Below are 72089 nucleotides of genomic sequence, written 5' to 3' on the forward strand. Positions count from 1 at the left end.
GAAGGAACACTTGGTTCTAACTTTGTTTAGAGATGAGGTAAGTAAGCATTGTACTATAGTATATTTGGGTTAAAATTTCTAAGCAGATTTTAACATTTTTCATACAGTATGATCTATTACATGAAGATTATCAGCTTTATCTTCTTCCAAGCATTTTGGAATCCAAAGAGTTAGTTGAATCTGGACGAGCGAAACAAAAGTATGCAGATTTGGAATATAATGTAGCAAAACAAGTTGAGAAGATGATAAGGTTTGTACTTTAAATAAATTGCATTCATATACCCTAACATTTTAACTTATATATATTCCTGTGCTTTTCTAGATACTTAAAGGATCTTAGCATGCAAATATTTTGAGTTTGCTTACTTTAAAATTTTTCCTTGGCTAAATTTTTCCTGAGCATGCAAATATTATTTATGAAACCTCCCATAATATTTATATATAACATCCGTCTATTAGTTAGTTTCTTAGATCATATATTTTTCATTATTTTGTCATTACCTTGTAATTACCTTACAGTTACCTTTACACATACTTGAAGAAAGGAAAAAGAGCTGAGTATGTGTCATTTGTGGATCCTGGTCACATACCTACATGCGGTGTGGATGAAGAAGGCAGTAAATTATCACAACATATTGCTGCTCAGTTGAAAGTATCGAACGGAGATAACATCTGCTTCATCCCATATAACACTGGGTAAGATTTTAATTATTTATCAATTCCTACTACTTGTTAGTCAATGCTTATCAATTTATTTTTATTAGTCAATGTTAATTATATTCCTACTACTACCAAGTAAGTAGTAGATTATACTGATTTTGAATGCATTCAATTCATTATAGGTTATAAAAATAATGCTCTATTATTTACAATGTAGTGGGGTCAAGATATATAATGCATCAAGGGGTATTTCAAAAGGACCAGGTGTTAAACAATTGACAGTATGTATTGTGACAATGTATTTAGACAACAATTAATAATTTTTATTATTTGGATTGTAACTTCTTGTATGACATTTTCAATTTTATTAGGGTAATTTTAAACAAAATGGTGGTGTTGAATATGGATATTGTGTGATGCAGTACATGAAAGAGATAGTCTTGGATGAAGATCCACAATTGGAGAGAAAGGTGAATTTCTTCTTTATGAAATATTTTCTTTATAAAATATTGAGTCATTTTTTATTGATCCTCAAACTTTTGTTAATGTTTCAGTTTGCAGCTTCAAAAAATAAACAGTATTACAATCAATCTCAGTATGATGAAGTCAGAAGTGAATGGAGCGAATTCGTCTACTTCTATGTGGGTGCCTAAGTGTAGGCTATGATATAAATTTTAGACATGTATTTAAAGATTTATGGATACAAAAGTTTTTGGGTTATGGTTAAACATGTCTTTTATTAATACACTTTTGGATTGTATTTGATATATATTTGTGATATATTTGTTTAATTTTGATGGTAAAAAATATTGTGTTTTAGTAAAATATTATAATATAAATTTTTGTTAATTAAAATTTTATTGCAGTAAAATATGGCCAATTACTTTGATACTATAAATAAATGATGAAGTAATATAATAAAAAAGACTTCACTAAATTTAAATAGTGGTGTAGTTAAAGAAACTATTTACTTCACTACTGATCAAATTTATGAAGTAGTTTGTATAAATTACTTCATTATATTGAATTTTTTGTTATAGTAAAATATACTCTATTACTTCTATACTACGATGAAGTAATACAATAATAAATACTTCAACCAAGACAAATTATGCAGAAGTAAAATTAAACATTTACTGCACTAGAATTCAAAAATTATGAAGTTATATACCTATTTTACTTCGACAAAAACGAAACCTATGAAGTAATAAATCATCAACTACTTCGGTCATTTTTCTGGTCTCGATGAAGTAATAGAGTTTTTTTACTTTGAAAACAGACTGATTTTGAACCGGTTTTGGACCGGTGATAGACTTCGGTAACCGTGTGGTGAAGTAAAAAATTAACCCTTTTACTTCACGTGCGTCTACTTCGATAATTATCTACCTATTACTTCGAATAATATTTGAAGTCTATTATCGATTTTCACATAGTACTATTTGGTGACGCTGGGCTATTAGGTTGGGACCTCTATCTGTTTAGATTTATTCCATCGATAAAATATGGTGCCGGATTGTCACTTAAAATTAATCACTGTAAATTAAACTCAGTATCCGGTGAAAACAAAAATTGAAGCATTGAAATGCATTGAAGAGCTATTAATTGATTTAAATAATCAATTAATTATCAGCTGCATTTTATCAATTTAATTGATTTTTCTTTGAATTTGCAGCCTGCCGCCGATTATATATATATATATATATATATATATATATATATATATATTGGACTGGTGACGCGATGTAAATCTGAATTGTTTAATATCTCTCTTCCTTCGTGTGGGTTTAATTTTCTCTTTCTCTTCCTTCGCTTTCCTCTCTTCCATAAAACAAAAGCGCTAAAGCCTTTTCACCGCTCATCCTCTCCTCTCTTCCCTAAAACCAAAGTCTTAAACCCTCTTTTGCCGCTCATCCGATCATCTCTTCCTCCACTTTCAACCCTAAATATAGGTCATCTTGTTTAACTCTCAGCTCATATGTCAAGTGAGTTGGAGTTTTCATTCACATCTATATTGATCCTCACCCTCTCCTTTTTCTACTCGTGTTTCAAAATGGTGCAAAAATGTGTTACGAAGGCATGTTGAATGTTTATCTTTTACTCATTGTAGTTTCTAAAAACCAACTATTTAAGATCTACTGTAAGAATATTTTGATGCTTGATTTCGAAGAACATAATGATGCTGGTTTTCAAAGATTGCAACATTAGTGCTAGTCTTCAAAAATCAACATCAATGTTGGTGTTGATTTCAAAAATTCATTGACTACAAGTTGGTGTTAGTTTTTGTAAATCAGCTCCAACATTAGCGTTGGTTTTGAAAAACCAACATCAACGTTGGTTCTGGATTACAAAAACTCACTGACCACATGTTGGTGCTGATTTTGCAAAGACCAGCACTAACTTTGGCGCCAATATTACAACATCATATTTGTTATTTGTATTCTTCAACATGCTTACTAGTAAAAGATTTCATTAACTAAATTATAACTTGAGAATGGTAAAATAACTACTTTGAGTTTTTTCTAGATGAATTAAAGTTCATATCTTGTAAAAAATTAGAATACCGATGAAAATGAGGACATGTAGTTGCTTATTATTATATCTTGTTTGCCAGTTTTACATTCCATTTAATAGTTACAAGTTATTGTTAGTTATATTTCACAAATTAAAATATATTATGATTTTCCTATTTACTATATCCTGAATCTAGGTTTGTTTCAATTAGATAGGATTGCTAACTTATTATGTTATGTGAAAACAGAACATTTTTATTTTTTATGATTACACATGGAAAACTAAAGGTGTGTTTGGTGTACACATGTTCCATTTTTATTTTCTGAAAAACACGCGTTTTCTAGAAAATAGAAAATGACTTTTAGTTATTCTCCATTTTTTCAGAAAATGTTATTTATTTTTTTAGAAAACGGACATGACAAATACAAACCAAACATCATTTTTCAAAAACACGCGTTTTTCAAAAAATTAAAACGAAAAATGTACAAACCAAACGCACCCTAAGTGTTTTACTAGTTAAGAAGTAAATTGGTTTAAGCTTTTTATGATTCTATTTTAGTATATCCGAATGTAAATATTTTCAGACTCACAAAAGATACAAACTTTGAAAATTCATTTTGATATGAAGAATGAATTTAAAAATTCATTCTGTATAAACCATGCATTATTTTATGGATATTACAATTATCTTACATTGATTTGTATCACACATAGCTTTATATACGAGGACTAGGCATGTCCCATACCCCAGCCAAGTCGAAGTTCCCTTAGTATTAGAATTAGGAGTGCTTCCTTAATCTATAATTGTGTGAGACATCGCATTTGACTTGTTTAACCTATGTGTAGGCAATTTTCCTCATGAGAATTGGAATCATTAATTTTTGGATGATATTTTATATCTGTCATATTTCTAACAAAAGTGTACAATTGTTTATGAAACTCAGTTCTACATGTGAATTCTACCAATATTGATAGTGAAATGATACTATTGGATAGTAGACATTGATGTTATCTTTCATAAAATGTGATCTAGCAATTGAAATGGGATATGGAGTTTGAAGAACCCAAGAGACAACATTTTGCTGGTTTGAATGACCAACACCAATGTGGTGCTGGTTTTGCAAGGTCAGTACCAACATCCGTGTTATTTGGTACGCAACCATAGATTCTTGTGTGAGTCTCAGAACTATGGTTGAATGACATATATACATTCTATACACTCACTCCTTCTATCCCATACCAAAATATTAGAAATCCACGACTCCTATGTCAATCAATGAGTTTCGGTCAAAATCCGTTGATGTCTTATGGGTTCATATGGATCACAGGAATTTAAATATGCCCTCATTTACTCTTCTTAGACCTTCCTAGTGTTGTTCCAAACTATGTAAATCTTTATGTACATTGTGGTATTAGTCTGAGAAGATCAGCACCACGTTGGTGCTAATCTTCGAAAACCAACACCAAGCTTGGTGATCAGAAGCTAAAGCCACATTGGTGCTACTTTTGCAAGAGCAGCACCAACGTTCGTGCAACTTGGTACATGACCATAACTTCTTGTAATAGTCTCAGAACCATAGTTGGAGAACATATATATATATTCTATACACCCACCCATTCCATCTCATACTAAAATATTATAAATCCACGACCCCTAAGTCAATTAATAGATTTTAGTCAAAACTCATTGATGGACTTAGTGGATATTGATCGGACCTACTTTAAGTCCTATGGGTGTATATAGATCACAGGTGTTCAAATATGTCATCCTTTACTCTTCTTAGATCTTCCTAATGTTGTTTCAAATGATTTTCATCTTTATGTAAAATATGGTGCTGGTTAGAGAATATCGGCACCACGTTGGTGCTGATTTTTAGAAACCAACACCAAGCTTGGTGACTAGAATCCAAGGCCACGTTGGTGCTACTCGTGGTTGGTGCTGCTCTTGCAAGAGCAACACTAACGTGGTGTTGCTTTTTCAAGAGTAGAACCAACATCCATGCCACTTGGCATGCAACCAGAAATTCTAGTGTGAGATTTAGAACCATGGTCGAAGGGCATATATACATTCTATACACTCACCCCTTCCATCCTATACCAAAATTTTAGAAATTCATGGCCCCTAGGTTAATCAATGGGTTTTGGTCAAAACCATTGATGGACCTAGAGGAGTTTGATCGGACACATTCTAAGTCTTATATATGGGTTTATATGAATCACAGGAGTCTGAATATGCTCTCATTTACTCGTTTTAGACCTTTCTAGCGTTGTTCCAAATGATTTGAATCTTTATATACATTGTGGTGCTAGTCTGAGAAGATCAACACCAACGTGGCCTTGGCTTTCAGTCACCAAACTTGATGTTGGTTTTTGAAAATTAGCACTAATGTGGTGCTGACATTCTCAGACCAGCACCACATTATACATAAAGATGAAAATCATTTGGAACAACGCTAGGAATGTCTAAAACAAATAAATGAGGGCATATTTAGTGTAAGGACCCACGAGCGAAATTAAAGAATTTATTTACGAAAATATCTAAGGTCACACAAGTTTTAACTAAAGGATTAACTTATAAAATATTCTACGAATTTAAAATTTTTTTCTAAATTTTAATTAAACTTATATGACATATTTTAAAGGGATAGAACTATTAAATTCGAGGAAACATAAGTAGCTTAGGGTTAGGAATAAAAGAACTAGGTATTTATACCTATACCTCCCGATTCCGGTTGATTTTGGCCTGAATCGCCGTTCCACCTCTACTCTTCGCCTTCGCTGGTGTCGATAGGCTCTCCACCAAGCTCAGGTTCCCGATCAAGCACCACGAGATCTCGGCGAGCTCACGGCGGAGTTGCGAGTGCACGTGGAGTCCCTTGACCACCACACCGGCGGCACGGCTACATCTAGGGCGAGGGCTCCGACAGAGGAACGAGGAAAGGAAGGCAAGTACAAACTCTATGTTAAAAGCGGTATCTGTGAGGTATGGAATAGGGGATTGGGGGACGAAGGAGTCTTTATCGTCGAGTTTTGTTTGACTGTAAGGATCGCGTACACTTTGGTCAGCGATGTTTATGTTTATACCGAGATTTTAGCATTTTCAGTTGATCACGATGGTTGCCTTTCTTGGTTGTTCTGCGGTTTGAAGTTTTGGGGATGTTCTTGCCGTTCTTGTTCTTCACATGATTTCTTTCAAATTTCTGCACTGATACGGGTACTGAATTTTGACTTCCATAATTTTCTTGGTTCCTTCTTTTTGAAACAAGTTTCAGAATGGGGTTTTGGGGGATGGGGTTGGAAACAAGGATGCTTGGTTCATGTGTTGTGTTGTTGATTCGATACAGATTTGGTTTTAGTGTGACAGTGCTGCTTTTCGTGAAGTACCGAGTTGATTTTCTTGGATGGGTTTCCCTCTGTGAAGTGTTGGTTTGGATTGAAGGTTCGTTGGTGTGCTGCTTAGATCGCCTGATTTCTAGATTTCTTGTTTGGAATGGTCTTAGTATGAATTTGGCGATGTTTGTCCGACTGTGAACAAGTTTTGATTCGATTTCTTCCGGGATTGTTGTTGCGAGTGTTTAGCAGGATATTTGTTTGTTGAATTGTTTGGCTGAGTTGCTGGTTGTTGTGAAGAGTCGCAATTTGGGTTTTCTGTGAAGCTCCAGATATGATGTTGGTTTCTATGATATCTTCGGGTTGGGTTTGAGGTAGATTCGCTTTTCCCTTTGGTTTGCCGCTCGGTTTTCGTTGTGATGTTTTGTTGGTACTCGGAATTGTCAAGGAGTTTTTTGGGTGATTTCTGAAGCCATGTGGTGCTAATGTTCTATTGTGGTTTATTATAAGGACTCAGGTAACAGGTATTCAGTTCTTGATTTGCATAAGTTCTGAGACCTGATCTCTGCTGTTTGCATGATTTATAGTGAGGGTTGCTATTTTATTCTAATATGGATGAATATATATATTGCGATAGGTTCTTAGATTTGATATTCTTATTGAGCATTGCAATGTATGTAGGAATTGGATATGGAAAGATGTGAATGGGTATGTTTACTGTACGAATGAAATAGTCATGCATGATTAATTGCTCATTGGTTAATGTGAATTTTCTATTTAATGTTTTGGTAAGCTGATCTAAATTTTCTTCGCTGTTTTCTTAAGTTCATAGTTCTGTATCTATTTATGGTATGGAGCGGTATGAAATGAGTAGAAAATGTTTTCCATGTGGCAAGTAGGAAGTTTTTCTTTAATTATTCGTTAGATAAGCATGACTAGAGTCCATTTTTCTTTACGGTTCATGAAAGACGACAAAGAATGATACTGTTCACGTATGACTGTAAAGAACGATACTGTACATGTATGACTGCAAAGAATGATAAGGATAGTTTAAGTTTATTTACTGCAGCTAATTGGATGAGTATGAGCATATGTGGTGACAGTACAGGTAGGGTGCCCCAGGATGAGCTCCGGGGAGGGCCCTTCCAAACTTGACTGATACTGTAATTTATTGTTAGCTTCGGCTATATGACTGATTGTATGTTCTCTACGTTCATGGGATTGTGACTGGCTCTAATTGTGGTTACCGAATATGTGACATTTTCACCCTATTAGCAACGTAGGATCTCTTATGAATGTTATATCTTTCTTCTTATATCGTAATTGGGTTGAGTATTGTTTTCCTTGTTTGGCTTCTAGTTGCTATTCTTACTACTTCATGGATGTCCTGTTAGACATTTTGGGTTGTGCTTGCTGGGACATAGACTCATGATGTCTACATTACAGGTAAGGATGATTCTTAGAATATGCCGGAAGGCCTTCGGACGGAGTAGACGAGGAGGCGGGATGGACGCATGATACTATCCGCTGTCCAGGAGTGCAGAGCATATTGGATTCATCGCAAGGGATTTTGTTTCTTTATTTTATAAGAGGGGAATGTTTTGGGAATTACTGTTCTTATTCGGTAAATTTTTAGTGATATGGTCATTTCTATTGATTATGATAGCTTCCTTGTTGGTACGACATTATGATCGTCCGAATAATATTGATGAGAGAGTACAAAAAAAACTTACAGGATGTTTCATTTAGACTCCTATTATTCATATAAACTCATAGGACTTGGAATTTGTCTGATCAAAGTCCTCTAGGCTCATCAATGGGTTTTGACCAAAATCCATTGACTGACTAAGGGACATTGGATTTTTGAAATTTTTATATGGAATGGAAGGGGTGAGTGTATAGAATGTATATATGTCATCTGAGAATGGTTCTGAGATTCATACAAGAAGTTATGATTACCTACCAAGTGATACAGACATTGGAACTACTCTTGAAAAAATAACACCACGTTGGTGATGCTCTTGCAAAAGCAGCACCAACATGGCCTTGGCTTCCGATCACCAAGCTTAGTGCTGGTTTTCGAAGATTAGCACTAACGTGGTGCTGATTTTCGAAGATCAGCACCAACGTGGTGCTGATCTTCTCAGACCAACACCGTAATGTACATAAATATTCAAATCATTTGGAACAACGCTAGGAAGGTCTAAAACGAGTAAATGAGGGCATATTCAGACTCCTGTGATTCATATGAACCCATAAGACTTAGAATGAGTCTGATCAAAGTCCTTTAGATCCATCAATGAGCTTTGACTAACATCCATTAATTAACCCAGGGGCTTTGGTTTTCTAAAATTTTGGTATGGGATAAAAGGGGTGAGTGTATAGAATGTGCATATGTCCCCGACCATGGTTCTGAGACTCACTAGAATTTTTGGTCGCGTGCCAAGTGGCACAGACATTAGTTTTACTCTTGAAAAAGTAGCACCACGCTTGTGTTGCTCTTGCAAAAGCAACACCAACCATGTTGGTACTGCTCTTGCAAAAGAAGCACGTACGTGGCCTTGGCTTCCAATCAGTAAGCTTAGTGTTGGTTTTCAAATATCAGCACTAACGTGGTGTTGATCTTTTTAGACCAATACCATAATGTATATAAAGATTCAAATTATTTGGAATAGCGCTAGAAAAGTATAAAGAGTAAATGAAAACATATTCAAACTTCTGTAATCCATATGAACCCATAGGACTTGGTATAGATCCGATATGAGTCCTCTAGGCCTATCAATGAATTTAGACCGAAATCTATTGATTAACCTAGGGGCCTTAAATTTCTGAAATTTGTATATGGAATGGAAAGGGTGAGTGTACAAAATGTATATATGCCCAGCATGGTTCTGAGACTCACACAAGTTGGCAAAAGGTGACTGCCTTCCCCGAGTGCCACTACCAACTCGTCCCAGGGCCAATATGAAGGAGGTAAATCACGGGTGGCTATTGGCCCTCGGAATAGTGATTGGCGCATGAGAGAGACATTTACCTCGGTTATGACGAGATTCGAACCCCAGACCTCAAGTTCGCAACACCTTATGCGCTAGCCACAAGAAATTATGGTAGCATGTCAAGTGACATGGACGTTGGTGCTACTCTTGAAAAAGTAGCACCATATTGGTGCAACTCTTGCAAAAGCAGCACCAACGTTGGTGTTCTTGCAAAAGCAGCACCACATTGGTGCAACTCTTGCAAGAGCAGCACCAACGTTAGTGTTGCTCTTGCAAAAGCAGCACCTATGTGAGCTTGGCTTTCAATCACCAAGTTTGGTGTTGGTTTCCAAAGATCAATACTAACGTGGTGCTGATCTTCTCAGACCATCATCACAATGTACATAAAGATTCAAATCATTTAACAACACTAGGAAGGTCTAAAACGAGTAAATGAGGGCATATTCGGATTCCTGTGATTCATATAAACTCATAGGACTTGGAATGAGGTCGATCAAAATCCTCTAGATCCATCAATGAGTTTTGACCGAAACCCATTGATTAACCATGGGGCCTTGGATTTCTGAAATTTTGATTTGGGATGGAAGGTGTGAGTGTATAAAATGTATATATGTCCTCTGACTATGGTTTTGAGACTCACATAAGGATTTCTAGTCACGTGCCAAATCGTACAATCGTTGGTGTTGCTATTGAAAAAGCAACACCACGTTGGTGCTACTCTTGCAAAAGCAACACCAATGTGGCCTTGGCTTCCGATCACCAAGCTTGGTGTTATTTTCCAAAGATCAACACGACGTGGTGCTGATCTTCTTAAACTAGCATCACAATGTACATAAAGATTCAAATTATTTAGCACAACACTAGGAAGGTCTAAAAAGAGTCATGAGGGCATACTCAGACTCCAGTGATCTATATAAACTCATAGAACTTGGAATGGATCTAATCAGAGCCCTCTAGGTCCATCAATATATTTTGACCAAAATCTATTGATTGATCTAGGGGCATTGGATTTCTAAAATTTTTGTATAGAATGGAAGGGGTGAGTATATAGTATGTATTTATGCCCTTTGAGCATAGTTTTAAGACTCACATAAGAAGTTATGGTCGCGTATCAAGTGGCACAAACATTGATGTTGCTCTTGAAAAAGCAACACCACGTTGGTGCTGCTCTTGTAAAAGCAACACCATGTTAGTGTTGCTCTTGCAAAAGCAGCACCAACGTGGCATTGGCTTTTGATCACCAAGCTTGGTGCTGGTTTCCAAATATCAGCACCAATGTAGTTCTGATCTTCTCAGACCAACACCATAATGTACATAAAGATTTCAATCATTTGGAACAACTCTTGGAAAGTCTAAAAAAAGTAAATGAGGGCATATTCAGACTCATGTGATCCATATAAACCCATAGGACTTGGAATGAGTCCAATTAAAGTTCTCTAGATTCATTAATGGATTTTGACCGAGATCCATTAATTGAGCTAGGGGCCTTAGATTTCTAAAATTTTTGTATGGAATAGAAGGGGTGAGTGCAATTAATGTATATATGTCCTCCAACCATGGTTCTCAGACTTACACAAGAAGTTATGATCGTGTGCCAAGTAACATGGATGTTGGTGTTGATCTTGCAAAAATAGCACCACGTTGGTGATTCTCTTACAAAAGTAGTACTAACAAGACATTGGCTTCCGATCACCAAGCTTGGTGTTGGTTTTCGAAGATCTGCACAAACGTGGTATTGATCTTTTCAGACTAGTACCACAATATACATAAAAATGTAAATCATTTGGAAAACATTAGGAATGTCTAAAACAGTAAATAAGGGCATATTTTGACTACTATGATCTATATGAACCCATAGGACTTGAAATGGATCCGATCATAGTCCTCTAGGACATCAATGGGCTTTAACCGAAACTCATTAATTGACCTACGGGGCCTTAGATTTATGATATTTTGATATGTGATGAAGGGGTGAGAGTATAGAATGTATATATGCCCTCCGAGCAAGGTTCTGAGACTTGCACAAGAATCTATGGCTGCGTGCCAAGTGGTATGGACGTTGGTGCTGATCTTGTAAAAGCAGCATCAACATGGTGTTGATCTTGCAAAAGCAACACCATGTCAGTGCTGGTCTTGAAAAAGCAGCATCAACGTGACCTTGCCTTTCGGTCACCAACCTTGGTGCTAATTTCCAAATATTAGCACCAACGTGGTGTTGAGCTTTTCAAATCAGCACCACATTATACATAAAAATGCAAATCATTTGGAACAATGTTAGGAAGGTCTAAGAAGAGTAAAGGATGACATATTCAGACTTCTATGATCTATATGAATCCATAAGATTTGAAATGTGTCCGATCAGAATCCACTAAGTTCATCAATGGATTATGACCGCATTGATTGACCTAGGAACCTTGGATTTTTGATATTCTGGTATGGGATAGAAGGGGTGAGTGTATAGAATGTATATATGTCCTCCAACCATGATTCTGAAACTCATACAAGAAGTTATGGTCATGTGCCAAGTAACATGGATGTTGGTCTTGCTCTTGTAAAAGCAACACTACGTTGGTGCTGCTCTTGCAAAAGTAGCACCAAGCTTGGTGTTAGTTTCCGAAGATCAATACCAACTATTGGTGCAATATCCCCTGGGTCAAGGTTGACCAGGTTGACTAGGCTTGAGTTGGCTCAAGTCTAAGTCTAGATGGTTAGGTTTTGATGTTTAACAATACATGGAGATTACAGATGTAATTGCCCGTTTGGAGACATTGTTGATACAATTTTCCTCTGGTCAAGGTTGACCGGTTAGATGTGAAGAAGAGTCAAGTAGGTCAAAGAATTGACAGGATACTTGACCGGGAAAGTCCTAACTGGAGGTTAGGCAGTTGGGAAAATCTTGGTGAGTGAAGCCAGGTGAAATCCCTAGTGAGTGAATCTAGATGAAAGTCTTGTTGAGTGAAGTCAGGCAGGTAGAAGTCCTGGTGAGTGAAGTCGGACAGTGGAAAGTCCTGGTGAGTGAAGCCAGGCACGTGAAAATCTAGGTGGGTCAAGGTTGACCGGACACTTGGTGTGGAAAGTCCTGATGAGTGAAGCCAGGCAGGTAAAAGTCTCGATGAGTGAAGCCGACGGTAGAAAGACTTGGTGAGTGAAGCCAGACACGTGGAAATCCAGGTGGGTCAAGGTTGACCGGACACTTGGTGTGGGAAGTCCAAGTAGGTCAAAGAGTTGACTGGATACTTGGCACAAGGAAATCCAGATGAGTCAAGGATGACCGGACATCCAGTGGAAGGAAGTCCAAGTGGGTCATGAAGGACCAGACACTTAGCACGAGATGATAAGTCCAAGTGGGTCAAGGTTGACTGACATTTGGCACAAGAAGAAAAGTCCAAGTGGGTCAAAGGCATTGACCGGACACTTCGTTAAGAAGTTTTAGCAAGTCAAGGTTGACTGGATGCAAGGAATAATATTCCAACAGGTCAGGTTGACTTGGTTTTAGGCAAGTCAAAGATGGTTCAATCGATCAACCGATTGATTGAACTGAAGTCCAATCAATCAGTTGATCGATTGGATGTGTGCCATGAAGAGGAATGACCCAATTGATCTGTCGATCGATTGGGAGCTTATATCACACACACAGAAGCGTTCCCAATCGATCAACCGATCGATTGGGCACCTTCAATCGATCAACCGATCGATTGGAGAACTGGAAATCGCACGATAGAGGCTGAATCGATCGGTCGATCGATTTAGGCGATTTCCAGAGAGCACAGAGGCACTCTGAATCGATCGACCGATCGATTCAAATCCTCCCCAATCGATTGAGAGTCATTCAATCGATTGGGATCCGACCGTTGCACAGGTTATAGCCATTGGCGAGCGTTTTTCTCCTCAGACCTTCGACTCCACTTCTCCAGCGACTACAGTGCATCTCAACGACGATTCACAAGCTCTCTCCACACTTTCATAGCCAGTTCTTGAATGCTCTAGGAGACAAGTGTTGGTGCACTTCTAACGTTCAAGAGGCAACAATAAGCAATAAGTAAGTAAGAAGAAAGAGTTCTCATTTGTATTCTTGTATTTTTCTTCTTGTGTGTGTTGTATTTTGTTGTGTGGGTTTGTACGAGGCTTCTCCACCTCTGGTTGCGAATGAGAAGGAGTGTTTTATTAGTGGAGAGTAAGTGATGTGTGGATCCTTAGATTAGTCACCTCTTCTTCAAGTGAATACCAAGTAAATCCTTAGCGTTAGCGTTGTGAGTGTGTTTCTTGTTGTTTATTCCGCTCCACATCATCGAAGAAGCACATCAACAAGCGCCACGAACTATTCAACCCCCCCTCCTCTAGCACATTTTGAACCTAACACCAACGTGGTGTTGATCTTCTCAAACTAGTATCACAATATATATAAAGATTCAAATCGTTTGGAGCAACATAAAGGTCTAAGAAGAGTAAATGAGGGCATATTTAGACTCTCGTGTTCCATATGAATCCTTAGGACATGAAATGAGTCTGATTAGAGTTCTTAATGTCTATCAATGAGTTTTGACTGAAACTTATTAATTGACATAGGGGTCTTAGTTTATGATATTTTAGTATGAGATGGAAAAGGTGAATGTATAGAATGTATATATGTCCTTCAACCATGGCTCTGAGACTCACACAATAATCTATTGTTGAGTGTCAAGTGGCACGGATGTTGATGCTGATCTTACAAAACTAGCATCACGTTGGTGTTGGTCTTTCAAATAAATAACAATGTTACTTCTTGTGTTCTTCAAACTCAATATCCTATTTCAATTACTAGATCACAGTTTATGAAAGGCAGTATCAATGTCTTTTATCCAATAGTATCATTTCACTATCAATATTGGTAGAATTCATATGCAGAACTGAGTTTTATAAAAAATTATACACTTTTGTTAGAAATATAACAGATATAAAATATCATCTGAGAATTAATAATTCTAGTTCCCATGAGAAAAATTGTCTACACATAGGATAAACAAGCCAAATGCAATGTCTCACACAATTGTAGATTAAGGAAGCACTCGTAATTCCAATACTAAGGGAACTTCAACTTGGCTGGGGTATGGGGCATGCCCAGTCTTCATATATAAACCTGTGTGTGATGAAAATCAATCTAAGTAAATTGCAATAATTATTAAATAATGTATGATTTATAATGAATGAATTTTTGAATTCATTTTCCATATCAAAATGAATTTTCAACGTTTGTTTTCTTTGTAAGCCTAAATATTTGCATTCGGATACACTAATATAAAATCATAAAAGCCTTAAACCAATTTACTTCTTAACTAGTAAAAGACTTAATTTCCCATGTGTAATCATAAAAATAAAAATGGTCTATTTTTACATGAACATAATAAGTTAGCAATCTTATCTAACTGAAATAAACCCAGATTTAGGATAGATAGTATATAGGAAAATCATAATATATTTTAATTTGTGAAATATAACTAGCAATAACTTATAACTATTAAATGGAATGTAAATAGTTTAAATATAGGGTTGAAATCTAACAATGTGACTAGGGGACAAGATATAACAACAAGCAACTACAGGTCCTTATTGTCATTAGTATTCCAATTCTTTACAAGACATGAACTTCAATTCATCTAGAAAAAAAAATTCAGAGTAGTTATTTCGCCATTCTTAAGCTATAATTTAGTTAATGAAATCTTTTACTAGTAAGCATGTTGAATAACACAAATAACAAAGATGATGCTATAATATCAGCACCAACGTATAATCAATGGGTTTTACAAACTAGAACTAACGTTGATTATACATTGGTGCTGGTTTTTGAAAACTAGCACCAACGTTGGGGTTGATTTGTAAAAACTAGCACCAACGTATAGTCAATGGATTTTTGAAAACCAGTACTATTTTTTATGTTGGTTTTTGAAAACCAACACTAATGTTGTAATTTTTGAAAATCAGCACCATCATGTTCTTTGAAATCAAGTATCAAAGTGTTCTCATAGTGGGTTTTAAACAGCTAGTTATTAGAAACTGCGATGGGTAAAATATAAACACTTAACATATTTTCATAACATCTTTTTGTGCCATTTTGAAATACTACTAGAAAAAGGAGAGGGAGATGACCAGTATAGATGTGAACAAAAACCCTAATTCACTTGGTGCAAACTGAGAGTTGAACAAGATGACCTGTATCTAGGGTTGGAAGCGGAGGAAGAGAGGAGTGGATGAGCGACGATGACTGTTTAGGACTTTCGTTTTAGGGAAAAGAGGAGCGGATGAGTGATGAATAGGGCTTAGCGCTTTCGTTTTAGGAAACAGAGGGAAGTGAAAGAAGAGAAAGAGTATAAATAAATCCGCACGGAGAGATTAAAAAATTTAAGTTGATTCGTTAAAATTGAAACTTAAATCAGGTACGAAAATTGAGATGTTTTTCCACTGTCTCATTACTCTTAAGGTTAATATTTATATTTATAAATCTAGTTCACGTGTAAATTAATGCTTTCGTCTAATCACATCGTATATCAATGACATATATTTAAAGATTTACCATTTCACATTAGTGTCTTTCTCGTAGCTTTTTGCACTTAATGTGTGTCGTATACATTGTTGAATTTTTATGCAATTCTTCTCGCCCCAATTTGAATATTTGCCCATATTTATTGGCTCATCCATATTTTTTATGAAATAGAGTTCCATCTCTATTTCAGTGGGATTTGTGATTTAATGAGAGGATAACTTTCCTATAATTTTTGTAACAATCCTAAGACTTATCAACATAATATTTATGATGTCCTTGATGCGCGATTGTTGTATTCCATGTGATACGGTTAGCATTGGAGGGGCCCAAGAGGAAAGGGTGAGAAAGGTCACGGCCATATAGCGGTCAAAAGTCAAGAGGACGTGGCGGTCAATAGTCAAGCTGACTAGGCAGTCAAAAGGCTAGCCTATGGAATAGGCAGAGGTCAGGCAGACTGGTTGTTCAAGCAGGCGAGGCCGCGGGAAAATAAAGGAAGTCGGCAAGCGGAACCTGGGGTACAGGTCGGGATCGGCAAAGCTGGGCAGAGGCAGCTCAAACTACAGGCCTATGGTCGAGGGACAAGCCACAAATCAAAGGTCGGAAGCGGCAGGGCTGTGTAGAGACGGCTCGGTATGCAGGTTTGCGACTCGAAGGCCCGGAAGTGCAAGCCACAAATCAAAGGTCGGAAGCGGCAGGGCTGTGTAGAGACGGCTCGGTATGCAGGTCTGCGACTCGAAGGCCCGGAAGTGCAAGCCACAAATCAAAAGTCGGAAGCGGCAGGGCTGTGTAGAGACGGCTCGGTCTGCAGGTCTGCAACTCGAAGGCCCGGAAGTGCAAGCCACAAATCAAAGGTCAGAAGTGGCAGGGCTGTGTAGAGACGGCTCGGTATGCAGGTCTGCGACTCGAAGATCCGGAAGTGCAAGTCACCAGCCACAGGTGGGAAGCGACAGGGCTGTGTGAAGACAGCCTGATCTACAGGCTTACAGTCGAGGGTCGACAAATACAGGGTACAGAATACAGACCGTGATCGACAGGACTGTTCAGGGTTAGCCCGATTAACGAGTAACGCATAGAGGCGAGAGCTGGTCGAGGGGTGTGAGGTAGATGCAGACCGCGATAAATAGGACGAGCTAAGCTGTGCAGGAGTCGGAGGATCACAACTGTTCGTCAAGAGTAATCATTGCATATCAGGGAGATGTGCGGAGGCGGAGGTTCCTAAGCGAGAGGATGCTCTCATAACCAATGATAGCCTGACAGATGTCCTTCACTACGAGACAAAACCCCTGTGTAAAGGCGAAGGTTCCTAAACAAGAAGATGCCTCCAGGACCAATAGCAGCACGACAGGTGTCAGGGATATACGACAAAGCCCAGCGTCTAACGTTTTCTGACAGGTTGGCAGGTTCTGGAAGCAAGGCGGGTTCATAAAAAGGAGGAGATTCCTCGTACGCGGGTACGCGCACTCTCGTCATTATTTTTCCTTTCACAACTTTTCATTTTCGACTCTCTCTGTTTCTTCTGGGGAAAAAGGGACCTGACTTGAGCGTCGGAGGGCCTGATCCGGGGACTTTTTCCCTAGGTTTTTGGTCTCTAACGTGAAGGGGGGATTGTCTGAGTGTGCGCAGGGTCCTGCAGCAGCGTCAGCCACCTGTGGGAGCCGGATCACCTACGACTTTCCGTCAACAACCAGGCCACCGCGACCAGCCTCCGTCCGACTCAGCCTTCGGACGGGATCAAATTTGGCTCCGTCTGTGGGAAACACAATAGCCTGATCCGAAGCGTGAAGATGGAGGACTCTGGCCGAAGTTCCAACAGGAGGATTAATGTCACCATGACTGCGGGGGAGTACGAGCTCTTCAAGGAGGTCAGGAAGCAAGCCGCCTCTGAAAAACAAGGAACGGTTTAACGACCTCGTTTGGCGCCCGAAGCGTCTAAAGAACCAGCTCCTGCCTCCGACAGGGGCTCAAAGAGAAAGCAGCAGGAAGAACTCCCTTGTACTTCATTCCGAGAGCCTCGCCGCAACTATCATCAGCCTGGACCTCGCGAGCATAGTCCGAAGAAAGAAGAGCCACAGGCGTCGGTGGCAGAGAGCTCTCTACATCCACCCCGGGATGCAGGGAAGGGAAAAGCTATAGCCTCTGCCAGAGATCTGCCTGAAGATCCGGACGACAAGGTACCTTTCTCGGCTCAGATCCTGAGGGAAAGCCTGCCTAGGGGTTACCGAGCCCCGAACATTGGAGAATATGATGGGAGCAAGGATCCGGAAGAGCACCTGCGGAAGTTCAAGAACGCGGCTATCTTGTATCAATACAGCGATGCTGTCAAATGCCGAGTATTCCTACACACCCTGTCCGGGTCGGCGCAGAAGTGGTTCGATGGGTTGCCCCCAGAGTCCATCAATCGCTTCATGGATTTCAAAACGGCCTTCCTACGCCGTTTCGCCAGTAGCCGCAAGTATCAAAAAACCGACCACTGTCTTTTTGCTCTCAAGCAGGATTCGACCAAGCCCTTGCGAAGCTACATCAACCGGTTCAGTCAGGTGGCTAATGACGTCCCCTCCGCCACCTCAGAAATATTGATGAGCGCCTTCTCCCACGGATTGCGAGAAGGGGAGTTCTTTAGGGACCTCATCAAGAACCCCGCCTGGAGTTTTGATGATATGGTGGAAAAAGCTTCTTGCTACATCAAGGTGGAGGAAGCTCAGGCCGCTAGGCGGAAGGTTGAAAAGACGGTGACTCCTGGCAACCGACCTGAAAGGAGAGCACCACAGCCAGCTCAGCCCTTCCAGCGCGTTCAACCCAGGCATGCCCCTCAGCCCGCTCAGGGAGTTAGGCCAGCTCCGCGAGTCGCTGCCATACACGCGCCCAGGCCTGGACCAAGGGGAGCACCATATTGCACATATCATCGGTCCAGGACGCACGATCTCAATAACTGCTTCCAATTCGCCCGTGACTCCAGGCGAGCTGCAGAGCAGGGCTTGCCTCCTCCGGAGTTGGCGCCCCAAATACAGAGAATGAAAGAAGAACGGGCTGCAGCTGGGCGTGCTCGGCAGACCCGGCCCGACCTAGCCGACCCAGCTAACCCAGCTGGCCTTGGGGAAGATCGAAGAGATGCTAGAGAACTGGAGAATCGGGGCAACGCTGTTGTGCGAGAGATCTATATGATTTCAGGAGGGCCCACTGACGGGGACTCAGGCCAAGCCCGCAAGTCACACGGTCGGCGATTGTATGTGGGAGCTGTGGGGTGCAGCCATGAGCAAGCATCTGGCCCTGTCATTAGCTTTGGGCCACAAGATTTGGAGGGTCTGGAACTATCCCACGACGACGCCCTCATAATCAAGGCCGTTATTGCTAACAGCCGAGTGGCTCGGGTCTTTGTGGATATCGGGAGCTCGGTCAATATTTTATTCAGAGCTGCGTTCGAGGAGATGCAGATCGACGCCGCTGAGCTCCAACCCGTAACCACTTCTTTGTACGGGTTCACAGGCAACGAAGTCAAGCCCATGGGTCAGATAAAGCTGGCCATCTCCATGGGCACTGAGCCACTGGTGCGCACCCGAAGGAGTACCTTTATAGTGGTGGATTCGCCTTCCTCCTACAACGTCATCCTGGGAAGGCCAGCTCTGCATGAGTTCCGGGCTGTCGTCTCCACTTTTCACCAAAAGATCAAGTTTCCGGTCGGCGAGCAGGTCGGGGAAGTCAAGGGAGAGCAGAAGGTGTCCCGCAGCTGCTACATTGACATGGTCCGTGTGGAGGCGCGCAAGAGCCGGAGGACGCAGGACGGGGGAGTACACGCTATCCAAGAGGAGCCTCTGCCTATTGCCGAGGAGCCTATCCCCTGGGAAGAAATTCGGCTGCATGCGGATAGAGTAGAGAGCATCACTCGCATTGCCAGTGACTTACCACCGGAGCTTAAGTTGGAGCTGATACAGTGTCTGATCCGCAATAGGGACGTTTTTGCTTGGTCACCGGAAGAGCTGCCTGGGGTCAAACCAGAAGTAGCTGAGCACAAGCTGCATATTATACCCGAGGCCAAGCCAGTCAAGCAGAAGAAGAGAAACTTCTCTGCCGACCAGAACAAGATTATCCGAGCTGAAGTGGATCAGCTCAGGAAGGCAGGACATGTTCGAGAGGTGCAATTCCCGTCATGGCTTTCTAACGTTGTATTGGTGAAGAAGCCTAACAACAAGTGGAGAGTGTGCATAGACTTTCGCGACCTCAACAGGGCCACCCCCAAAGACTGTTATCCTCTCCCGCGGATCGATCAGGTGGTGGATTCAACAGCTGGCTGTGAGAGGATATGCATGATGGACGCTTATCAAGGATATCATCAGATACCCTTGGCTAGGGAGGATCAGGAGAAAGTCAGCTTCATAACAGCCGACGGTACCTTTTGCTATACGGTCGGGGCTACCTACCAAAGGATGATGGACAAAGTCTTTCGGAGTCAGATCGGGCGGAACGTAGAGGTCTATGTTGATGACATCCTGATCAAGTCCCCTCTGGCGTCTAGTCTAATAAAAGATGTAGAAGAAACCTGTGGGACTCTGAGGCAATATGGGGTGAAGCTGAATCCCCTGAAATGTCTGTTCGGGGCTAAAGGAGGGAAGTTTCTGGGCTACCTGGTGACTGAGTGAGGGATAGAAGCCAATCCTGAGAAGGTTCAAGCACTTCGGAACATGCAGATCACTCAGAATCTGAAGGAAACACAGAAGTTGGTCGGCAGGATAACAGCACTGTCCCGATTCATCTCCAGATCTGCAGATCGAGCAGCGCCCTTCTTCAAAGTGCTCAGGAAAGCGGCCAAGTTTCAGTGGACGGAAGAATGCACACAGACCTTTGAGGAGCTAAAGCAATACCTGGAGTCCTTGTCATCACTGTTCAAGCCTGTTGTGGGAGAGCCCCTTTGGGTCTACTTGTCAGCCACCCCCGAGGCCGTGGGGGCCGTGCTGGTTAATGAACAGGACAGTGTACAACGGCCAATGTATTTTTCAGTCATCTATTGAAGGGGGCTGAGTCTCGGTACACGGCCCTGGAAAAGTTGGTTTACGGACTTGTTCTAATGGCTCGGCGCCTCCGACCGTATTTTTTGGCGCATCCCATCACTGTCCTGACAAACAGTACAATGGGCCGAGCTCTCACCAAGGTGGAGGTAGCGGGTAGGCTTATCAAATGGGTGACCGAGCTAGGGGAATATGATATACAGTATCAGCCCCGAACCGCGATCAAAGCACAGGCTTTGGCGGATTTCTTGACAGAAGTTTATCAAGCAGACTCGGAGGAGGTCTGGAAAATTTATGTAGACGGATCAGCTACCCAGCGGGGAAGTGGTGTAGGTGCACTTCTAATATCTCCGCAGGGAGACATTATGCAGCTGGCTGTACGGCTAAATTTCAGAGCTACCAACAATGAGGCAGAATATGAAGCCCTATTAGCAGGTTTGCAAGCAGCTCGGGATGTGGGGGCAAGCCGAGTCGTAATATACTCGGATTCGCAGCTAGTAACTCAGCAGGTGACCGGACATTTTGAAGCAAACAACGAAAAGATGCAAGTTTACAAGGAAGCCTGTGAGAAGATGGGGAAAGATTTTAAAGAGGTTACAGTCACTAAGATTCTCAGGGCTGAAAATGAAAGAGCGGATGAGTTAGCTAAAATAGCCAGCTCCTTGACTACTTGGGTACTTGACAGACCTATAGCGCAGACCTTCCTTGTAGCTCAGATAGATCTACAAAATAACCTGGAAGAAGTAATGGATTGGAGGGCACCCATAATAAGTTTCCTCCAGCAAGGAATTGTACCTACCAACTTAGAAGAGGCACGCATGCTCAGGAGACAGGCCCATTCTTATGTTATGATCGGAGATCAGCTGTACAAAAAGTCTTTCTCCAGACCTTTGCTCAAGTGCTTGAATATGGAAGAAGCGGATCAGGCCTTGCGGGAGATACATTTGGGATGCTGTGGCAACCATGCAGGTGGAAGAACGCTGGCTCGGAAGGTGCTATTGGCCGGGTATTTCTGGCCTACCTTGCAAAGGGACGCACAGAAGCTGGTGAATACTTGTTTGTCATGCCAAAGGTACCAGAACCTGACGCACCGACCTACAGAGCTGCTGAGAACTTCTATAGTGTCTTGCCCGTTTGACCAGTGGGGTATGGATATCGTAGGACCTTTCTCGATGGCTACGGGGCAGAGATGTTTCTTGCTGGTAGCAGTAGATTACTTCTCCAAGTGGGTGGAAGCGGAAGCTCTGGCCAGAATCACTGAAGATGCGGTGATCCAGTTTTTATGGAAAAATATCTTTTGCAGATTCGGCTTGCCTCACAAATTGGTGTCGGATAATGGCAGACAATTTCAAGGACGCAAAATACAAAATTGGTGTAAGGGGTTCGGCATAACTCAGGCCTTCACTTCGGTGGCTCATCCGCAAAGCAATGGTCAGACAGAGGTAGTCAATCGAGAAATAGTGCGGGGGCTCAAAGTCAAGCTGGATCACACGGGAGGCAGTTGTGTGGACGAGCTGCCGAGCATTTTGTGGGCCTATCGTACGACATCCCGAGAAAGTACAGGTCTGACACCTTTCCATTTAGTATATGGCAATGAAGCAGTGGTACCTCTGGAGGTCGGGATACCGTCCGTGAGAAGAATGATGTACGATGAAGGGAACGCAGAGCGACGGCTGGCTGAGCTAGATTTCGTCAGTGAAATCCATGAACAAACAGCTGCCAGGTTGGAGGCCTATAGACAGAGAATGAGGCAAAACTATAATAGAAGGGTGATCCCCCGATTCTTCGGAGAAGGAGATCTCGTCTGGAAGCAGATGAAGCCCTTAGGGGAAGTGATGAAGTTGGCTCCTCAATGGGACGGATCATACAAAGTTATCAAGAAATTGGCATCGGGGGCCTATTATTTGCAAGACGCTCAAGAAAGGAAGCTATACCGACCTTGGAGTGCTAACTACCTACAACCCTATCAGGTGTGAGGGATGCCAACCCTGTTGCTGGGTCGGCAGAGGGTTCCGGAGACGGTAGGATAGTCAAGCAAAAACTCAAAGATACGTATGTACATGTAAAAATTTCATCAGTTTTAAGCAGTTGGAACAAATCATTTGAAAGGAGCAAAGATCTCATCCGGAAAGCCTTGAATGATCTGGCCCTTATCTAAGAAGTTTGCGGGAGGGATGGAGTTCAAGAAGTCTTGTGCATGCAATTGTCTGATAACTCCAGCCGCCGTGTATGGTATGGTCGCAGCAAAGCGTGCCCCGGCCTGGGATAAAAATTCAGGAGAGCTCAAATAGGACCTTCGACTTCGCAGGCAACGATCATCCTCTCCTTCTTGATAGACCGCCAGGGCCGCGGATACTCCTGTCAAAGCCGCCCGAGACTGGGATAGTTCCGCCCTCAGGGCCTCCAGCTCAGCCCCTTGAGTCTCCAACTGTGCCGCCTGAACCTCCAGTTTATTGTTCTTTTCCTGCAGAAGAGTATCCTTGGACTGTATTTCCTGAGCCTGATGGGCTAGCTGTTGCTGATACCCTGCCTCAGATGCAGCTCTCTCCTCCCTCATAGCTCGGAGCTCATCTTTCACCTGTATCAGGGAGCGTTTCTGACGGTCGGTCTGATTGGTTAGGGCTTGAATCTCCGCCCGCAAAGCATAGCTGGCTTGGGCAGGGTCGTTCAGCTGCAGCTCCAATTCGGAGACTCTCTCCCGGAGTTCTTTGCTTTCATGATGGAGGGTGTGGAAGGATTGGTTCAGCACCAAAGATTCGGTGTGAGTCTGGGCGGAAGATATAACCTTCAGTTAAGGCAATACAATAGCAAGGGTAAGGTGAGGAGTACGTACTTTGGCCCAGGACTTCGAGAACCTATCCATCTGGACTAACGGCGGCGCGTTACCCATTTGATCCATGCTCTCTGCCCACAAACTACCGAGACAGCCTTTCATCATCAGAAGGCTCGTAGGGGCGTCAGACCGCCGAGCTAGAGCAGCTTCAGAGGGGATGGTGGTCCTGTAACGATGGCGAGTGGAGGAGGAAGGTTGAGAAGGGCCGGCGTCAGCACCAGGAGGAGCGGGAGGTGACTCGGGAACGGGTTCAGTTGGCACGGGGTCGTGACGATTGCCTGGGCTATCTTCCTCTGCAGCAGTAGGGGCAGAGCGGAATGCAGCTGGTCTTCCCCTGTAAAGGTTGGGGGAGGCTGCCAGATAGACAAAGCAAGAATGACAAGGGGAATGGTGGCGGAGCTAGCCACGGTGGCAGCGAGGGATAATTGGGTAGTAGAAGAAATAGAATCAAGCGTTTGTGAAGTCAGACCTGGTCTTCGGCGACGCTTGTGAAGCAGAGGCTGGTTATCAGAGTCAGAGTCATCAGAGTGAGGTTGACCCTGTGAAGAGGCTGCAACACCCCTGTCTATGGCGCCCTGACCGGATGAGCTTCGACTTGCGCGATGAAGGGCTGCGCGACCACGCCTGGAGGCCCGGGGAGCTCCTCGAAAGACGCGTCTGGCCAGACGACCGGCTGGAGCACTACCCCGATCTCGGCTCGGGGCAGCAGGTGAAGGAGAAGCGTCGTGTGAGGCGGGGTTGGAAGTAGGCTGGGTCGCTGCCCCAAATGAGGCGGATCCAAGATGAGGGAGCGACCTCCTCTCCAAGATTGTCCGACCTCGCCGCAGTATTTCCATGTCATCGAGGGGCAGAGGCAGAACCTCCGAGGCGCGATGCAGAATCTCAGCTATAGGCACCAACATGAAAGGTTATTCTAGCGGAGAATATGATCGCAAGGGAGGTGGAGCTCAGCGTGAACTTACCCAAGGAGTGCGATGTTTCAGAGGAAACGAAGCTCAGCCGGAAAAAGGAAAGTAGGTCTTCAGACAACAGTCTCGTCAGATTCAAGCGCCAATCCTCCATGCAGGTCGCAGCCACAGTATACGGGAGGTCCATATGGAAGTCTTGCAACGCCGGAGTCATAGGCAGCGCAGATTGCCATCGCAGAGGCCAGTCTACTTCTTCGGGAAATCGGAGAAAAAAGAATTTTTTCCTCCAGTTAGCACTGGGAGGAGGAAGAGGAGAGAAGAAAGCGGTATGATTGCGAGCTTGGAAGTCAAAAAGACCATCAGCGTGTCGAGTAAGAGCAAAGAAGCAGTGAAAGAGGGGAGCGGACCAGGAAACCTCTCAAACTTCGCAGAGTATTACAAAGCCACACAAAATCTTTATGGAATTGGGAGTTAGCTGACCTAAGGGGATCTTAAAGTAGCGGCACACTCCAGACAGAAAAGGATGCGGGGGTAGACGAAGACCAGATACAAATTGCTCGGTAAAGAAAGTACAAAAACCAGGCGGGGGATCGAAGTACAAGTTCACACCAGTAGGGATGATGGGGCGAAAGCTAGTAGGGATTTCATAAGTGTACCGTAGGTCATCCCAATCCAACTCAGCGAAAGTTGAAGCGCCGGGGAAGTGCTCCGCCAACAAGGAAACCCAAGAAGGAGAGGCCCTTGCAAGGGAGATTATCTCAGGAGGTAGAAGGAACAAACGAAGAAAGGGGGCTAGGAAAAAAGGAAGGAGCGCGGCGTGATCTCGGAGAAGGTCAATCGGCGGCGGCGTTTGAGTGCTCCTTGGTGATGACGAAGCATAACAGAAGGGAGAGAGGAAGAAGATACTTATAGGTATGGTGGAGGAAGGATATTCTCGTACGTTAACAACGGATGGTGGATACAGGGGCGGAAATAGACAAGGAGCGCTCTACGATGAGCCTCGAGAATATAACCAGAGGACATTATAGGAAAGGCAAAGGCTCGAAGTACGAGGTGCCTCATGAGGTACGAAAAAAGAGGAAAGAGAAAAAAGGGGGAAAGGGGGCACACTCAGTTCAGCCAACTTTTCGCCAAACAGGTGATTGCCTCGTAAGGACAAAGGTGGGCGGAAGCGGCTGTCAGAGAGAAAGGTGGAGCATACCAGTGAGCTTCATGGACGTGCATCAAAGACAAAAAAGTAAAAGCTGACCCTCACCAGGCTCGGTATAAAAGCGACTATTGGGGGGAGAGCAACGTAGCAAAGGCAAAATAAGCAAGGGCAAGCTAAGTACAGCCATCCAAAGTTCAGTAAGACCACGCGAATAAGTACAATCACGGAAGGTTCAGCATCAATACATAAAAGGTGAACAATACAACATATCGCCAACTACACAATATCTAAAGAAGAGGGGGCAGGGTCACTGGAAGCTAACGGAAGGAGTCCGGGGTCGGCTGGCCCTATGTCGGAAGACGCAGGATCAGCAGACGCTTCAGATGCAGCAACGGGAGGGGCCTGGGCAGAAATAACCCCGGGAGCTAGATCGACCGCAGGGGGAGGAGCCTCCAAGAGGAAAAGTCTCTCATCCGCTTCGAAGAAAGGGAAGGTTTCCTGTGGCAATTCCCTGGTTAGGTGAGCTGTGTCCAAGAAGGTGGCAGGAGGTGCCGAGCGTAGGAAACCTTGCTCAAAGGCCTGTCTGACCCCACCAGCGGCACCGTGACAGAGCAACAAGACCATCCAGCGTCCCAACTTATGGAGGAAGAAGGAAGAGCGGACGTAGGCTAGTCTGTACGCCTTTAACCGCTCTGATTCGTCAGCCCGGTACACCTCCAAACTGTTCCGGTTCTCTGCAGCCTCGGCGCGGGCCACGGACAAATCGCTCTGGCCTTGAGACACCGCTTCCTGGGCCTTCGATAACTCCGCTCGCAAAGATTGGAGAGTGGCTTGGCAAGCTTCCCATTGAGTCCGCATGGCTGCTTCCCGGCTAGCGGCAGCACTAGCCAGGGTCTGGGCATCGGCCAACCCCATTTGCAAGAGCTCATGACCTTGCCGTAGCAGCGTCAACTCCTCTGATTGGGAGAGCAGCTCTGCCTCTCTGGCTTTCAGCTCAGAAACTGTCGCCTGATGACGATCCACTTCAGAAGCCAAGGAAGACTCACTCGTCTTCAGAGCCGCCTCCAACTGTTGAAGTTTAGCGAAGGCAGCATGGGAAATGGCCCTAGCAGAGGCCGCCGACTCCCCGACGGCACGCAGATAAGCATCCAAGCTTCCAAGAGAAGGCTCAGGAGGAGCTGAGGAAGCCGCAGGGTGCTCTAGTTCCTGAAAACGTGCCTTGAGCGTCGCGTTCTCTAGCTGAAGCTCGGTCGCTCGTTGCACGGCGCTCAGACTCGCGGAGCAGGTCTGCCAGTAGCCGGAAGAAGGGAAAGAGGTTACAGGAACACACGGATACCAGGAAGAAGAAGAGAAAGAGCTTACCACTACCAGGGAGCGAGCAATTTGATCGAACTCCTCCAAGGGGGAACTGCTCTCCCAGAACTGCCGATTGGCTGATTGCCAGGAGATGGCCAAGTCCCCATAGAAATCGACCCTACCAAAGATAGGCGATAGGTCGGCAGCAGGCACGTAGGCCGGGTCGGTCTCTGAAGGAAGCCTCCAAGAAGACTCAAAGGCCAGGTTCGCAGATGGCAGTTCCAGAGTCGGCACGGCTGAGCTCATAGGCACGAGAGGAGGAGAAGTTGAGCGAGTTAGCGAGTCCGGGGGCTGATCGCCAGAGGACGAAGGCGGGGCAGGCAATACACTCTGGATGGGCATCGGAGCAGTCAGGTCCAATGGCGGGTCTGCCACCTCCAGATCAGAGGCCTTCTCCCGGGCCAAGCTTGTCTCCTGGGTCGAGCTCGTGTCCGAGGACCTGGTGGGGGAAGAGATGCTCACTACGCGTTGACGGCGAGGAGGTGGAGGAGAAGTTGCGGTGACTGGGGCCGTCCTTTTGCCCTTGCGTGTCAGGCGCAGCTTCATAGTTGGAGGGAGAGGAGACACTTGCCCTGCTGGCGACGGCTCGGGTGCGGGTTGATTAGAGCAGCGGGGTATGGCTGAGTCTGCAGGGCTGGAGGCTGGTGGCTCAATAAGCGCCGAGGCAGCTACCGTCTCGGAGGTGTGGTGTCCCGAGGGCTGTGGACCGGCGGAAACAGCGGGGTCAGAGGATAGGCCTTGTGTTAGCTCCTCATTCAGAGCTTGCAAAACGGCCACCGAGGGTGTCTCCTAACTGGCAAAAGAGCGAAGGAGGGCAGCCACTACAAATATAAGAGGAAAAAGCACCTCAGTTAGCGAAGAGCAGTATACAATAAATAACAACTTACCAAAAGGAGCTTCGATTTCCATGGAAACAGGGCTAAGACCAAAAGCGTGCAGAATGCCTTCCAGCATCAGCACAGACAGGCGAACAACAACACCTTTCAGCTTGTCCGCAGCTGCGGAGCAGGCAGGTTCATGGACATGCGAAGGGAAGTCTGAAGCAAGGATGAGATGCCATTGGGAAGGCACGGCTAAGGGGACGGGGGGTTTGAGAAAGAAAAAGCGAGATCTCCAGCCTTTATTGGAAGAAGGAAGGTCATCAAAAAACTTATGGCCCGGCTTGGCCTGAACGTTGAATATCCCCGCCTCAGCTCGCCGGAAGGAATAGAAGTGATGGAATAGTCTAGCAGTCAAGGGAATTTGATAAATGCGGCACAAGATGATGGTTCCGCAGACCGCTCGGAATACATTGGGGGCAAACTGAGAGATACCAATACCGCAATACTGGCTCAACTCAGAGAAAAATGGATGCAAAGGAAAGCGAAGACCGCCTAAGATTTGATCCCTGAAAACAGTGATGAACCCTTCGGGAGGAGAAGAAGGATGTTCATCTGGAGAGGGAAGATGAAACTCATATGCGGCGCCTAGCCCCAAGTTGGATTGCAGTGCAGACAGGTCGTGATGGTCTAAATCAGAGATGTAACGCGAATACCAGAAGAGTTCCTTACCATCCATGACTATGAGGAGCAAGCAGACAAGGGGGATGAAGACAAGAGAAGTCACAGGTCGGGCGCAAGCAGGAGAACGAGGAGTTGCACTGCCAGAAATGGCCGCGAACGGAGGGAGGAGGATAGCGAAGCGTCGAAGTAAGGAAAGCGGACTGCCTTTAGGGTTTATAATGCTCGTTCATTCCTAGGAAGCATCGAGAGTCGAGCCGAGTATCTTTTGGGGTAACACGCCCCAGCGCCGTCTGATGGGAAATAAGCGCCGAAGGGTGCAAAAAAGGGTCAGAGGCTGGCGTCAGGAAGCGTGCGCAGTAAAGGCGTCGGACAGGTGTCATCGCGAGCAGAAACGCATTAAAGATCGACAAAGCAAGGTAATCATGAAAGGGCGTGGTCTCAAAAAAGAAGCATTCTTCGTGAAAGGCTCAAGGCTAGGCGGGAAGTTTCATAAAGCTACAGACGCCAGGCAATTCAAAAGGGTCGCGAATGAGACAAAGCAAGTCAGCAGAAGTGAATGTCAGATCAGAGGAGTATCAGGCGGGCCTGTGGGGTGTTGCTTGCTCGGACCATCCGGGCAAGTAGCCCTGCCTAGATAGCCCCTGATCTGAGCAGCCAACCAGACGCATCGCAAGAACAGCGGGGTCATCATAAGCTGCAAGGGCACTGTGGCCCAAGGGTTGAGTAAGATTTTTACACTCCCCCCTCTCTCCTTAATTCTATATCGCGCATAATGCAATTGCAGGGAGAAACGCGGCGCAAATGAGTAAGCCCAAAGCTAGCGATAACGGCCAGATCAATCACAACAATGAGGTTGGTATAAGCTGTTGGTTGCTACTCGGAAAACCTAGAGGTTACACTGTACAAAAATTTTGTACAAAGGTCTGAACCTTTTCCTAGCTACCATGTGTTCTTTTAAATTAAATTTTGGATCTCCTGCGGAACTTAACACGTTTGATCCAAAACTTAATCTATTTGTTCTTTAAGGTTTAGACTTGGATCTCCTGCGGAACTTAACACGTTTGATCCAAATCACCTAAATTATTAATTCCATTAAATATTAATTTCCATAATTGGTTCCCAGTACTGACGTGGCGAGGCACATGGCCTTCTTGGATATGGGAACAACCACCACCGACTAGACAAAACCTTTTATAGAAAGGTAATATTTAATTTCCTAAAATAACTTTAGGTTAACCGAAAAGAACAATCAAATCACAAGGAAAAGAAAAAATAAAAGAACACAACATCGAAAAACATATTCGAAATTCTAGAATCTTATGCCTCTTGTATTTAGTATTATTTCCATAAATAACTAGCATGATGCGGAAAGGAAAAATTACTAGTTATACCTTCTAAAAGACCTCTTGATCTTCTACCGTATTCCTCTTCTAACCTCGGACGTTGTGTGGGCAACGATCTTCCGAGATGAGAACTACCAAGCACCTTCTTCTTCCTTACAAGTTTTGGCCACCACAATTCTCCAAGAGAAGTAGAGGTCCGGCCACCACCATCAAGCTCCAAGGGATGCAAGAAACAAAACCACCTTTCTCTCCTTCTTCTCCTACCTAGAACCGGCCACCATCAAGAGCTCCAAGAGAGGTTGCCGCCGACCATAAGAAGAAGAGAAGAGGAAGAAGCTAGGGCCGGCCACCAAGGAGGAAAAGAGAGGAGAAGAATAATAGAGTTGATCACCCATGAAGGCACCTCTACCCCCTCTTTTATGATCCTTGGTCTTGGCAAATAAGGAAATTTAATTAAAAACTTCCTTAATTCTTTTGCCATGAAAAGGAAAATTTTATTTAATTAAAACAATTTTCCTTTTCTCAATTTACATGGCCGGCCACCCCAAAGCTACAAACAAGGAGAGTTTTAATTAATTAAAATTTCCTAATTTGTCTCTAGAAATTTATAAAATTTCTTCAATAATTTAATCCCTTCATGATTGGTTTATAAAAAGAAAATTTAATAAATTAAAATCTTTCTTTTAAACATGTGGATAAAAATCAAAAGGAAAGTTATCTCTTAAAAATTAAAATCTCTTTTCAATCTACAAATAAGGAAAGATATCAAATCTTTTCTTAATCTTTTGTAGAAACTAATAAAAGAGAATATTTAATTTTTAAACTTCTCTTTTAAATTATTATCATGGTTAAAAAGGAAAGTTTTTCTTAAAAATAAAATCTCCTTTCAATCTACAAATAAGGAAAGATTTCAAATCTTTTCTTAATCTTTTGTAGAAAGCTTTTAAAAGGAAAGATTTAATTTTTAAACTCTCTTTTAAAACTATGATATCCACATAAGAAATAATTTTAATAAAAAATCCTTTTTAATATGATGTGGCCGGCCACCTAAGCTTGGGCTCCAAGCTATTGGCCGGCCACCTTAAGGCCAACCTTTAGGCTTGGCCGGCCCTAAGCTTGAGCTTCAAGCTTCTATTGGTTGGGTAAAAGGTGGGTATGTGGTGGGTATAAATCTCTATATACAAGAGGTTACGATAGGGACCGAGAGGAGGAATTGGTTTTGGTCTCCCGATAAAATTAAGCATCCCGTGCTCGCCCCGAATACACAACTCAAGTTCATCAATAATAACTCATTCCACTAGAGAGTTATTATTGAACTACCGCACCAATCCCAAATTACATTTTGGGCTCCTTCTTATCATGAGTGTGTTAGTCTCCCTATGTTTAAGATATCGAATGTCCACTAATTAAGTGAGTTACTGACAACTCATTTAATTAATATCTTAGTCCAAGAGTAGTACCACTCAACCTTATCATCATGTCGGACTAGGTCCACCTGCAGGGTTTAACATGACAATCTTATGAGCTCCTCTTGAGGACATTATCAACCTAGTATCTCTAGGACACAGTTTCCTTCTATAATCAACAACACACACTATAAGTGATACCATTTCCCAACTTATCGGGCTTATTGATTCATCGAACTAAATCTCACCCATTGATAAATTAAAGAAATAAATATCAAATATATGTGCTTGTTATTATATTAGGATTAAGAGCACACACTTCCATAATAACCGAGGTCTTTGTTTCTTTATAAAATCAGTATAAAAGAAACGACCTCAAATGATCCTACTCAATACACTCTAAGTGTACTAGTGTAATTATACAGTCAAGATAAACTGATACCTAATTACACTACGACCTTCTAATGGTTTGTTCCTTTCCATTTTGGTCGTGAGCTACTGTTTATAATTTATAAGGTACTGATAACATGATCCTCTGTGTGTGACACCACACACCATGTTATCTACAATATAAATTGATTGAACAACTACATTTATCATAAATGTAGACATTTGACCAATGTGATTCTTATTACTAGATAAATGTTTATACCAAAAGCTAGGCTTTTAGTATACACCCTAACATAAGCGAGATGGATGAAGGTGCGGAAGAGCAATGCATCTATGCCTTTGCCGTTAGGAGTTCTTACCAGCGCCATCGCCACCGGTCTCGGACCGGAGTATCATTACTGGTCTCGGACCAGCGCCATCGCCACCGGTCTCGGACCGGAGTATCCTGTGCTCACGCCTAACGACCTTTTAGGTCGGTAGTCCCAGACTCTCGCCCCAGTGCGAGTTATAAGTGAGCTCTGTTCTCACGCCCAACGACCTTTTAGGTCGGTAGTCCCAGACTCTCGCCCCAGTGCGAGTTATAAGTGAGCTCTGTTCTCACGCCCAACGACCTTTCAGGTCGGCTCCCATGCGAGAATTAAAAGTGAGCCTTGTGCTCACGCCCAACGACCTTTTAGGTCGGTAGTCCCAGACTCTCGTCCTAGTGCGAGTTATAAGTGAACTCTGTTCTCACGCCCAACGATCTTTCAGGTTGGCTCCCATGCGAGAATTATAAGTGAGCCCTGTGCTCACGCCCAACGACCTTCTAGGTCGGTATCTCCAGACTCTCGCCTCAGTGCGAGTTATAAGTGAGCTCTGTTCTCACGCCCAACGACCTTTCAGGTCGGCTCCCATGCGAGAATTATAAGTGAGCCCTGTGCTCACGCCCAACGACCTTTTAGGTCGGTAGTCCCAGACTCTCGCCCCAGTGCGAGTTATAAGTGAGCTCTGTTCTCACGCCCAACGACCTTTCAGATCGGCTCCCATGCGAGAATTATAAGTGAGCCATGTGCTCACACCCAACGACCTTTTAGGTCGGTAGTCCCAGACTCTCGCCTCAGTGCGAGTTATAAGTGAGCTCTGTTCTCATGCCCAACGACCTTTCAGGTCGGCTCCCATGCGAGAATTATAAGTGAGCCCTGTGCTCACGCCCAACGACTTTTTAGGTCGGTAGTCCCAGACTCTCGCCCCAGTGCGAGTTGTAAGTGAGCTCTGTTCTCACGTCCAACGACCTTTCAGGTCGGCTCCCATGCGAGAATTATAAGTGAGCCCTGTGCTCACGCCCAACGACCTTTTAGGTCGGTCGTCCCAGACTCTCGCCTCAGCGCGAGTTATAAGTGCGCTCTGTTCTCACGCCCAACGACCTTTCAGGTCGGCTCCCATGCGAGAATTATAAGTGAGTCCTGTGCTCACGCCCAACGACCTTTTAGGTCGGTAGTCTCATACTCTCGCCTCAGTGCGAGTTATAAGTGAGCTCTGTTCTCACGCCCAACGACCTTTTAGGTCGGCTCCCATGCGAGAATTAAAAGTGAGCCTTGTGCTCACGCCCAACGACCTTTTAGGTCGGTATCTCCAGACTCTCGCCCCAGTGCGAGTCATAAGTGAGCTCTGTTCTCACGCCCAACGACCTTTCAGGTCGGCTCCCATGCGAGAATTAAAAGTGAGCCTTGTGCTCACGCCCAACGACCTTTTAGGTCGGCCCCCATGCGGGAATCAACAATCAACCCCCCTGCGAAAATCATAAGCGAACTCGACGCCCACGCCTAACTACCTCTTAGAGGGCTATGCCTCACATTGAGCGGAGCGTTTTCAATAATCAGGTCAGCTACCTCTGGTTTTATTTTATGCAAATTGCGAATATGCAACAAACAAGCAAGGTACGGAGTACGGGAGGCCATCCATCCTATCCCTAAAGCATCGATGTTAACTGCGGAATCAGGAAAGACTATGCTGGAAGGGGACAGATATACAAGTACAGCAGCACAGTTCAATAAGCAGGCGATACAGCTAAAGCTACAAGTGGGAACGTCTTGCAGGAAAGGAGCCACTGAGACAACTATCCCTCAGACCAGCTTTAACTCGGGGAAAGGATTGGTCATGGAGAATGAGCACTGCCGCGTGAAGAAATGTCTGGGGACTCAGGAGCCTCTGGGGCGTTCAAGGCTCGAGCCAGCTGCGCGTGGAGGGAGTCAATGACTGTTTGTTGTCGGGCGATCGTGTCTTGCTTGTCGTCAAGATACGCACGGAGGAGAGACAGCTCCGCTTCATGCTCTTGTTTCAAGCGTTCCTGAAGGCTGAGTTGGCGCTGCAGGCTAGCCTGACATTCCTCTTTCCTCGCCTTCTCAGAATGCACGCAAGACTTCGCGACGCGATACTGAGCTTCCATGGAATTCAGGGCAGCCGTCTGGCGAGCGCAATCCTGGGACACACGCTCCAGTTCGCGTTCTCTCGCGACAAGCAGCGAGGTGAGTTGATTTATCAGCATTTGGGAGGGCGGTTGATCAACTTAGTCAGAGGAAGGAGAATGCATCTCGGGGGGAGGAAGCTGGCAGAACGTGGGTTAGCAAAAGAAAGTAGGAGAGCAGGAAAGAGGAAGGATGGGATAAAGGAGTGATCGTGAGGCTCTTTATAAAGAAGGCGAGTGACCAAGTCAAAGCAACTACGTGGGCACGGTACCCCAAGCGACTGGCAAAGCAATTAAGGAGGCATGGTATCCCAGACGACGCGACACAAAGGTTGATGCGTGAGGCAGGAGGCAAAACGCGCAGAGATATGCTGAGGCAGGGACACAGAGATAGGCTGAGTCACAAAGATATGCTGAGATTTTAAAGATGTGCTGAGGTCTAGTCAGTCAGACTTTCGTCCTCCTTCGACTAGACTTGTGAGGGAGGCTTGTGATACGGTTAGCATTGGAGGGTCCAAGAGGAAAGGGTGAGAAAGGTCACGGCCATATAGCGGTCAAAAGTCAAGAGGACGTGGCGGTCAATAGTCAAGCTGACTAGGCAGTCAAAAGGCTAGCCTATGGAATAGGCAGAGGTCAGGCAGACTGGTTGTTCAAGCAGGCGAGGCCCCGGGAAAACAAAGGAAGTCGGCAAGCGGAACCTGGGGTACAGGTCGGGATCGGCAAAGCTGGGCAGAGGCAGCTCAAACTGCAGGCCTATGGTCGAGGGACAAGCCACAAATCAAAGGTCGAAAGCGGCAGGGCTGTGTAGAGACGGCTCGGTATGCAGGTCTGTGATTTGAAGGCCCGGAAGTGCAAGCCACAAATCAAAGGTCAGAAGCGGCAGGGCTGTGTAGAGACGGCTCGGTATGTAGGTCTGCGACTCGAAGATCCGGAAGTGCAAGTCACCAGTCACAGGTCGGAAGCGACAGGGCTGTGTGAAGACAGCCCGATCTACAGGCTTACAGTCGAGGGTCGACAAATACAGGGTACAGAATACAGACCGTGATCGACAGGGCTGTTCAGGGTTAGCCCGATTAACGAGTAACGCATAGAGGCGAGAGCTGGTCGAGGGGTGTGAGGTAGATGCAGACCGCGATAAATAGGACGAGCTAAGCTGTGCAGGAGTCGGAGGATCACAACTGTTCGTCAAGAGTAATCATTGCATATCAGGGAGATGTGCGGAGGCGGAGGTTCCTAAGCGAGAGGATGCTCTCATAACCAATGATAGCCTGACAGATGTCCTTCACTACGAGACAAAACCCCTGTGTAAAGGCGAAGGTTCCTAAACAAGAAGATGCCTCCAGGACCAATAGCAGCACGACAGGTGTCGGGGATATACGACAAAGCCCAGCGTCTAACGTTTTCTGACAGGTTGGCAGGTTATGGAAGCAAGGCGGGTGCATAAAAAGGAGGAGAATCCTCGTACGCGGGTACGCGCACTCTCGTCATTATTTTTCCTTTCACAACTTTTCATTTTCGACTCTCTCTGTTTCTTCTGGGGAAAAAGGGACCTGACTTGAGCGTCGGAGGGCCTGATCCGGGGACTTTTTCCCTGGGTTTTGGTCTCTAACGTGAAGGGGGGATTGTCTGAGTGTGCGCAAGGTCCTGCAGCAGCGTCAGCCACCCGTGGGAGCCGAATCACCTACGACTTTCCGTCAACAACCAGGTCACCGCGATCAGCCTCCGTCCGACTCAGCCTTCGGACGGGATCACCATGAAATTATTTTATACTTTTAGATGCATTGGATGCATCTTTCTCATAGTAATCTCATCTATGAAATGCATTTTTTTTTAATAATATAATGCTATAATACAGTAAGGGTTAAGTTTTGATGGGCATATATTTTTGGAAAAAATAAACTTCTCTCATTCTTTATTCATTTAGTGGTGGCTATAAATCGATCTTATGATTTATCTTTCATTACATAACTTGAGAATAAACTATGAAGAACATTTGAAATAAGTATAATTATCTTTTACTACCATAAATATCATCTTTTTTTTTAATCAACTTTTTCACTACACTACAAGAATATATGCTTTCACAACCAGATGAGTTAACCCGTGGCCAGACCAACCAATCCATCAAAAAATCTATCATATGATAAGATAGGATAGGCCGACCTACTATTCTAATTGGTTGAAAAATCTCCCATCAAATCTAATCAAGACTGATTATGAATTAGGAGGATAATCTACACAAATCCATAAGGTCGGCTTGCCTGAACCCACTTTTAAATGGTTCTATAAAATTTCAATTCAACAAATTATTTGACAGAATCAATCCGACGGTCCAATCCACATCCAAACTGACGCTCTATTTTTCACCTCTTAAAGATTTCATATGAATTAACATCCGTACCTATTAGTGTTAGTATTCACGTTGATAAATCCAGCTCGAGTGTAAGCCTTTTATCTAATTATATTAAATTACCCGTTCATTAAATAATCTTAGATATTATTTATTATTCACTTTAAAAATTAATTTATGACAGTCTATTTGCAAAAATAGTTCATTCACGTTTTTATTCAAGTTATTAATTACGAAAACTTAATTTTCAACATATTTAACCAAAACGAAAAATTACAGTCCACCTTTTAATATCTCACGAGAGAATTAAAAGTAACTCTGAGCAGCGTATGATTTGAAACACATCGGATAATTAAATCAAGTCACAGCTTCAAATGCTACTGTTTACAGGCAAATCTAATGATTTTAGGGGGGAAAAAAGTTTAAGATTTTGTTCATATTAAAAATAAAAAATCTTATATATATCTTCACTATAAAAAAAAAACAAACCTCTTAATAAATCCTTCATATGAGTCGTTATTATTTTTATTTTTTAAAATAGAAATTGAAAAACAAAATTAATATTAAAAAAAAAGAACGAAGGAGCGGTTATGTAAACATGAAGTGGCTCCTTCATTAAAATTTACTATGGGACAGAGCTCATTCCATCGTTGCCATGTCATAATAGGAGCTTCGAAAGTGTTTTCACTATGAATGTCCTAAGTTCACGAAGCCGTTTTTTTTTAATTAAATATTTTTTCATTTCTATTTAAAAATTAAAATAATAAAATATTTTTAAAAAAATTAAGAGATGAGAAAATTGTTAATGTTATTTTAAATTAGTATTTTGAGAATTTAAATTTTAGAAAAATTTAATTATATATAATATAAAATATGAAGGATGATCCTATCTAGATGGCGCGCTGACTTCGATGGTTGATTCGTTGACTGACAGAAAATTTTTCTCATCCGAAAGAAGCTTTCCTCCGACCTTGTGCACAATCCAACGATCCAACAAGACGTTAATGACAAAAAATTAGGGAAGGAGTCTCTGGCAAGGCCCTCCGACTAGGGGTGAGCAGTCAATCCGCCAAACCGACCAACCCGCTTATACCGACTTGAACCGAACCGAAAAAAAATAATCCGCCGGATATAGGGTCGGATGTAGGGTCCTAATATTGCATTATCTGATCTAGTAGGGCCGGATAGTTTTTTATCCCAATAACCGAACCAACCCGATCCGATCACCCCTACTTGTAGCAACTAATGTTGATAAGCTATTACACATTGTAGTAATACTGCCGATAAGCTGCTACATGTTGTAATAGTTATTTTCGATTAGCTGCTATAACGTGTAATGAGTAATGTCTATTATCATTTTAAACAATTTTATTTTTTTTGTTATATTTATATTTATATTTTATATTTCATTGGATATAGGGTCGGATATCCAAATAACTGACAACCCGTCGGATATCTGAAACATAAGAACCGCCAGATATAGGGCCGGATGTAGGTCCTGATTTTGCATTATCTGATCTAGTAGGGCCGGATAGTTTTTTACCCCTATAACCGAACCAACCCGATCCATGATCACCCCTACCTCCGACGCTCAAGTCAGTATGACACGAGACGGAGGAATCAAAAACAATAGAGAAAGTGCTCGCGCGAGAATAAAGCTCAGATGATGCTAATTGCATACCTTGCCAACGAAGAGGACCCTCCTTTATATATCACCTCTCATAACCTCTGTAATCATGAGGTGACACAAGTTGTCAAACTTTGTTAGGTGATAAAAATCGGAATAGTGCAAAAAAATTATACGAGGAATCTTTAATCTATCTATTGATATACCTCTTTTGTATTTTATACTCCACGTCATTATTGAGATAGTTAAAATAATATGCTGTCGTGATTAGCTAGCTTATGAGAGATATAATAACCTTCGAAGAGAGCTTCAAAGAAATATTCCCCGACAAATTCTAGTAAGCTGTTATAATGTTGTCGGAAGTTGTTTGCTAAGTATATCTCGGCCGGTTTTCGAGGCTGACCTTATTTATGCCTACCTTTGTATTAATCTGCTTGGTCGTATACTAAACACTATAAAAATCTATTTAGAGATTGATATGGTGCCCAAAATATTCAAAGAATCCATTTAAGAAATCATATGATTAATTGTATATTAAAGCAGCATTTAAAAGATAATATGATATCAGGTAACCTTAAATCCGGCCAACCTTTGCCTGGCTGGCCATTCATGTGAAGCCTCTAGAGGATAGGTGCCTTTAAGCTTGATCGGTCTTTCCCCGCCCGAGCGTATATTGAGAACTTCATAAGGCTAAGAGTGCTAAGCTCGATTGGCCTTTGCTCGGTCGGGCGCATATAAAAGTCATATATTCGTTCAACCTTTACCGGACCGATCATATTTTAAGAGCTTTACGAAGCTAAAGGAGCTAAGCTCATCCGGTCTTTTGCCCAACCGACCTTTCCCTACCCGAGCGTATATTGATGACTTTATGAGGCTAAGGGCGCTAAACCCGGTCAGGTGTTAAGTCTAGCCAGCCTTTGCTCGATTGAGTGCTCATAGAAAGCCTTAAATTCCTCGAGCCCAACCAACTTTTCACGTAGCCGTGTGAGTATAAAGAGTTTTTAGAAACTTAAGGTTTGGACGGTCTTTCATTCGACTGAGTTCCTTTGGACCCGATTGGTTATTTACTGACCGAGTGTATTATTTCTTTAGTTTTCAAGTAAAATTCTAGAATTCTTATATTCGATTGAGTTTATAGCCGGTCGATCTTATTTGAGCATCTTATTTTAGGATTGCATAAGCAGGACTTGAAAACTTTGAAACTTGACAATCAACAAAATTAGATGTGAAATACTTTTATTTAATTTTCTAACTTTGATCGTTACGTGATCTTCTGGATTTGCTTATTATATTCTGCGAGATGAAAATATATATAACGAATAATACAAGATCCATTCAAAAATTATTTAGAGATTTTTTTAATAATAGAGACGTGTAAAATTTTTTATTTTTAACTTAACAGATAGATACAGTGACGAAGGAGCGTTTTAAGAGTTTCAACTTTCAACTATTATGGATACCCTTCGTCATACTGGATAAATACTCTTAATGAAAATTGATCCCAAATATTTTATTGGTTCGCCGTGCTGCCTCGAGTCATCGTTCACGTGTTCGGTCCAGTAAACACTCATCTTCTAAGCGTTAATTAGTTTACAATAAATTCTTTCTATTTTATATAAAATTGTATGGTAGTTCAATGTTTAAAATTGTTGTTTCCAACTTAACTTAGACATTTGTTTTTTATTATTAATAAAGTTACTACTTGTTTATTTTTTTTAAAAAAAAATATTTCCAGCTCACTGATCCACGTGAAGCAATGTAATCCAACTCTACTCATATTTCCACCGTCGGATCCTTTTCATCTCTGCCGTTCATATTTTCTTATCCTTTAGGATAAAGAGTCCATTAAAAAAGTCAAAATAGTAAAGGCGTACTGAAAGGTCCACAGCGCATCTTCTCTGCGCCTCTTCGCATCTTCGCTGATCCGTTCAAATGGTGGTGGCCTCCGCCACTCCGCCGGCCGCCGCCGGCCGTACTCGCCAGCACCCTCCTTACAAAGAGGTGGAGCGCTTAAAGTTCTATTCTTGCTTGCTTTCTTTATTGTTTTTTTCTTCTTTCCCTAATGGCGAATCAGATCTGACGTTATTATTTTTCCTTTCTTGTCGGGTAGATGATAGTGGCCGCCGTGAAGGCGATCAAGGATAAGCGCGGATCCAGCGCCCAGGCTATCAGCAAGTTCATCCGCGGCACCTATGCCGACCTACCCTTGAAGCACAGCGCCATTCTGAAGCGCCACCTCCGCCGCCTCAAGAAGCGTGGCGTCCTTTTCATGGTCCGGCACTCCTACAAGCTCACCGATGCCTTGGACGGCGAGATCCCGCCGAATGGGGAGAAACGGAGGCCGGGTCGCCCTCGCAAGGTCGCGCTTGCTGTGGAGGGAAAAAAGCGGAAGCCCGGTCGGCCCAGGAAGAGCAATGGTGAAGATGCTAAATCGGATTCTGGTGCTGCCGTCCCCAAAAGGAAGCCCGGGCGGCCCCGAAAAGATGCCGATGCGGGCGTGACTCCCAAAAGGAAGCCTGGAAGGCCAAGGAAAGGTGATCCTATGGCAGCTCCAGTACGTTCGACGCTGCCAAAATCGTCACTTGCCACAACTAGTTCCGGCGAGAAGAGAAAGAGGGGTCGACCACCTAAAACATCTACGGAAGCAGCTCTGTCCGGTGAAAAGCTTACACTTTTTGGATCGTCATTTGCATCGGCGGCTGCTACTTCATCAAAGGAGAAGAAGAAGCCTGGTCGGCCGCCGAAATCATCATCGGAGGCAGCTCAACCCCAAGCAAATCTGAATCCTTTCGCACTGCCAAATGCTCCCGTAGCCGGAGCTTCTCCCAGTGGGAAGAGGAAGCGGGGACGGCCACAGAAATTCTCCTCTGACAAAATTCAATCCCGAGATTCCCTGGCGGAGCCAGCCAAAGCTTCAGCAACAGGCGATGCTCCGGTTGATGCCAAGCGGAAGCCCGGCCGCCCACCTGGAAGCACCACCAAGAAGCCAAATGAAACCGGGAGCAAGAAACTAGGCCGCCCAAAGAAGCACGACGTTCCGGCATTTATACTAGAGGGAACATCGACGGCGGCGTCAAGCCCGAAACGACGAGGGCGACCTCCCAAAAAGACGGATTTAGAACCACCCACTCCGACGGTGAACTAATCCTCTCTGAGCTAAACCATTAGATCTAGTATGATTTTATATCTATTCTCAGTTTGCAAAGACAGACACGAGGTAGATGCCAGCAGACAGCTGTGTTGCTCCTCCATTTTGTTCTTGTGTAGTTTGCCAAGTTCTTAGTTTGGTAGGTCTCAAGGAAGATTGCTTGTTTGTTTGCTCAAACTAATTCACAATTTAGATGGTAAAGCTTGACTTCATTAGGTTGCCAATTGTTGTGAAATTTATAACTATTGTATTGAACCTTTTATCTTCTAATTCCTCTTTTGTTTGAATTCCTCGATTTTTGTCCAAGATTAAAATACTTTATTGCTTTAAACCTCTGCTGATTGACATACGATACTGCTTAACATCATCACATAGCCTGGAATGGGATCACACAAAGAACATTGTTCTGTTTATTACCATTTAAGCAAAGACAGCTTAAACTAACTGTTATCTGCTTTTGAAAATGATGATATGGAGCTTTGCTCGTAGGAGCTCTCCCAGTTTTTGCCATCATAGTACCTGGTTTCGATATGTTTGATGGTACCAGGATCGACACAGCTAACGGTTACTGCAACGCCATCAGGATTTGATCTTGGGAAGTAGAAGGAAGTTATGCCGCATAGCTTGCAGAAGGTATGCTTGGCAGTATGAGTGCCGAAGGAATAAGTTGTCAGGAATTGCTCGGAATCGGCTGCGAGCTTGAATTTGGATGATGGCACTACGAAGTTGGTGTTTGCTCTCATGGAACAGTTGGAGCAATTGCAGCTCCATGCTACCACACTAGATGGTGCTTCAACCTGCCATCTAACACGCTTGCAGTGGCAGCCACCAAAGTGGATTATATTATCCTCCCCCATGAACTCAAGAGTTACTTTGTTGTTTCCTTCAATAATGAGGAATTTTGGAGAGTAATTAGGAAACGGCCTCAAGTGCGAACAAGTAAACAAAAAAGCACACGAAAAAAAATAAAAACAATTTTTAGTTGAAGAACAAGATACAGTCATGAATTTGATTATTGTAATCGTTTTCAATGAGCAATATTAATTTAGCAAAATTCTAAAACATTCAAGGTCATAGCTAAGAAGCATTTATGGCATCAATATAGAGTTTATAGACGAGCCAACGGTTATTAAGCCCGTGCCAATGGAAAAACATGAAGTGCTGTTACTTAAAGAAAAGCTCTATAACATTACTAGAACAATTTATAGCTACTTCAGAAAAAAGAAGATAAATTTCGTTGTGTGATCATGTTCAGTTTGCAATGATAATTTCACAAAATACTAAAACACTAAGGATGTGTTTGGTTAGGAGTTATTCTTGATAACTTTGGTTATCCACTCAAGGTTATCAACAAAAATCCTATTTGGTTTAGGTAATCGATGATTCCCGAATAATGTTCCATGCCCGACATGTCAGCAAAAGGGACATGCAACCAGGAATTGAAAAACTTCGAAAAACTGAGATTTTTCTTGATTTCGGAGTTAACAAATTTTTTTTACCCAAAATACTCTCAGATAAGAGAAAAATGTGAAAAAAAAGAAGAAAAATGTAAAGAAAAAAAATGAAAAATATAAAAAATAAAATTAAAATTTTAAAAACGTAAAAAAATAAAGAACCATTAAAAATAATAAAAAATAAAAAATTGTGAAAAAACTTTTTAAAATTTTTTTAAAAACATAAAAAAATTTAAAAATAGAAAAAAACATAAAAAAATAGAAAAAACGTAAAAAATCTAAAAATTTAAAAAAAGTAAAAAATAATAAAAAAATGTTAAAAATTTAAAAAAAGGAAAAATGTAAAAAACATAAAAAATTAAAAAAAAACCTAAAAAGTAATTAAAAATAATAAAAAAATTATTAAAAAAAGTAAAAAAAACTTTAAAAAATAAAAAAATGAAAAAATAAAAAACATCAAAAAAACAAACAAAATAATGAATATATATAAAAATAAAAAAATGTGAAAATATAATAAAATATAGTAGAGTTTAAATAATAATAATAATAATATTATTATTATTACTATTATTATTATTATGTATAGTTGGTTTTGTAATTGAGGATAATATAGTAAAATATTAAACTAGGTTATTCATTAAAACCTTCAAACAAACAAGTTTTTGTTGCATTACCTAGATTGAACCAAACAACATTTGGTTATGTTTTATTCCCCATAACCTTGGTTATGTGATTCCAGGGCTATACATGATAACTTGAACCAAACGGACCCTAAAGGTCATATCTCCTAACAAATGTTTATGTGGCATCAATAAGAGATTAGTAGATGAGCCAACAATTCTTAAGCGCATGCCTATGGAAAAAGATGAAGTGCTTGCGAAATATACAAGATTGGAGTAATTTATGTGGAAGGAAATGAGGAAGTTGTTGAGGAATCTCAGTTGTGAAAAAGCTCAATTGTTGTTTCTATTCTAGCTTTAGGTGATTTTGTTGAACCCAGATATCACTCATAGTCTATTGTTAGATTATGTGAAGGGAGCTAAATCATGAGATCAACTTATAGTCAATCATCAAATTAACTAGGAGGTGGAAGAGATTTTTTTCTAAGGACATATTCCTGCTGGAAATTGATCTCTTGCCCATTATAACAAATATGTTATTTTCTCTGACTGTGGAGTTTATAATAGTAAGTTTTATAGAACAAGATTCTTTATCAACTGCATAGATTAACCTCAGACGAACTAAAACACTACCATTATAAAACTAAGCTAAAAATTAACTAAACTCATTTTGCTGACTGCTTCAGATGAATATTTGTTTATGAAAAGAAAGTCATGATAGAGTATACATATCATGATGTGGCAACGCTCGCCTCCAGCCCGTTCTAGGACCAACACGGAGGAGGTAAATCACGGTGATTGAGAAGGTAAGTGGCAGGTGAGGTGAGGTGAGTTTACACGGGTCATGATAGAGTATGCCTATCATCATGGTGGCAAAAAGCGATTCGCTCACCCTTAGTGCCCCTGCCAATCCGTACCTGGGCCAACAATGCCTATCGTCATGAAGTCATGAGTGATGGTTATACCAAATCAACTACGACTATTTGGCTCCCGAGGGCGGGAAATTTTCATGGGCTGTCGTTTTAAATTCATTGTTACTTGATTTATCATTTTCATATAATCTGGGAATGAGATATGATAACATAATTACCTTTGTTTTAGATCATGAGCAAAACTTTGAAAAGCTAAACGAGATAGCCTTTTGAATCCCCCTAGGCAAAACCTTTAAATCTAAACGAGATAGCCTTTTTATAATCCCCCTAGATATTATCCTACTGCAGCAATAGTTGCTCAGAATAATGACATGTTGGAGCACAGTACGTTCCATAAGTCAGTTTGTTAAGTGCATCGTTTTTGAATGGTTTCGGAGGAAAATTAATCCAACTACCAAATTAATATGCTAAACAGCTAATAAGGTTGGGAATATATTATTAAATAACTATGTAGGATTAAACTCATTGCATTTAGCAATTACTGCCAAATTGGAGCATAAATATCTATAGCAGTTTGTTGAACTATGTGTAAGTAATTTGGTTAAGGCATATGACATGTTCCACTATTTTGGAAGCAGTGACATGTCAGATAGAGTAGCTGCTACAACAATATGTTTAATGTGTTCATCTATCATTGGATTACTTGTAATGTAAATGGTCATTGATTGTCGCAATACATATTTATTTTAACTTGAGATCATCAAGGAAAGATTTGATTTATATCACCTTTCACAGTGTGTAAATTATAGCTCTATATTCCTAGAACAAGCTACAGAACTTTATTTCTTGCTCTTCCATATCACTAGAATGCCAACAACATAAGTGCAGAATCATAAATTAAACCTTCTATTAATAGCAGTTCTAACATAATCAACAAGAAAACAGATCAAGCCTTTTGTTGGAGATTTTCTAGTATATTGCAAGATTCATAAACCTTCTAAATGAATTGACTTACAACACCAAATTAAGAAGATACTTGATCTAGTAACTATAGGATAGATGAACTTCTCATGATTCTTCACTAATGACTGCAATATTCAAAGTTATGATCGTCTTATATCTGGGATAATCAAAGTTTGTGTAGATGTGCAGCCAAGAACTAGTTTGTAGAAGATCAACATACTTCCTTAGGTAACATTTGATGTTCAAATAGCTCTGCGTGGATGCATAAAATAGAAAAATCGTGGTGTGATTGGCAGCAAAAGAGGACTATAATCAAGCAGTTGACAGATGGAGATGAAAGTAAGTTCTCTCTAACAATGACCATTAAAACACGTCTCTCTCTAAAGAATAATAATCCATAATCTCATTATTTACTGCCAGTCAATCTTCTCAAACAACAAAATTTTTGTTTTATGTTATATAAATACCCTGCTTAGCTCTTCTTTTCTAACCTCTCAATTTCTATGTTAAGCCTTCAAGAATTAACTTATTCTATATAATTTCCTTATATTCGCATCAAAGATCAAACTAAAATTTTAATGATAACTCCATTAGAATTGACAGATATAGTGGTTGCATCTAATGAAGGGTGGTAAAAACGATTCGCTTACTTCCAACGCCTTCGTCAGTCCGTCCTCAGACCAACACGGAAGAGTTAAATTATGGGTGACTACTAGCAGTTGAATAGCGCATGGGGGAGGGCATACACTTGGCTACTAGCCGGGATTTAATCCTTAGATCTCATGATAGCATCAACACCATGCACTCGTCAACTGTCCGTCCCCAGACCTCATGGTGGTTGCTTCTAATGAATGAGAGTTTGAATGGAGGTTATAATCCATTCAAAGACCAAGATAATTTAACTTTATTAAAAGGTACATCAAAACCAGCAAAATCATTGTTCCTTGTATAAGCACTGTGATATAATTTAATCTTCAAAGATAGAATATAAAAACATGAGGTTTTCGTCAGCTATTACTAATTCAAACGCCTGTATTGAAGTTTTTGTCACCAATAAAAGTAAGATTATATGCCCATGCACACTCTCTGAGTTGATTAAGTAAACGATAACTAAAATAGTTTAGTAGAAAAGGATTTGGAACCACAAGTTAATTTAACTGCGAAATCAACCGAGCAAAATAAGACCCAACGGTCCCAACCTATAGAAGTTCTAGGTCGATCATATGTGAAACAGACAGCAACTCATTGCTCTCCAATCCATTAAGATGTGAAAATAATAGAGAAAAAGAAAACAATAACATCATCGACCAAGGAGCACAGATCTGATGGAATAAAAAACGTACCTTGCAGGTGGTTCCTACCTTCTGTGAGTAGGTCTTGGATGCTCCAGCGTCCGCCTTTGACTCAAAGAGATGCTCCCGGAGAAGATATCTGCTTCTAACCTAAAGGAAACAAAACGACAGCGACCAAAATTTGATCAATTGACAAATAAAAAGAAGAATGCATAAATCTAAAACCGCGAGAGCAAAGGAAGGATATGAGAGTAAACGAATCAAGTACGTCTCCTTGTCGTCGGAGAGGAACAACGAAGGGTTGAAGAAGCAACGGCGCGGTCGGTGGCGAAGGCGACAAGCGTCACCTGGAAGCTGCCTGGAAGCTGCTTAAGAGAAGTGTGTAAGTGTATGACTAAACTTATTAAAAATAGCTTATAAATTTATACATCTTATAAATTGTTTTAAGAGATTATAAATTATTAAATCTTATTTTAAATATCTTATAAGTTATTTTAAGAGATTATAAGTTGTTAGATCTTATTTTAAAAATAAATTGTTAAAATATTTGGGTGAATTTATTACAATCAACTTAAATGTATTGATGCATGTGGTATTATAAGATTTTTTATTAATAAAATTATCAAAAAGGGTATAATACTATTAATAGAAGATTTTAAGATTTTTATTAATAGAGGATTTTGGACGAATTTTTACACCGGGGGAGAAAAAATTGGAAAGAGACATTGGCCGAGAAGATGACACAGCGTTGGAAGAAAAGTCGGCGGAGATAAAAAGATATTAGGCTTATAAAAATTTATGGAGGATAAGATGAGGATTTATGAAATTATATAAGGATGTTTTAGAGAAAAAAATATTAAAATAAGATATTTTTTAAAAAAGTAGGGTCTTCCATACTTTTTTAAAAACAGCTTATAAGCTTCAAAACAACTTATTTTGACAACTTATAAATTGTTTGAAAAAAAATTTACCAAATAAATTTGAAGAGCTTATAAACTCCAAAACAGCTTATAAACTATTTTAGAGAGCTTATAAGCACAGCAAAACACCCTCTAGCGCTTGCATTGATACGAACAGTGTAACGTCGTTTACATCCATTGGAAAAAGGAGGAAGGATAGACGGATCGGATCTTCTTGGGTAATGTAGAGCGCAACCGGTACCCAATTAACCTAGATCCGAACCTTAAACATGACTGTTATCTGATTAATGATCTTTCCGCTCGATCGCCATGGCCGCCGGCCGTCACCTACTTTGGTCCTCACCCAAGAGCGAACTAGAATAATGATTCAGTAGACAGTAATATAATATAAGTTATCAAAAGCTATTAAATTTTATAAGAAAATTACTTCTTATATATCATGAGATTCCTCAATTAAAACTGAGAATAGTAGATTATCTCTAAAAATAATATTAATAGTTTGAATTGCATAGGTCCTTACTATATCTTTCTATATATCATAAGTTAAATTGAAATTTTTAAGAGTATGTTTTAATATCATATCATTAACGAACTTTCACTTTATGTCACGACCTCGAAATAAATTTCCATGCCATAAAAAACTTTGATATAATCGATCACAGCATTGAAACAAATATAATAATCATTACACATTTACATTAACTGTTTATGTAAAATTAATTAACTATGCTCATGTTGATTTATCAAAGCTTCACAATTTATTCGAATTTTATGATGTTTACTTTTATGTTAGCTAACACGAATATTTAATCTATCTTACTCTTTCAATTTGTAAATCTTACATTAACAAAAGTCTCTTCTCCTGCTAATTTTCTATACGATATTCCAATCAATTATCAAATTTCTTAAATCAGAAATAATTGAACTATCTACATTGACTTACATCAAATTTTTATTTTGAAAATTTATAACATGAAGGTTGACATATACCCCTTTGCCAATATGTCCTTCGAACTTGATCTCTAATGTTAGTAAATAATTCTTAATTATATTATTTTTGTCCCGCTATTTTCCTTCCATGATAGAGTTAATTAATAGTGATGTAGCAGATAGATCAGAATTCAAGCTGTTTAGTCAAAAGGCAAGTAGAAGTGGAGGTCAAATTGGAACCCAGACGACCAACTCCTTGAGATCGGTCCACCAGATTCCTCCTAGTCATGTTAGGAACTAGGGCGCTAAACACACGAAAGCGTAGCGGAAAACATCTAGTTCCTTCCCAGAAGATCCATGCGAAAGGAAACCATATACTAAGTACTAATTCTTCTACATAAGAAAGTTATACCTTTGCTGCGTGCCCTTCGCAATCCCGACAGCAACGTTTCTTTAAATGTGGATCTCAGCGCGATCAGTACGTTCGCGCCTCTACGGTATCCACACGAACACGTTCTCCGTCCGTCTCACAAACTCACAACTTGGAGAAGAAACAACCTTCGTTGTGCTAGCAACTCTACAAGGTTATTTTTGGCCAAGAGAAGAAAAGGAAGAAGAGCAAAACCAAAAAGAGCACACCCACCCAAAAGGTCACTTCATCTATATAAGGTAACTTCACAAAAGGGTTACTTCACCAAAAAGGTTATTTTACCAAAAATGTTACTTCACCTAAAGGTTACTTTTACAAATGACTTTTGTATTCATCCAATGAATACAAAATACTTTTGTCTCTTGATCTTTCTTTTGATTAATGATATATTAATCTCTATTAATATTCATTAATCTTAATGGGTTGGATTTAGAATATTGGATTAACCATTAACCCAATAAGTCATTAACTCAATAAACCAATGAGTCTAACCCATTACTCAATAAGTCTAATCCAAATTCATTCGAGTCTAACTCAATGTGTATAATTCGGATTAAACTTAACCCCATAATCCATCTCCAAGTCAACGTGTTCTTTGTGCGTGACCCAATAGGCTCTCGTAACGTTGACAATGTTTCTAAAACCATTTAGATACAAAGCAATGAGTGACATCTAGCAAGGCATCATTGCTACCCAAGTGACGAGAAGGTCAAGATCCGACCTAACCTGTCCGTGGCTATTATCTTTTATGACTTGGCCCTTCTATCCTTGATATCTAGGTTGATCAATGAAGCATAGACCGTGTTATACTTTTATCAACCTTTGTGTTTTTTGATCTCTAAGTAGACACACTCAATAAAATAAGCTCAATATCTCATATTGACTCATTCATGCATGACCATGTTTTCTTGTGTCCTACTAATCAAGGGGCTCACAGATATCGCTTCCGTTATATGGAAGGGATAGATCCCATCTACATCACTCACATCCTTCCGCATAATTCATTGTATACCCAGTGATCGACTTTATTGTCCACCTTGTTACAAGTGACGTTTGCCGATACCAAAGTACACAACTCCTTATGTAGGGAACCGTAGTGACTTCAGATCAAAGGACTATTCATACCAATAGTCACATGAGAATGTTTATGACACTCATATAACGATCCATGAAATATTCTTATGGCGGATCATTCAGTATATATTCTCTAATATATACCCATGTGTCAACCTGATATCTCATATCCATGACTTGTGAGATCAAGTCATCCGTTGACCTACATGCTAGTCTCAACGCATTAATATTATCCTTTGTATATTAATACTTGACTAGGAATAGTTAAGAGTAGTGTTCTCTACAATATCTCACTATCAATTCAACCAATTGATATATTGTAGATAAGAACCTACTACTCAAGGACATTATTATACTTATTCAATTGACACTGAACTGAAATAAATATAATAACCAACTTTGTCTTTTATTAATAATGATATATGATACAATAATGTGCCCTTTACAATCATCTCATAATTGGTACTAGGGCTAATACTAACAAGTCATACCACCAAACTCCTCAGACTTAGTCCTTCTGACTCCTTGGGATTAATCCACCAGACCCTTTGGACTTAGTCCTCCTAACTCCTTGAGATTAGCTCATCAGATTGCTCCGACTCGTATCACTAGACTCCTCTGACTCGTATCACCCGACTCCTTTAGGTAAGTCACCCAGGGTTGATCTTCCCTCGGTGTGAGAGGAGAATAGGAGGACCTTGATATGTGGAGCTTTGCTTCATCTTCGACTCAACCTCGCCTCCTCATCCATCCTCGGCTTAGGCTCATACCCTACGTGGCCCGTCAGAAACGTGGAAGGCATGTGGATAATGAAGCAACATAACCGCTTCATTCATGAGATCGTTTCTCCCGGAGTACGTGGAGAACGATAATATACATGTCAGAGTATGTGGGTAATAGATGTGCACATTATGGAGAAACAGACACATTTACAATTCTATAAAATGTGGCTTGCTCCTCGGGTGTAGGTGCGCGCGCATAGACATTCAAACTCGTCTTCTCTAAAGTTCTCTTTCTTCATCTCTTGTGCTAACTTGAGCGTCAGAGTAGCCACGCCGAGTCCAACCTCGACGCCCATCCTATCCTTTTGTTGAGTGTTTGTATGAACTTTGTGAGTTTTTCTTGCCACCATGTCATCTCCAATCTTCTCCAAGATAGTTGTTATTCACTAACTCACTTGACAACGATCTTAGACAGGAATAAATTGACACCGTCTATTGAAATTTGCTTGAACTGAGATGTTGAGATTGTGTAACACAAGAGAACTGTCGAGAGTCCTACCTTTGCAAGTAATATAGTTCATGGGGGGACTACCAATATGGCCAGAGAATATTTCGAAACACTGGTAGATCAAGCGGTGTAGTAGATCCTACAAAGACTCCCGTTGACTCCTGGAGAAGTAATCATTGTCTCAACTGATATACCTCCTATCCCCCATCGAGTACCATTCGGTCCGACGAGCCCTCCCCGTCACATTTGCGAATAAAAAGAATATGACTGCAGTCCCGCCTAAGGAACACTCACATGGATCAATGGCGGGAGACGCGTCTCCTTAAAACTTGAATAAATGCAAAAGAGCTCTCGTCTGCTGAGGAGAGGAATCCTTAGGGCACGCATTTCTCGAGAAATTTTCTGGAAGATGAACTACCATGTAATTTCTGGACGCCCCAACTTGGAGAATATACTAGGTTAGCCAATTTCGAAGATCACCTGGGTTGGTTCGAAAATGTCACTTTACTGCATTAGTGTACAAATGGCTTCAAATGCAAAGTCTTTCTAATGACTCTTTCTAGTTTGGCCAATGATGGTTTAATCAATTATCATCCTTGTCTATCCAAACCTTTGTTGACTTCAAGGCACGTGTTTGTGCATGCACCACTTCGCCAGTAGTACACGATGCCATAAGATGCTCCTCAATCTATTCACCTTGAAGTAAACGACCAAAGAAACCTTGAGCGAGTACATATAACGGTTCAATGAGGTTGCCCAAGACGTGCCCTCGACAACCTTTGTGTTGAAGATCAATACCAACCCGTTAATGGATAAAAATAAAAATATAGATGGGAATATTTTTTCTCATTCAATGGATAATATTTAACAAATAGAAATTAGAATGTGTGGTTGAAAGTATTTCTCTCATTCAATAGATAGAATTTAATTGATAAGAATTAAAATGTATGGTTGAGATTATTTCTCTCATCTAATGGATAGGGATAGAATTTCTTAGTAGATAGAATTTAATTTTCTGATTAACTATGTATCTTGTATGATGAGTACTATAAATACTTTTCCTGCATTCTTGTTTCATTATCCAATGAAAAATAAAAGTATAGAATCTTCAAGTTGAAAGTTGTTCTTCATCTTCCTTTTCTTTTCTTCTCTAAAATTATGAGTGATCCTCAAAAGTGTTTAGTGTCTTTGAAGTGTGAATATAATACGAATAATTTATTTATTTGTTTATAGTCCAATTTTTTTCTCGACACTTTGAAGTACTCATGCGCGCTTTCTCTCAAAGTCTGCAGGAATAAGATTTCTTCCGATCTCTGGTGATGAAACTTCCAACGAATTTCGACCATCTCTTGGGTCGAGCAAAGAAGTATATCAACCTGAGCATAAAGCTCCCCCGCCACCTCTTCGACACAAGGAGCCATTCTCAAATCATCATTATGCACTAGCTCGAACAGGTGGGAGAACAGTAAAGATCGTGGAAGCGGCCCCGACCTCCGGCTTCACATTGGTGGTTGTTACTTCATCAATCATCAAAGGAGAAGAGGAAGCCTAATCGGCTGCTGAAATCATCATCCAAGGCAGCTCAACCTGATGCAAAGCTGAATCCTTCCCCACTGCCAAATGCTCCCGTAGCCGGAGCTTCTCCCAGTGGGAAGAGGAAGCTGGGTCGGCCACAGAAATTATCCTCTGACAAAATTCAATCCCGAGATTCCCCGGCGGAGCCACCCAAAGCTTCAGGCGATGCTTCGGTGGCTGCCAAGTGGAAGCCCAGCCACCCACCTAGAAGCACCACCAAGAAACCAAATGAAACCGGGAGCAAGAAACAAGGTCGCCCAAAGAAGCAGGACATTCTGGCACCTTTAGTAGAGGGAACATCGACTGCGGCATCAAAGCCGAAACGGTGAGGGCGACCTCCTGAGAAGACGGATTTAGAACCACCCACTCCGAAGGTGAACCAATCCTCTCTGAGCTAATCCATTAGAACTAGTATGATTCTATTTCTGTTCTCAGTTTGTAAAGACAGACACGAGGTAGATGTCAGCAGACAGCTTGGCTGCTCCATTTTGTTCCTGTGTAGCTTGCCAAGTTCTTAGTTTGGTAGGTCTCAAGGAGGATTGCTTGTTTGATTGCTCAAACTAATTCACAATTTAGATGGTAAAGCTTGACTTCATTAGGTTGCCAATTGTTGTGAAATTTATAAGTATTGTATTGAACCTTTCATCTTCTAATTCCTCTTTTGTTTGAATTCCTTGATTTTTGTCCAAGATTAAAATACTTTATTGCTTTAAACTACTGCTGATCGACATACGATACTGCTTAACGTCATCACATATGCTGGAATGGGAACACACCAACAACACTATTCTGTTTATTACCACTTAAACAAAGACAACTTTACTAATTGTTATCTGCTTTTGAAAATGATGATATGGAGCTTTGCTCGAAGGAGCTCTCCCAGTTTTTGCCATCATAGTACCTGATTTCGACATGAATGATGGTACCAGGATCGACACAGCTAACGGTCACTGCAACACCATCAGGATTTGATCTTGGGAAGTAGAAGGAAGTTATGCCGCATAGCTTGCAGAAGGTGTGCTTTGCAGTATGAGTGCCGAAGCTATATGTTGTTAGGAACTGCTCGGCACCGGCTGCGAGCTTGAATTTAGATGATGGCACAATGAAGTGGGTGTTTGCTCTCATGGAACAGTTGGAACAATTGCAGCTCCATGCTACCACACTAGATGGTGCTTCAACCTGCCACCTAACGCACTTGCAGTGACAACCGCCAGAGTGGATTATGTTATCGTCCCCCATGAACTCAAGTATGAGTTGCTACTTTGCTGTTCCTTTCAATAGTGAGAGAATTTGGAAATGAGGTGCAGTATTAATTTAGCAAAATTCTAAAACATTCAAGGTCAAAGCTAAGAAGCATTTATGGCATCAATATAGTTTAGTAGATGAGCCAACGATTATTCAGCCCATGCCAATTGAAAAAGATGAAGTGCTGTTACTTAAAGGAAAGCTCATAACATTACTAGAACAATTTATAGCTACTTCAGAAAAAAAAAGAAGATAAATTTCGTTGTGTAATCATTTTCAATTTGTAATGTTAATTTAGCAAAATACTGAAACACTCAAGGTCATATCTCCCAGCAGCCGTTTATGTGGCATCAATACAGAGTTTGGTAGATGGGCCAACAATTCTTAAGGGCATGTCTATGGGAAAAGATGAAGTGTTTGTGAAATGTATGAGATTGGAGTAATTTATGTGGAAGGAAATGAGGAAGTTATTAAGGAATCTCAGTTGTTGTTTTCTCTGACTATGAAGTATATAATAGTAGTTTGTATAGAACAAGATTCTTTATTAACAGCATGGATTAACCTCTGATGAACTTAAGCACCACCATTATAAAACTAAGCTAATAAATAACCAAACTCATTTTCTGTGACCGCTTAAGATCGCACTCATGTGAATATTTATTTGTGAAGAGAAAGTCATGAGAAAGTGTGTCTATCATCATTGGCAACAAAAGGTGAAATCGTTAACTCGGCGGCTCCTCCAGGATGACCTCCGCTACTGTTTGAAAGGGAGATAAATCACATGGGGGTTCGCCCAACAACAACATATGCAATGAGAGGTTGAGACATCAGTAGCGTCAGACACTGTCACCTTGGCGGCCCCTCCCTGGTGGCCCTCCATTGTGCCTATCATCATGAAGTCATGAGTGATGGCGAATTGGCGATACCAAATCAACTATGACTATTTGGATCCTGAGCAAAACTTTGAAAATCTAAATGAGATAGCCTTTTGAATCCCCCTAGGCAAAACTTTGAAAATCTAAACGAGATAGCCCTTTGAATCCCCCTACGCAAAACCTTGAAAATTTAAACAAGATAGCCTTTTGAATTCGCCTAGCTATTATCCTACTGCAACAATAGTTGCTCAGAAGAATGACATGTTTTCTTTGTTTTTTAGAAGAATGACATGTCGGAGCACAGTACGTTCCATAAGCCAGTTTGTTAAGTGCATCGTATTTGAATGGTATCGGAGGAAAATTAATCCAACTACCAAATTAATATGCTGAACACCTAATAAGGTTGAGAATATATTATTAAATAACTATGTAGGATTAAACTCATTGCAATTACTGCCAAATTGGAGCATAAATATCTATTACATGGTAGTAAAAAGGTGGAATCCGCCACCCTAGCGGCCCCATGACCATTTGTGAGGAGGTAAATCGGGAGCTATAGTTGGCCAGTGCAGAGGAGGATTTTTTTTCCTCAACTTTGCCGAGATTCAAACCCTTGCCCTATGTTAGCAATTCTGCTCCGCACTATTACATGATACTTAGGTAAATAAACTATGTCTGAGTAATTTGATAAAGGTATATGACATGTTTGTCTATTTGGAAAGCAGTGACATGTCAGATAAACTAACTGCTACATCAATATGTTTAATGTGTTCATCTAACATTGGATTGCTTGTAATGTAAATGGTCATTGATCATCGCAATACATAATTATTTTGTAAACTTGAGATCATCAAGGAAAGATTTGATTTATATCACCTTTCACAGTGTGTAAAGTATAGCTCTATATTCCTAGAACAAGCTACAGAACTTTATTTCTTGTTCTTCCATATTACTAGAATGCCTCCAACATAAGTGCAGAATCACAAATTAAACCTTCTATTAATAGCAGTTCTAACATAGTCAACATGAAGACAGAGCAAGCCTTTTGTTGGAGATTTTCTAGTATATTGAACGATTCATAAAACTACTTCCTAATGAAATTCTAAATGAATTGACTTACAACACCAATTTAAGAAGATACTTGACCTAGTAACTATAGTGATCCTGTCCGAACCAGGGGTCAACGAACGCTGGGGACGTGGCGCTCTCTACTGGATCCTCAGGTGCTCCGGCGAACCTGCAGCAAAACCGAGCCGGGAGGGGTGTCCCGACGACGGCCCTCCGACGCTCAAGTCAGGCGAGGAAATAGCAAAGAAGTGGCTTTTAAGTAGAAGACTCGTGTACCTCCGGTGAAGAAATGGAGACCTTATATAGACCTCTCAAAGAAGCCTGGGCGCGCCAATCAAAGCAACCACCTGCTTTTGACCATGCCCAGGTATGGGTCTGTCAGAAGGGCCATGCCCAGATATGGATCTGTCAGGAAGATGTCCATGAGGCCATACTGATACTGCATCAACCTTCCCATGATATGACGGCAAGGTCCTCCATCGTGCAATCTTGTGTACGGCCTAATCATCAGACATGCTTCTGCTGATATCCCATATCCCGAGCCGAGCGCATAGGCCGCTCGGCCACCTTTGTACCCTCGCCCTTATCTTGGCCGAACGGACAACCTGCTCGGCCCGTCGGTTCCAGCCGAGCGGACTCCCGCTCGGCCCTTCGATCCTCCTGCCTTGGCGTCGGAAACCCAAGCCCCTGGATGGGTTATCTCTAGCTCCGCTCGGACCTACTCAGCTACTCGACGTGGCCACTAACCGCTTAGTCATCCCTTCATCGGTCCTCAAGCTGAGACCCTTCAAAGAATGGGTCCCCCATTCTTACCGCCGGATCACTTGCCTTCCCTTCAAGTCTAGTCGAAGGAGGCAGTGAGTCCGACTGACTGGATTGCCTTCCAGTAGCTTATAATATCCCTGGGGCCGTTCGGCCCTTCTGTCAAATTCAGCCGTTCGGCTCTTCATTTCGGTTGTCTTGTCGCTCAACATGGATGTTTGCTTGTCTAGATCTTCTCGAAAATCACGCAAATCCTCTCCATTAAGTCGAAGCACGCGCGGTATGGGCGCATTAATTGTGCCTGGCGACAGAGCGCCACGTGGCTCATCTCGCGTGGCGATGATGATCCGTACGATGGGACGCTGGTCATTTTGAAACGGACGGCTAGATGATGACTTCGTCTTCCGTGACTTGCATCCGACGGACGAGGCCGACCAGCCTCGTTCGTATAAAGCCCTCATCTTCGCCTTTTACGCCGCATTCTCTGTTTCATCGCGTATTCTCCGTCGAAGGTGCCCGCTGCTGCTGCATCACTCCGGCCGTCCCAGCTCTCGCCTCTTGGTGGTCTTCGGCTCTTTGGTGATCCTTTCTGTCTACCTTCCCTCAGTAAGCTTCTCCCTTCCCTTACAAGGCCTTCCCAACTTGTTCTGCCTCCTTTGTTCCCATTCCTTCGATTTCTCGCTGTCTTTTTGCTCATTCGAGATGGCAAGCTCCTCTGAACCCGCTGTTGGAGTTCATGGCCCTTGGTACCTGACTATGGAGAGCCGATTTGATGAGGAAGGCGCTCGGCGCCTTGTTCGGACGTATGGGATTCCCGATAACTATGAAATAGTTGTAGCCGACCCGTCTGACCGGCCCCATGACCCGCCGATCGGCACCGTTTGTTTCTTTTTAGACCAATTCCAGGGCGGCCTTAGATTTCCTACCCATCCATTCATTTTGGAGGTTTGTAATTTTTCCGCATCCCGCTCGGCCAACTTGTGCCGAATTCCTTTAGACTGCTGAGCGGGGTGGTCGTCCTCTTTAAGCTGCACAGTATCCCTCTTGACCCCAAAATATTCTACTTCTTTTTCTACCCTAAACAATCCGAGCTGGGGACTTTTATTTTCCAAAGTAGAATAGGCTTTAAATTTTTTGGCAATATGCCGACCTCCAACAAGCACTGGAAAGAATTTTTCTTCTACATCCGACTTCCCGAGCGGCCAGCATTTCGAACCAAATGGCAAACCGCCGTGCCGACCCAGCCGGATCTCGGCAAATTCGTATAACCCAGATATCTTAAATCGGTTGTTCGTCACGATACAAGATTGACGATTGCTTCTCAAGGGTGTTGTATATTTTGGATTGTCTCCTTCGCAAATCTCCCTTCCGCATGAGTAAGGCTTCTTTACTCTCTTAGTCTTTTTGTCTAATTGATTTTAATTTCTTTTCTGCACTGCGCTCCAAGGCTACCGTCATCTGAAGTTGAAGGCCGTGGAAATTGAAGCGGCCACCAAGAGAGAGCTCGCCGAGGGTCTCATCCCCAGCCGCCCGGCGGATGCGGGAGAAGGGGGGGCGCAGTCCGCCCCTCCGCTTAACGGAGGTTGAGGCGGATCCTGTTTCTGGGCGTCCCCCAGGTCGGAGATCCACCATCGGAGGTTCGGCGGAAACGTCGAAGAGAATCCAGCCTTCCGCTGACCCAAGAGGGAGCACCATAGGCGCCGATCAACGTAACTTCGCCTGCTCGCACGCTATCACAGATCGGGACCCCCGTGGCTTCGCCTACCGCACAGCCCTCCGGCAGACGTCCACCATAGGGGAGTCCTCACATCAGGCGGCCGCGACTGAAGAAGCGTCGGCCGGCCACCCTTCCATCAAGACTACTCTCCGATTCCCCTCGGAGGAATATTTACTGTCCGCCGATCGGCCTTCGAGCCCCGTTCACGAAATAACCCTGACTGGTCTGCTCGCCAAGCTCTTCGAGGACGCCTAGATTCAGGTGGCCCTCATGACACCCAAGCAGCTCGGCGATAGCAGGCCACACAGGTAAATTCATCTTTCTTCATGTGCCATTGTTTGATTTCCGATTTTATTATTTCCTTACATCGAGCAGATCGCCACCACCACCGGCCGAGTTGGAGGATCTCTGAAAACTCCAAGTATCGGGGTCCATCGAGCGGGAGAAACACCCTCGAGGCCGAAGAAGGTCACCGATCCGGTCGCAGGTGGCCCGACCAAGTCTTGTGAAGAAGCGGGACGGGGGCGTGAAGCCTTGAAGAGGGCGATTACTGATCTGGATAAAATGAAAGTTGAAGTCCGGGCTCTAGATCAGCAATCTAAAAAGCTAGAGGCCGAGCTGAATGCCGAGCGGGAGATCCGTTCGGGCGAACGCACAAAAGCTGAGATGGACTTGAAGGCAGTCCAAGATTCCCTAATTGCCTCCCGGGCGGTGCTTAAAAGGTATAAGGAGGGAGAGCCGAGTCGCTTAGCAGCAGCGCGCCAAGAATATCTCCATTCGGAGCGGTTCGGCGTAAAATTCGGCGACAATGTCTCTTCTACTTTCGCCAGGCGGTCAGGTAACCATGGCGTACGAAGAAGGGTGGCCACCTTCCCGAGGGAATGCGTATTCCCGCCTCCGACCTGGCGGCCATGATTGATGACATCCCGGACGCCTTTTTAATTTTGAAGACCCGGAGTGAGGCGAGTTAAGTGCTTTTTGTATTTCATCCGCTCGGCGGATGCAAACTTTATTGTACGTGCCGTTCGGCCCCCTTATGTTCCTTGTATTTTTTGTTTGCCTTTCATTGCCCCTTTTTAATGCGTTGCTGCTTATTCGTATAATCTGTTGGGCTCCCCGGGTTTCCTACGAAACGACCGATCGGGTTAATCAATTGACTCGTTTCCTCAAAATCACTTAGCGCTTAACCATACTGTTTGCATTCAGTGTACGCGAAGTATTGGCAAACCGTCGGCCGACCGGCATTAATCAATCTGGTACTTGTGAACGATCATGAGCTCGTCGGCGCGGATGTTTATAGCCGATCGGCGCGGCTCTCGATCTTTAACGACGGTGCTCGTCGGCGCGGATGTTTATAGCCGATCGGCGCGGCTCTCGATCTTTAACGACGGTGCTCGTCGGTTATCCGCTCGGTTTTTATAGCCGATCGGCGCGGCTCTCGATCTTTAACGACGGTGCTCGTCGGCGCGGATGTTTATAGCCGATCGGCGCGGCTCTCGATCTTTAACGACGGTGCTCGTCGGCGCGGATGTTTATAGCCGATCGGCGCGGCTCTCGATCTTTAACGACGGTGCTCGTCGGCGCGGATGTTTATAGCCGATCGGCGCGGCTCTCGATCTTTAACGACGGTGCTCGTCGGTTTTCCGCTCGGTTTTTATAGCCGATCGGCGCGGCTCTCGATCTTTAACGACGGTGCTCGTCGGCGCGGATGTTTATAGCCGATCGGCGCGGCTCTCGATCTTTAACGACGGTGCTCGTCGGTTATCCGCTCGGTTTTTATAGCCGGTCGGCGCGGCTCTCGATCTTTAACGACGGTGCTCGTCGGGCGGATGTTTATAGTCGCCGGGCCGGCTCGATCTTTAACGACGGTGCTCGTCGGTAGCGGATGTTTATAGCCGATCGGCGCGCTCGATCTTTAACGACGGTGCTCGTCGGGCGGATGTTTATAGCCGATCGGCGGCTCGATCTTTAACGACGGTGCTCGTCGGTTATCCGCTCGGTTTTATAGCCGGTCGGCGGCTCTACGGTTTAACGTCGGGCTGAGCGGCCTTGAGGCTAACTCCTTACGGTCGAGCGACCTTGCCTTCATATCCGGCCAGCAATATTTATGCGGTAGACGGGTCATTCGCTAATCGATCGGTCGGAGGCTTTCACTATTCGGTGCTTGGCTCGGATAATCCATATGCCCCATTTACCCGGCTTGGAGAACGTACTCCTGGCCGAACGGCTCAGGGTCCGCTTTGAGCATTTTGGCTCGGATAATTTATCTCCGTCCGGAAGGTACTGGGTCTTCGATCTTGGCTCGACCCATTTACCTCCGGCTAAACGGCGCGGGGCTTTCGTTTCTTGCCAACGCCTTATATTTGTTCTCTTGATTCTTCATTTCTGCATTTCCAATATTAGTCGAAAAAAGTACACAGAATGATTTACAATGGTACACCTTTCATCCCGCCCGGTAAGGTGGAGGTGGTTCGCGCTCCATGGCCTATCTAGCTGCCGACCGTCCTCATCCTCCAAATAATACGCGCGGAGCTTCAAGCTTGCCGACGTCGCCGACCGGCTTGACTTTCTTCCAGACAAGGTCGCCGACCTGGAATGATCGGGCGATGACGCGCCGGTTGTAGTTTTGCTTCATCCGTTGACGGTACGCCATCAGCCGAACAGATGCCTTGGCACGCTCTTCGTCGACCAAATCCAGCTCCATATTCCTCCGCTCGGCGTTGCCTTCATCAAAACACTGGACCCGGATGGATTCAACGCCGACCTCAACTGGAATGACCGCTTCACCGCCGTACACCAGATGAAAAGGTGTAACGTCCGTTCCTTCCTTAGGAGTTGTTCGGATGGCCCATAAAATGCTCGGCACTTCATCCGGTCAACTTCCTCCCAAGTGGTCGAGCCGAGCGCGCAAAATACGGAGAATTTCTCGGTTGGCCACTTCAGCTTGACCGTTGCTCTAAGGATAGGCCACGGATGTGAAATGTTGCTCGATGCCGTAGCTCTTGCACCAATCCTCTAACATCTTCCCTGTGAACTGCCGGACACTAGTCGACGAGGGATGCCAAACGACAAATGATGTGTTGATGAATTTTTAACCATCTGTTCAGTGATCTTTGCCAGCGGCTCGGCCTCCACCCATTTGGAGAAATAGTCGACCGCCACTAGTAAAAATTTCCTCTGTCCGGACGCCATCGGAAACGGACCGACAATATCCATTCCCCATTGGTCGAACGGGCATGAAACGCTGACGCCTTCATTTCTTCGGCCGGTGGGAGAAGTTGTGATACTTCTGGCATGAAAGGCAGGTAGATACTGTCCGAGCGGCGTCTGTTTGTAAAGTTGGCCAAAAGTATCCGACCAAGAGGATCTTCTTGACCAATGAGCGCCCGCCCGAATGACTTCCGCATGATCCTTGAGTCTTCCGAGCTTACACATTTCAGCAGCAGGCGCGAGAAAGCTTTCTTGTAAAGCTGATCTCCGATGAGTGTAAACCGACCGCCCTTCTTCCGAGGAGCCGGCTGCATATTCATCGGAGGGTGTGGTGCCCGAACGGAGAAATTCTATAAGAGGTGTCCTCCATCGCTTGGAAACGTGAGGCCTTGCATTCGATCGACGTGCGCCACCAGCAGTATTTTTTCTTTGAATGGCGGTGGTGTTATTGAACTCGCGAGTTTAGCTAACTCGTCTGCTGCCTGGTTCTCCGCTCGGGATCTTCTGTATAAGAACCTCTCGAAAAGTAGCTTTGAGTTTTTCAAAGGCTTCAACGTAGTTTAAGCCGAACACCGTTGATTTCAAAGGTGCGAGAAAGTTGTTGAGCGGCCAACTGTGAATCTGAATAGAGTCACCCGACCGGCACCCACATGCCGGGCCGCCTGTAATCCGCCATGAGGGCCTCATACTCTGCCCGTTGTTGGTAGCTTTGTAATCCAAATGGACGGATAGGTGCATCTTCTCTTCTTGAGGTGAGCAAGAATATTCCAATCCCACTTCCGAGCCGAGTGGAGGACCCATCCACATATATTCTCCGTGTAGCTTCGGCTCGCCTTTGCACTTGTCACAAAATCAGCCAAGGATTGGGCTTTGATCGCCGAGGGGTTGATATTGGATGTCAAATTCACTCAATTCTTCGTCCACCTGATGAGCCGTCCGGACGCTTCGGATTCAAAGTACTCTTCCGAGTGGACTGTTCGTCCGACAATGATAGTGTGAGCCAAGAAATACGGTCAAAGGGAGCAGCTAGAACCAAAGCAAAGGCCAACTTCTCGAGCCCGTGTAACAGCATCTTTTAAAATGTGGCTTAGAAAATACACGGTTGGTCTTCGCCGCTTGCCCTCACAAGTGCTGAGCATGTTGATGACAGATACATATAAAGTGACTCACCCCGATCGGCTTGGCAAGTACAGTGCAGAGAATTTAGATATGTTTTCAATTCTTGAATGCTCGGTCACATTCTTCATCCAATGAAACTTCGTAGCCATGCAGGATCTTGAAGAATGGAAGGCTCGGTCGGCGATTTTGGAGATGAATCTGGACAAACAGTTATCCGACCGGTCAACCGCCTTTCCTTGTATTTCTTGGAGGCGGCATGTCTTGCGAGCTTTCACTTTGTTGGGATTGACTTCGATTCCCGCTCGGTCACTATGTACCCCAAGAAACGCCTCCTTTTGCTCAAGAGGCACTTTTGGGGATTTAGCTTGACTCCATACTTGCGAGCGTTCGGAAGGTTTCTTCCATGTCCTTGAAGAGATCGGCCGCTCGGACGGATTTGATAAGAATGTCGTCCACATAGACTTCCAGATTACGCCCGATCTGCTCCCGAAACACCTTGTTCATCAAGCGTTGATAGGTGGCCCCGACATTCTTGATCCGAACGGCATTACATTGAGCAATATGCCGGTAGTTCTACGGCTTACTTTTTCTTGATCTTCCTTGGCGAGCGACTTGATGATATCCTTGATAGGCGTCAAGCATGCAATTAATTCGCACCGTAGAGTCCACCACTGATCTATCCAGGCGGGGATAAAAATCCTTGGGCATGCTTTGTTTAAGTCCCAAAGTCGATGCACTTCCACCGCCCGGCTTGGAGACTAATACTACGTTAGCCACCACTGAACTGCACCTTCGTATGTGGCGGCCTCCAGTTTCTCGCCTTGGTAGATGGCCGATTCCCTTTTCCTTTGCTTCATCGGCCGAGCGTCCGGTCGGACATGCAATTCATGTGGCTTGGCGAAATTCCGTCGACCAGACGAATACATCATGGTTTCGTCGGAGGCATTGGATCGACTCCTCCTTCTGCCTCTCCTCCAGGCAACAAAAGTCGTGGCCTCCGATCGGGTCGGATGAATCTGCACCTCTTCTTTTTCCTCGTAAATTAAGGCGGGTGGCTTTTCAGTGATAGTATTTACCTCGATTCGAGGCACCTTCCGAGCGAAGTTGGATTCTGCTCGGACCATCTCGATGTAGCATCGCCGAGCTGCTAACTGGTCTCCCCGTACTTCTCCCACCTTGTCTTCGACGGGGAACTTCATCTTCTGGTGGAAGGGTGAGACGCTCGGAATTCGCCGAGCGCCGGTCGTCCCAAAATGGCGTTGTAGGACGAGGGAGAGTCAACCACCACGAAATTTATTGTCTTGGTCCTCCTGAGCGGCTCCTCTCCCAGCGAGGTAGCCAGCCGTATTTGTCCGACCGGCTGCACTTCGTTGCCCGTAAACCCGTAGAGCGGGGTCGTCATGGGCAGCAGCTCAATTTGCAGCTGATCGAACGCCTTCTTGAATATGATGTTGACCGAGCTCCTTGTGTCAACAAATATTCGATGAATAGTATAATTTGCTATTACCGCTTTAATGAGCAGAGTGTCGTCGTGGGACACTTCTACTCCTTCCAAGTCTCCGGGACTGAAAGTGATTTCCGGTCCACTTGCCCGCTCTTGGCTACAGCCGACTGCGTGGATCTGTAGCTGCCGAACGCCCGCCTTTCTGGCTCGGTTGGAGTCTCCTCCAGTCGGTCCTCCAGCAATAACGCTGATCTCGCCCCGGGAAGTATTGCTCCTATTTTCCTCTTCCCGAGTGGACGGTCGCGACCGTTCTCTGGACGCCCGGCGATTCTCCTGTCTCGGAGATCGGTGCCGATCGGGTGTCTGTTGATGTCGGCTTTCGGTGCAGGTCCGGTCGGCTTCATGGGCCCTTTGTCTCCTGTCGATGGGAGGAGACCGTCGTTCGGCTTTCCTGGGAACCGGATTGGCCACGAAGGGAAAACTTCGACAATCCCTCGTGTTATGCGTATCCGTCTGGTGGAAGGAGCAGAACATAGGGGTCCACCTCTTCTTTGGCTTGGGCGGCGCCACTTCTTGACGTGCGACTGGCGTGGGGATCGGATTGCTTGACTTCGGTCCTCTGGGTGGTCGGCGTCTTCCGCTTCGGCATGAATAGGTGCCCGGTGGAAGTTTCCTTTTAGGCTTCTTCCACGCTTATGTATTCGTTGGCCCGATGTAGCATATGATCATAATCTCGGGCGGCTTTCGGATGAGCGGAAGAAGTCCCCATCCACAAGGCCCTGAGTGAAGGCATTCATCATCGTCTCCGATGTGGCGTTGGGATATCCATCGCCACTTGGTTGAATCGGATGTAGGCTCAAGAGATTCTCTCGACTCTTGCTTGATGGCAAACAAGCGACACTTGTCTTCCGATAACGCCGATCTGCTAGCGAAGTGGTGGAGGAAGGCCGTTCGAAGTCCTGAAGCTAGTGATGGATCCGTCCGGCACTCCCAAACCACCGTTGAGCCGATCCAGAGAGTTGTAAGGAAGACGCGACACTTTACTCCATCGTATATTGATGGAGTGTAGCGTGTTATCAAACTTACCTGGATCATCCGGTCCGTTGTTCCGCAGTACCGCCGATCGTCGAGGCACGTAGTGCTTGGGTAGAGGGTCTCGTAGAATAGCCTCAGAAATTGGCGATTGATCCGCTCGGGAGATGAGTCCGCGGGAGCTTTCCTTTTCGTCATCCGCCTTGGCATTTAAGAAGAGCCTCTATCTCTTCGAGTGGTGCGGCTTGGGTGCGAAATAAGGCCCGAGGAATGCGACGGTGGCTTGAGGTGCTTCCGCCCGGGCTCCGGCCGTTCGGCTGATGCTTTTTGTTTTTGCTCCATAAGTTTGGTGGCCCTCATCTCGACTAGAGCATCGAGTTCTTCTGTTGAAAGCGTCACCGTGTGTTGTCGTCCAGCCTCGTCCATTGTTCCTGTTCGAATGTAGGTGCGTTCCCACAGACGGCGCCAAATTGATCCTGTCCGAACCAGGGGTCAACGAACGCTGGGGACGTGGCGCTCTCTACTGGATCCTCAGGTGCTCCGGCGAACCTGCAGCAAAACCGAGCCGGGAGGGGTGTCCCGGCGACGGCCCTCCGACGCTCAAGTCAGGCGAGGAAATAGCAAAGAAGTGGCTTTTAAGTAGAAGACTCGTGTACCTCCGGTGAAGAAATGGAGACCTTATATAGACCTCTCAAAGAAGTCTGGGCGCGCCAATCAAAGCAACCACCTGCTTTTGACCATGCCCAGGTATGAGTCTGTCAGAAGGGCCATGCCCAGATATGGATCTGTCAGGAAGATGTCCATGAGGCCATACTGATACTGTATCAACCTTCCCATGATATGACGGCAAGGTCCTCCATCGTGCAATCTTGTGTACGACCTAATCATCAGACATGCTTCTGCTGATATCCCATATCCCGAGCCGAGCGCATAGGCCGCTCGGCCACCTTTGTACCCTCGCCCTTATCTTGGCCGAACGGACAACCTGCTCGGCCCGTCGGTTCCAGCCGAGCGGACTCCCGCTCGGCCCTTCGATCCTCCTGCCTTGGCGTCGGAAACCCAAGCCCCTGGATGGGTTATCTCTAGCTCCGCTCGGACCTACTCAGCTACTCGACGTGGCGACTAACCGCTTAGTCATCCCTTCATCGGTCCTCAAGCTGAGACCCTTCAAAGAATGGGTCCCCCATTCTTACCGCCGGATCATATAGGATAGATGAACTTCTCATGATTCTTCACTAATGACTGCAATCTTCAAAGTTATGATCAGCTTATATGCGGGATAATCAAAGTTTCTGTAGGTGTGCAGCCAAGAACTAGTTTGTCAAAGATCAACATACTTCCTTAGGTAACATTTGATGTTCATATAGCTCTATGTGGATGCATAAAATAGAAAAATCGAAGTGTGATTGGCAGCAAAAGAGGACTCTAATCAAGCAGTTGACAGATGGAAATGAAAGTAAGTTCTCTCTAACAATGACCACTAAAACACATGTCTCTCTCTAAAGAATAATAATCCAAAATCTCATTATTTACTGCCAGTCAATATTCTCAAACAACAAAATTTTGTTACGTTGAAACTATATAAATCCTCTGCTTAACTCTTCTTTTCTAAGCTCTCAATTTCTATGTGAAGCCTTCAAGAATTAACTTATTCTATATAATTTCCTAATGTTTGCATCAAAGACCAAGCTAAATTTTAATAATAAATCGATTAGAATTGACAGATATAGTGGTGGCATCTAATGAATGAGAGTTTGAACGGAGGTTATAATCCATTCAAAGACCAAGATAATTTAACTTTATTAAAAGGTACATCAAAACCACCAAAATCATTGTACCTTATATAAGCACTGTGATATAATCTAATCCTCAAAGATAAAATATAAAAGCATTATGTTCTAATTACTTACTAGATTAGCTATTACTAATTCTAACGCTTGAATTGAAGTTTTTGTCACGAATAAGAGTAAGAGTATATGCTCATTCATCCTCTCTGAGTTAATTAAGTAAAAGATAACTAAAATAATTTAGTAGAAAAGGATTTGGAACCACAAGTTAATTTAACTGCACAATCAACCGAGAAAAATAAGACCCAACCTATAGAAGTTCTAGGTCGTTCATATGTGAAACAGACAGCAACTCATTGCTCTCCAATCGATAAAGATGTGAAAATAATAGGGAAAAAGAAAACAATAACTTCATCGACCAAGGAACACAGATCTGGTGGAATAAAAAACGTACCTTGCAGGTGGTTCCAACCTTCTGCGGGTAGGTCTTGGATGCTCCAGCGTCCGCCTTTGACTCAAAGAGATGCTCCCGGAGAAGATATCTGCTTCTCACCCAAAGGAAACAAAACGGCAACGACCAAAATTTGATCAATTGATGAATCAAAAGAAGAACGCATTAATCTAAAACCACGAGAGCAAAGGAAGGATATGAGAGTAAACGAATCAAGTGCGCCTCCTTGTCGCCGGAGAGGAACAAATAAGGGTTGAAGAAGCGGCGGCGCGGGCGGCGGCGAAGGCGACAAGCGTCAACTGGAAGCTGCTTAAGTAACACTTGCGCAGTAGAGCCCGAGGCAGATCCAATCGTCAGTTGAAGAATAGACGGGCGGATGGCAACAGAGCATCGCCTTGCTCTTTTCTCTGTACGTTGATCCGGACAGCGCACAGTCTTTTCCATCCAGTGGAAAAGGAGGAGGAAGGATAGACGGATCGCGTGTCATGACAATAGATCCGACTTTATCTTTGGGTTATAGATACACATGCCATTAATCCATCCTGATTTTTCAAAGGACGAACTGGAATTGAATCTTCAAGATCGTTTCCACCTATTAAATCTGTTGATACAATTTATATTAACGACATAATTCGGATTTTGATACATGATAAGTATATTAAGGTTAGATTATTTTATAATTTAATTATTTTATCAAGTATATAGGAGTCGATGGTTTTGAAGAACTTGACACTATATTAAAATTCAGCTATGTTCATGAGATTCGATAGCTGGTGTGGAGTCTAGATAAGTTTACGGGACTTGATATTTGACGAAAAATCCAGTTGAGTCTACGGGACCTGACAATTGACCGAAGTCTAGTTAGGTCCGCGGGACCTGACAATTGCCGGGAAGACCTGATGGGTCGAAGACAAGTCAAACGACTGTAATTGGTAAATGGAGATAAGCAACTAGAGGAGAGATCTAGTGAGCATGCGTTCTCGATTGAGGGAACTGTAAGTGTTGATCCAATTTAGGTCTATTTGGGAAACCTAAGTTGAGACTTGATTAGATCATGGTCTCGAGGAGATAGGATCTAATTACTATTACTATTTTATTGTGTTGTGCGAACTCCATTTTGCAGGATAAATATATTTTTTTTGCCTGAACTAACTTGTTTTTTCAGAAAAGAAAAGCTATAAAAAGAGTGTCCGGGCGCCTAGGGTTGATCCGGGCGCCCGAACTAGTTGCAACCAGCGGGTGCCTAGCAGACACTCGGGTGGTCCGGGCGCTCGGAATTGGTCTAGGAGTCTGGACCAAAAAAGTTATCTAAGAGTTGAGTTGAAGCAAGTCCACTGCCCGAGACTACATCAACAGTCCAAGCGCCCAGAGGGAGTCTGAGCGCTTGGAGGTGGATAAAACTTCATAGATGAAGTTTCGATGAAAGGTCACCATGTTAGCATGCTCCAGGCGTCTGGAGTGGTTTTAGGTGCCCGAAATGAGTCTATATAAGGGTTTTCGACCAACAACTTCATAATATCAATTGTTATAACTTTCGTACTAACGCGTTACTCCGAAAAGGTCTCCGAGATACCTAAAAGCTGCACTGACAACCTGTACTCAAGTTTTTAAAATTATATTGTCGGTATAATGTAATTCCTGTAATTGTACTTAAATTATGTAATTGTTTCGTGATTATAGTGATTGCTCAACGAAAGTACTGAACGAGTGCGACCCTTGGAGTAAGAGTCGTTGAAGACTCTGAACCAAGTAAAATTACTTGTGTTAGCATTCACTTTTCGTCTATGTTCTTTTTCGATGCGTACATTTGATTTTAAAAAAGTAAAAAATACTATTCATCTCCTCTAGTATTTTTACGATCCTACAAAATCAACATCAATGGATGAGATACGATGAAGAAAAGAATAAGATATTTTTCATATAAAGCATTTGTAATAAGTAGTCTTGGACAATGTATAAACAATAAACAAAGAAGATATTTTTCCTTGCATCTTAAAAAAAAAAAATACAACTTCTTTTAGCCCAAAAGGGAGTTGTTTGAGTCTTCTAATGTCGGTGTGATCAATTATGACAAAAGACGAATACGCTCGTATCCAGCGCCCCCGTCAACCCGTCAATGTCGGTGTGATCAAGAACTTAGTTATGGAGTGAGCCAGAGATGGAGTCCAAGATGTCGACATATATAGTACATTTGATATACTTCTAATTAGAAGACTAAAATATATATTGGGTGTTATGTTTCTTTATCCGAAAGATAATCAAGTTACTGAGTTAGATTCAAAAGGATATCATTATAAGGGATCTACTGATGAAGTTTGAAAGATGATTGACATATTCACATGAAAAAAAACGGTGTAAAAAAAAACAAAGCACTTAAATGACACAATACATCTTAAATAATCAACAAGCAAAAGAAAGAATCGACTATAAGTTGAAGGCAAATGAATTCAAAAGATCACCCTCTAGCTGAGAAGAATTGCCAGCCTAATCAATCGCACAAAGCCTCAATCAAGGTAGATTTAGGAAGATGGAGTAGTTTTATTTTATTGTTAGTAATTTTTGTTAACAATCTTTGGATCGACCATGTATGCTAATCCTGAATCAATTATGTTTATGCAATTAGAGAATAAAATAGTTCACAGATTTCTACTGCACATGGAAATTTGCAAAGGGATGCCATACTTCTTGTGGTGCAAAGTAGCTGATAAAAGGCAAACAATGAGTAAATATTAAACTTTCAATTTAGTAATGCATTGTACGCGCAACCAAATACACACAGATTGGCAGTAAAAGGATGGCAGAAACAGTACCAAACTTAAAGGAAGGAAATACTTGAAGCAAGTTTAGCACCTATGTGTTTTCACAGAGATATATATATATATACATTGTCTTCTCAAGCTCATATACGCCACTATACTTATCTATAAGTTGACTAGTGTTGCAAGCCATACTGTTACTACATGGAACTATCAATTAATGCAGTTTCTTCAAGACTATTAGCTTCAATATCAAAGCAAGTATGAAACGATGCAGTGCCTCCAAGACTATTAGCTTCAATTTCAAAGCAAGTATGAATTGATGCAGTTCCTTCAAGACTATTAACACCATGATCTAAGCGAGTATCAATTGATGCAGTTCCTTCCAGGCTATTAGGATCAACGTTTGGTTTCTTTGCTCTCATAGCTTTGAGTTCTTCCTCCACGTCCTTCATTGTTGGTCGTTCATTCCCATATAGTTTGAGGCACCTCTCTATGAGTCTTGCAATTTTTTGAAGAATTTCTTCTTTTGCTTCCTTTAAAACTAGAGGATCTAGGATCTCAAGAAGTGAATTATCCGTCAATGAAGCAATGAAATCCATAACGATGTTTCTCACCTCATCATTATCTTTTTCGTAAGGAACCACCAATTTCCCAGTCAAAAGCTCTGCAAGAATGACTCCAAAGCTATAGACATCACTCTTGTTAGTTAATCTTCCTGTTTGATGGTACTCAGGATCTAAGTATCCATAAGTTCCTTGAACAATAGTAGTTATTGAATTCTTATCGCAAGTAACAGCCCTTGAAGCACCAAAATCTGCTAGTTTTGCAGTGTTTCTTTCATCAAGTAGAATGTTGGATGATTTAACATCTCTATGGAAAATTGTTATGGAAGCTTCTGAGTATATATAGGATAATGCTCTAGCAACTTCGTAGGCAATCCTTAGACGATCTTCAAATGATAAAGGTGAGAATTGCTCGTGATTACGAAGATGATCAGAGAGCGTTCCGCCTGATATGAACTCAAATACAAGCAAAGGAACTTCAGTTTGCAAGCAACACCCCATCAACTTAACCACATTTCTATGATTGGTTTGAGAAAGAAGGAAAACCTCATTAACGAACTGTCTAAGCTCACTTTCATTTGTTATCTTTGGCATTTTGATTGCAACTACACGTTGATCCGATAAAATTCCTTTGTACACTTTTCCATGACCTCCGCCCCCAACAACTCGAGTTTTATCAAAATAATTGGTAGCTTTTTCCAATTCATCTAGTTCGTAGATCTTCATTCTTTCAGTAACAATTTCATCGGTAGAAGATTGTTCTTTTCTTAACAAATCTAAATTTTTACGGTAGAATTTCTTTTTTCTATTTTGAAGATTTCTTTTTTCCAAAATTCTCCATAGTGCCAAAATAGCAGTACAAACAAGCACACTGCCTCCAACACTTCCACTAATAATCATCAGGATGTTTCCTATAATGGCACAAATAACATAGAAGATTTCAAACATACTTAATATTTATATAGCATATATGCTCCAACAATGATAAATGAGTACTTAATATTTAGCCCCCAGGGCGTAGCGCAGACGGTGGGCGCATGGTATCTCTAGCGTAATGACCAGGGGTCGATTCTCAGGAACTGACGACCTGGGGTTTATCCCGCCATGCGCCTATGGCCTGTGTACCTGCATGAACCTCCCTCCATATCCGTGGGGCCGGCACTAGGGGGGCCGCTAAGGTAGTGGATCTACCTTTGAGTCTGACCTATTTAACTCAAATATGTACGA

General features: G+C 42.9%; 1 protein-coding gene, 1 long non-coding RNA gene and 1 pseudogene across 2 annotated transcripts; 1 reads left to right on the forward strand and 2 right to left on the reverse strand.

Moving 5' to 3' along the window:
* Positions 1–40168: 40168 nt before the first annotated feature.
* On the forward strand, positions 40169–41757 carry LOC121971145 (histone H1-like). The gene is made up of 2 exons (XM_042522280.1): positions 40169–40323; positions 40433–41757. The coding sequence occupies exons 1-2, from the start codon at positions 40255–40257 to the stop codon at positions 41465–41467; spliced, it is 1104 nt and encodes a 367-aa protein (XP_042378214.1). The 5' UTR covers positions 40169–40254; the 3' UTR covers positions 41468–41757.
* A 9-nt stretch (positions 41758–41766) lies between these two features.
* LOC121971146 lies at positions 41767–47064 on the reverse strand. Its single transcript, XR_006109071.1, has 3 exons — positions 46940–47064; positions 46723–46821; positions 41767–42353 (listed from the first exon to the last, which is right to left on the reverse strand). It is a non-coding gene; the product is annotated as an uncharacterized LOC121971146 (long non-coding RNA).
* A 22122-nt stretch (positions 47065–69186) lies between these two features.
* The window catches only part of LOC121972781, a 4291-nt pseudogene continuing 1388 nt past the window's right edge, over positions 69187–72089 (reverse strand).

Source organism: Zingiber officinale, chromosome 4A (genome assembly GCF_018446385.1).
Source record: "Zingiber officinale cultivar Zhangliang chromosome 4A, Zo_v1.1, whole genome shotgun sequence".
Classification (NCBI taxonomy): Eukaryota; Viridiplantae; Streptophyta; class Magnoliopsida; order Zingiberales; family Zingiberaceae; genus Zingiber; species Zingiber officinale.

Bases quoted from the DNA above. Each gene is read 5' to 3' on its own strand.
- LOC121971145 (XM_042522280.1), top strand. From the start codon at position 40,255: ATGGTGGTGGCCTCCGCCACTCCGCCGGCCGCCGCCGGCCGTACTCGC. The intron at 40,324-40,432 runs GTGGAGCGCTTA...CTTGTCGGGTAG, and splicing joins AGCACCCTCCTTACAAAGAG to ATGATAGTGGCCGCCGTGAA.